Raw genomic sequence first — 72089 nt, forward strand, 5'->3', positions numbered from 1 at the left:
AAGAAATGCCCGGCCTAGATTCAAAAGTAGCAGTTCATCGACTTGCTGTCAAACCAGAGGCTCGGCCGACCAAGCAAACACAAAGACGCTTTCGAACAGAACTTATTCCTCAAATTGAAGCAGAAGTTGATAAGTTGATTGCCGCAGGCTTCATTAGAGAGGTTCAGTATCCCAAGTGGATCGCAAACATTGTTCCTGTCAAGAAGAAGAACGGACAAATCCGCGTTTGTGTAGATTTTCGTGATTTAAACGAGGCATGTCCAAAAGATGATTTCCCTCTACCAATCATAGAGGTCATGGTGGATGCGACAATCGGGCATGAGGTTTTGTCATTCATGGACGGATCATCAGGTTACAACCAAATAAGGATGGCCTTAGAGGATGAGGAACTCACTGCATTTCAAACTCCCAAAGGGATTTATTGCTATAAGGTCATGCCATTCGGGTTAAAAAATGCCGGTGCAACGTACCAACGCGCTATGCATAAAATTTTCGGTGACATGCTGCACAAGTATGTAGAATGCTATGTTGATGATTTGGTTGTCAAAACAAAGAAAAGAAGTGATCACCTGCAAGATCTACGAAGAGTGTTCGACAGGTTACGCAAGTACCAGTTAAAAATGAATCCTTTGAAATGTGTATTCGGCGTCAGTTCTGGAAAATTTCTTGGATTCATCGTGCAGCACCGAGGCATCGAGGTAGACCAATCCAAAATTAAAGCCATCCAGGAAATGCCAGAGCCAAGAAATTTGCGCGAGTTGAAAAGCCTCCAAGGACAACTTGCCTTCATCAGACGGTTCATATCGAACCTGGCGGGCCGCTGCCAACCATTTAGTCGACTCATGAAGAAAAATGATCCATTTGTATGGGATGAAGCTTGTCGCAATGCCTTTGAGAGCATAAAGAAATACCTGGCAAATCATCCGGTGTTGGGTGCACCTATCGCCGTGAAACCTCTTATCCTTTACATCGCGGCTCAAGAGAGATCGCTTGGGGCCCTTCTTGCCCAAGAAAATGAAGCCAAAAAGGAGAAAGCCTTGTACTACTTAAGTCGAACCCTCACCGGACCTGAGCTGAATTATCCGCCGATAGAGAAGATGTGTCTTGCACTCATCTTCGCCATTCAAAAGTTGAGGCATTACATGCAAGCTTACACAATGCACTTGGTCGCGCGAGCCGATCCAGTTAAGTTCATATTATCTAAACCAGTTCTAACCGGACGCATGGCTAAGTGGGCATTACTATTGAACCAATACGACATCGTATATGTGCCCACTAAAGAAGTAAAAGGACAGGCGTTGGCCGACTTCTTGGCAGACCACCCTATTCCAGCGGATTGGGAAATCTCAGATGAATTCCCGGATGAGGAAGTCTTTCTTGCAGAGGTCCTCCCTACTTAGAAGATGTTTTTCGATGGCTCATCTAGGGCAGACGGAGCAGGGGTGGAGTTATCTTTGTCTCTCCACAAAAGCAGATATTGCCTTATTCTTTCACTCTTGGGGAATTGTGCTCCAACAATGTCGCAGAGTACCAAGCTTTGATCATGTGATTGCAAACAATGTTAGAAATTGGAATCCAAAGTCTCGAAGTGTATGGAGACTCGAAGTTGGTGACTGATCAACTGCTCACTACTTACGAGGTCAAGAAGGAAGATTTGGTACCATATTTCCAACTTGCCACACAACTCTTGAAGGGCTTTGATAATGTTACACTCATACATGTGCCACGGAAAGAAAATCAAATGACAGACGCATTGGCAAACTTGGCGGCGACCTTGGCATTGTCTGGAGACGAAATTTTGGACATTCCAATTTGCCAAAGGTGGGTCGTGACAACAAAACCTTCACTCCAGTGTGCCAGTTCTCATGTAGTGTTAGTTCACACGATTAATGTTGAAGACTGGAGGCATCCTTTTATCGACTATCTTGAGCACAATAAGCTTCCTGAAGATTCGAAGCAAAGGTGGAGCATCAAGCGACGAGCACCGCGCTTCCTCTACTACAAAGAAACTTTATATCGGAGGTCATTTGACGGAGTACTTCTTCGATGCTTGGGAAAAGATGAAGCAGACAAAGCCATGGAAGAGGTTCATTCTAGAGTATGTGGAGCACATCAGTCAGGACCAAAATTACATTTTCCAGTAAGACGACTAGGGTATTATTGGCCCACCATGGTCAAGGATTGTATGGAATATGCACAGAAATGTCAAGCTTTGCAAGAAGGTCTCACAAATGAAGAAAATGTCAAGTTGCGCCTGCAAGAGTTAGAAGCTTTGGACGAGAAGAGGCTTGACGCACAACAACACATGGAATGCTACCAAGCTCGGATGTCACACGCCTTCAACAAAGGTGTTCGACCACGGTCATTTCAAGTTGATGATTTAGTCCTTGCTGTTCGAAGACCCATCATTATGACGCACAAGTCTGGCTCCAAATTCAAGTCAAAGTGGGATGGTTCTTACGTCGTCAGAGAAGTTTACACCAATGGAGCTTACAAAATTGTGGCGGAAGACGGTTTGAGGATCGGTCCCATCAACGGCAAGTTCTTGAAGAAGTATTATGCTTGAAAACAAAAGAAAATGCTCCAAGTCTGCACGAGCATAAACTGCGTATGACATAAAAAAAATGCTCCACGCCTGCACGAGCCTAAACTGCACCAGGCACCCAAGAAAAAAACAAAAAAAAAACCCTTGAACTACGTGATGACTTGATTCCTTTTTTAGAAGGATACGTAGGCAGCTTGAGAATAACAATCTTAAGTTCAGTCACATCAAAATAAAAAATGGGGTTTGTCTGCCAATCATAAAGCAAATTCTTATTTCACCGACAATAAGTTGAATTGCAAAATCGATTGATTACAAGATGATTGAAAAAAAAAACCAAAAAAAAAAACCAAAAAAAAAAACAAAAAAAAGGAGCAAGTCCTGATCATTCAAGTCAGCTATCATATCCAGGTCAAACCCTTGAAGCTCATACGATGTTCTTCAAAATTGGCTCGCAACTTCTTTGCCTCTTCAATCTCTGCTGTGGTCAGTTCTGGAATCTCTCGGATTTGACACTTCTTCTGTTTTAGATCAGCAAGTCTTGCATCGTGAAGAAAAATGTCTGCATCTAGCAAGTCCAACGTCTGCTCCAGCTTCTCTTGTTCTTTCTTTAAGTTCTCAAGGGACTCAAGTGTAGACTGACGCTGATCAAAACTATTTTGTTGAATTTCTTGGGCTGTCGTGATTTCAGACTCTGTCTCCACTAATTTTTGGGCGCTTGTGCCCATCGCACATTTGTGAGCACATGCAAGCCTTACCGAGTCATATAGGGTAGCGTTTGTCATCAACTGCTCCAACTTGTTTTTTATTGCTGATGGGTCGACTCCATATTTTCCAAGTTCATTCGTCAACATATCAAGCTCATTCCTCCCCGTAATAATCATTTTCAGAGAATACGTCGCTATCACGCCTTCTATCTTTGCACAAACTTCTGCAGCTGCTCGCATGCGGATATCGCGGAGCCATTGACTTGTGTCCACTACCTCAATATCGCACACAGAAACTTCAGGAAATATTGCTTTTTCTAAAGGCTTTGTACTTCCCGTCGCCATGGACAAACCTGCATATATGAGGGTGAAAAAATAGCATAAATTATTGAAATATGGGAAAATAATATATAAATATATTCACATGTACCTCTCTGGTCAACTGGCTGTGGTTCACTCTCCTTTCGACGTATGTCCTTTTCTGGGAAAATGTTAGCTACACACTCCTCAAAAAGAAATTGAACGCCATCACCTGATGATAGGAGCACAAAGTGTGACGTTCTTAATGCGTTTATGCCCTATTCTTACTCTTTGTTACCTCTTATTTAGTATGTTTTAGTTTCTTTTGTATGAATAATTGTTTAGGTAGAGCTTATATCAATTATAAGTGAATTGATGATGAAATCGTGCTAAGTGTTAAGAATCCTTGTTGATATATGTTTCCTTGTTCGAGTAGGATTCATGCTTTCGTATTTCTTTGTTTCTAACGTACTTATTCTTATTAGGAAATACCAATCCATATTTGAGAAGGAAAGCTTCCTAGTTCCACAAGGAAAAAGGAGAAGAAGATTTGCACTTAAAAGCCCAATCAATGCAAGAATGAAAATGCTGTCAAGATTCGTAGTCCAACTTCGACGGGCTCCCCTGGATAGCTCCGATCGAGTTAGAAGACGTACCTTATATGGATAAAAAGCTGTGTGAGTCTAGTTTATGTAGGATTTGGAATCAAATCAATATCTTATTCCTACAGGGAGATATGACCGAATCATTGCTCGGAGGTCCAGTGAACTCCGCGGAATTATCTCAGCCGTTGATTTGCTTTTGATCCAAGGGCTATGAGGGAAACTTGGGACTTTGTTCCTCCTGCATATAGAGCACAAATATTTATCAGAATGTCCATAAATCCCTGCACCAAAGAATGTCAAAGAAGGCATGCAGCAAATTAAATGACAAGAGGCAAGAAAGTCAAAGAAGGCATGCAGCAAATTTAATGAGGAGAGGTAAGAAAAATCAAACATGGCTGCAACAAATAAGACTTTTGCTGCCTCCCTAATTCAAAGGAAGAAATTTGTGCAAAAGAAATCAGCATTAAAGGAGGAAGAAGATATGCAATCCTTATAGAAATCAGAATTCTGGCACTGCAGATCATCCAACTTTGACGAGTTCCCCTGGACAGCTCAGAATGACTGAGAAAGTGCATGATATATGGATGAAAAGCCACGGAAGTCTAGTTAAAATTGCCAGTTGGAATCATCTCAATATCTATGTTCTAGAGAAAGTTATGGCCACAACAAGGGACAAAGGTCAGATCTGCCGAATCTAGGAAACCTCAACCAATTTGGTTTCAACTTTGTGGACTTTGTGGCCATCCTCCCTTGGGTTTCTTCCTCTATATATAGCACCTCAATTCCACAGAAAAAGATCATCAACCTTGCTCACAAGACTAGCCAAAGCTCTGCCTTAAACACTACTCATCATCCTCAAAGCCATTCAAGGCGAAAACACCATCTTCCCTTCATTCCATTCGATCCAAAGCGCTACGCCTCGGATTGCCATTCAAGTTGAAGCCGTGCTGCCTTGTTTTGATACCGCTAAGGAGATTTACAAAGTGTAACTCGTTACTTCTTCACACTTATGTTTTCGGTTTGGATTCTTTGTGTGATGTTGTGTTTATGTTTTTGGCTAGTTCCGAATTTGTGGAATACTCTCATGTAGTTTACGATTTTGCAAGATGTTATAAAGTAGTTCTGATTTTGTTGTCTATGATTTCTATGTAGATATCGTGAGTTTATAATTCAATGATTTAATGATTCTCTTTCTTGGGCGTTAACTATATGTGATTCAAGGCGCTAAGTTAGTTTTGCATATAGGATTCTTAAGTGTTTTTGATAACTTGTTAAAGTAAGTGACATGCTTGACTTGTTAGTAATCACTAGGAATTAACCATGATCCGTTTGTTATCTAAGATGCGCTAAGTAATTAGATAAGAGATGAATCAATGAAGTGGTAAGATTGAGAAAGACATGTTATCTTGTAATTTCTAAGCGCTAAGATAGGATTACAAGGCCATGTTTCGAGTTAGGGATGCGCTAAGTAACCTAGTTCGGCATTAGGTTGTTGTTTGTTCACTCAATACTTGTCCGCTAAGGCTCGGTGTTTGCATAGGATGAGATTATGATTTTGAAGCTACTTGTGACGATTTGTTTGGTGATGTTTATGTGTTGGTTAGTTGATCACATGTATATATTAGTTTAGGTTTTATTTTCTGTTTTTATATCTCAATCCGAACCTATATCAAACCTTTTAAACTCTTATGAATTCGTTGTTAAATGTTTGTGATTCTTTACCCTGGTTGGATCCCCGGTTTGTGAACGATACCCTCTTGCTTTATACTACTAACGTGCTTACAGGGTTAATATTGATCTCGAGTAATCGAATCGATCACCTGAGCAGACTTCATCAAAATAACCGATATCTTCAAGCTGGGAGGAACAAAGTTGGATCAAGTTAGCAATAAGTGAATTGTTGAATATGATACATAGCTAAAAGGGATGAGCACAAAAGCAAATACAACAAATTGAATACCTCAAGATGCGCAGGCACGAGTTTTGAAGGACCAGGAACATCCCCAAGAAAGTTGCCGCCAAGATCAAAGTCGGCATTAGGATTGAAGTAAATAGGTCCGAGATCATCGTCACCCCTTTTTGGACGTTTGAAGTGCACGTCACTATGGGTACTACTGCTGCTTCTACTATGCCTTCTGGATGTAGCAACCTTCTCCTTTGACTTAGGACGGAAATCTGCTGAATCTCCGATTCCTTCCAAAACTGGAGGAGGTGGAATCTGATAGTTATCAACCGGGGGCAAAGCTTCGGCGGAAACCAAAATCTGGAGAGGAGTTGTCGCACGATCGTCTCCTTTAGCCTTTGGAGGCTCTTGTTGTGGAAAATATACAATAGTTATTTTCATAGGCCTCTTCAATGCAGAGTGATGAACTTTGGACCACCATTCGATGTAGTCCTGAGTAACCATAAACTTGGTGATGTCACTTTTCATAGGCAAAATTACCTCACCTTTTGTGCCAAGCTTCGTCAAGCTATCCCAAAACGAGTATGTCCGAGTCAAAGGTATGAGTCGACTATCTCTTTGGAAATCTCCGGGAACACCCTGAACATATCCGAATTGTCGACTGAATCGTTGAGGGTTATAGGGTTCGACTACTCGCCAAATATCTTGCCGTAGGGACACAAATCCGGAGCGAAGGCTAATGAGATAGGCGGAATCGGAAGGAAGGGCTTCGTGGGTGTCAACGATCAGTTTGCGCGCACTTGAAACTCTGGCAAATCGTCCCATTCGAACATTATCACAAGTGGTAAACAAGGCACGGGCCCGTTCATCATCAAAATTTCTTGCCGACAGTTCCCCTGAAATATGAACCATTAAAGGCCTGAAGTTTTCTGGATGTCGAGAGAAGAAATGGGTGCTGAAATACTCGCCCAACCACCCATACAGGTAATGAAAAGGGAGCACAGTTGGACAACTTCCCGGATCACTTGAGACGGATATGGCATTTAAACCCTGATATATATTCGCCAATACGAGAACTGCCAGACAGTATTGTTGACCTCGCGCCATTTGTTGAGCGATCTTAAAAACTCCCGGACGAATAAAACCTGGATCAGTCTTCGGGAATACGAATAAACAAAGCCAGCACACATAAAAGGCAGAGAGGTAAACAGATTCCATGCTTACTTCTTCTACGCCTAAGTCCTCGAATAGTAAAAGATCTTCCGGAGTTCGCCGGCGAATCCCCGGAATGACGCCCGATGGATCGTAAGTATTAGTGGGCGCGTCCCTCTTATTTCGTGTATTCTTGGTAGGAGGCCTCTTGTATCTGTTCTCGCCTTTGTACCAATACTGTATCCATGTAGCTATCTTCACATTGCCACGCTCCCTCTTGCACAATCTATGGTAAGCAAGAAACAAATAACGACAGCTTTTTGGGATGAGAAGGGACCCTTCTTTACTCTTTGCAGAAAACTCGGAAATGGGCGGAACAACTTCGTCATAAAACCTTCCAATGATAGGCAAGCCTCCAATATGCTCAAGGTCCCAGAGAGATATAGACATCTCCCCTTGCGATATGTGCAGAGTATTTGTAGCAGGACACCAATACTCACAAAAAGCTCGCACAACAGGAGGAAAACGATCACAGCTGAACAATGACGCAAACATTGCTCGATAGAGGCCCGTTTTCTTGATGAGGTCTTTGTTTCGGCTTAAAACGTCCTCTACCCACTCCCAGTAGCACTCTGTGTAGGTAAAACCGCCGGTAGTTCGAAAGGTACCCCATCGCGCAGAATTGTTGGATATAGAGTCGTTGAGAAGCTTGAATAACACCGAGGGAGCCTCTTCGTCACAATGTGCAGACTTCAGCATCAAAACGTCTGAACTTAACTCCTCATTGCCTGACTTAGACGGTCGAAAGTTGGCTACTCGACGGTTCACTACGTGAGTCCACTGCGAGACGGGAGTGGAACTGCCATAGAATGGAGTTTTAAAAGCGAAAGGCCCAGTAAGAGAAGGATATACGGTTAAAGTGGTGCCTTCTTGTTGCTGATCTTCAATATCGTCAAGGATAGTGATCGTCCCGTCCTTGAAACTCTTGAAAGCCACCATGGTGAATGTGATGCGTAAAGCCTAATTCACTTTTGTTGACTGCCGTCAAGTCTATGAAATGAGAGCAGTCAAGCAATTAGGTCATTTACGTTCTTCAAATCCGCCCGAAATTAGCGCGTTTCGAAAGAAGTCGAATGGTTTGATTGACCGCAGCGCTTGAATTGATTGTCAAAATCCTACAAAAAGAAAAGAGAGGTCAAATTCAAATTCAAATTCAAAAAAAAAAAATTCGGATTCAAACAGTAAAAAAAAATCGGATTAAAAAAAAATTTCGGACAAAAAAAATTGGTCAAAGTCCAAAAAAAAGGTCAAAGTCATCCAAAAAAAGAGAGTCAAAGTCAAACTGTTAAAAAGGTCAAAGTAAAAAAAAATGTCAAAAAAAAAAAAGGATCTCATACCGAGCCAAGCCGATCTACGGAGCCGAACCGAGCTAAAAGACAGACAGCATATTAACTTACGTTTCCTTAAAGGATGCGCAATTTGCGGTGTGTCTTTTGAAAAAATGATACCCGTGCTTCTCTTTATTCTCAAGGGTCAAATGATGGATAATCATCATCATCACTATAACTCCATCTTCTCTCTCAGACGCTTAAATGCTATTATCAAACTGTAGTCTTCCCAAGGTTTTTCTCTGAGGACTAGTTCACCATCCGAACGAGCTCATTAAGTTGTGGTTTCCTCAACTAAATTCCCAAGGCCATGATTAGTTCCTTTTTCTTCCATCTCTGACAATTTTATCTATGGAAACCATACACCGTCTCACCTCCTACGACTACCACTCCGTGCTGCTTTGCCTCCCACGCCACCGAGTTCCGCCTCCTCTACAACCACAACAAGCGCCGTAACCTCCTCAGTCCTCCCTCCGTCCGGCAGACCCAAGCAGGAGCCGCCGCAGTAGCTCAAGCACACCTCGGCCCGTCGCACACCGGGGCACTGATCTCCGCCGTTAGGACACCTCCAGCCCACGCACCAACCACGTTATGATCGTCTCGCCGTCGTCGTCTCCCCTCCGGTCGTGGATGACCTTATCGTCGCCAGAAGCAAGAGAACCAAAGGAGAAACCAGCCGGCTGTAAGGAGCTACAAAATAGAAGTTTCGATTCTCATGAGGCTACCTTTCTTTCTTCTCTGTGTTGAATTGAGAAAATTGCGGGAGATTAAATAGAGAATCACAAAGAGCTTTATTGGACAGAATGATGAAAAAATGGCCTGCTGCTCGCACTAACAATATGCGGATGAGTGGCCTTTGCCGGAAAAGAAGGATTTGTGCGGCTTGTTGTTTGGTGAGATGCCTTGTGCATTTGTTTATGCTCGGCCAAAATAGAAAACTAAAAAAGATGATGCATATGTGATGATACATTTGATCATGCTCAGCCAAAATAGAAAAACTAAGAAAGATGGTGGGTGTTACTTTTCTTTATGGAAATGGTGATTCATGTTGAAAAATGATGGTGAGTGCTACTTTTCTTTATGGAAATGGTGATTCACGTTAAAAAATGATGGTGAGTGTTACTTTTCTTTCCTTCAATCATGATGGTTCACGTTGGAAAATGAATATGGTTCATATGGAAGTGATAAGGCGCATCTTCATCACTTGGTCTCGGTGGCTAGAAATCATTATGGGGTGAAAACATTTATTTTACAAATAAAATAAATTGATGGAAAGGTCAATAATTTGTCTTCGTGTCAAACTAAATCTCAGAAGTCATAAGGAAGGATTACTACAAAAATTACGGAGTCTCGGAAGCTAGCTCCACAAATTCTCCAAATCAAAATGCATACTTCAAGCTACGTCTTCGGTACGTGATGACGACATACCTGCAGCACGACTTGAAGTGGGGGCATTTGTAGACACATGAAATTTAATGAAGTAAATTATCTTCGTTAAAAAATTAAATTGACCAAGAGCTCGACAAAATTGCACACATGGCCAAAAGTCAACAAAGTTAGTGCGGATCTGAATAAAGTTTGTGTCAGCACATAAACGGATGATCGTAATCAAAACTACGTGAGTCCGAAAATTGAATGTTATTGACGATTCGAAATGGTAATCGGACATTTAATTAAATTAATAAATTCTTTAACGGTTATAATTAAGTCAATTATTTTCTGATTAATTTAGTTATTAGAATAACTAATTTAAAATTAATAAGAAAATAATATTGATTTAATTATACAATTAAAAAATTTATTATTTTTAAGTGTCATTAAAATATTCTACAAAATAAAAACTTTGACACTATAAATAGCCCTTCAACATGAAGAGAAATGGAGGATTTTTGAGACTAGAGAAGAAGGAGAAGAAATCACTTCAGCAAGATCACTCTCGACAAGTCCCGAAGTCTCTCAAGTTCACGAAGATCATCAAATCCACGAAGAATCGTCAAGCCACCAAATCGCTCGTTCTTCATCAAATCCAAATCCAACCTCAACTATACGAAGAATCATCAAGCGACCAAATCGCTCGTTCTTCATCAAATCCAAATCCAACCTCAAGTCCACGAAGAATCATCAAGGGGCCAAATCGCTCGTTCTTCATCAAATCCAAATCCAATCCAAACTCAAGTCCACGAAGAAACATCAAGCGGCCAAATCGCTCGTTCTTCATCAAATCAAATCCAAATCAAACTCAAATCCTCAAGATCAAGTGCATGTCACCCTTGAGCCAAATCACATACGGAGATAGAATCAGAGGAGTTTACCAAATATTGTAACCCCGCGCTTGATATTCAATAAATTACATTTATTTGTACACGTGTCTGCATTCTTGTTTGATTTTCAGATTATCGTTCTACACAAACACAAGGACCTGATAAAAAGATAAAAACAAAGCAGATGCCGTGATTGTGGGAGTGGGAAGGAGATTGGAATAACCATTGTTGTTGTAGACAATTCTCCTTGTTGTAGTTTTTTTTTTAATCTGACTTTTGCGTCCGCTGATTCTTCTATTATAAAGAGCATTGTCTATCTTCTACTGTCTCTTTCCCTTGTTAGTCATAGCAATATTTATTAATTCCTATCATAGGAGAGCTTTCATTCATTTATCCACGAGAAAAGGAGAGCTACATTGTAGTACTAATCAAACTTAACCAGATTCCGACCACATGTAATTAGAAATCCACAGTGACATACTAAAGACTTGTCAAATAAATAGTGACATACTAAAGAAGATTGGAAATGATGACCAATATGAATATTTGAAGGTCCCTTAATTTCGCTGAATGATCGACGATCAACTATGGACAATGCATAGTTCAACTTGATCTACGAGGTTCCGCTCATATCTTAAATCATGACAATCAATTTGTAAGGAATAAATTGGACAATGCATTACCTTTCAATTTCCAGCTTTTCAAATGAACACAGAGCGTGAAACAATTAAGAATTACCTATTTCCGGATGTATTCTTCTCCAAATTGGGGAAACTTTATAGTACAGTTAAACTTATATATAAATTAAATTAGTAGCCTTGGGACTAATGAAAATTAATAATTAAGCGAGATTGTTAATTTGTCGAGTTTATTTGGGAATGACAAAAAGTATTAATTTGTTGAGTTTATTCATTGTAATACCCCGAAAATTCATATCTAATTTCCAATGAGTTCCCGATATTATTAAGTTGGTCATTGTCCAATTTTATTTCACAAGGATAAAAACGAAAGGGTTCGAAAGATTAATTGTTCGAAAACATTCAATTTGACGAGTCTAAGAGTTAACTTTTGATTCATTAGGTTTCTTAGAAAACTTCTTTCATGAAAGTCGTGGAGTTCGTTAATACGAATTCGTGGACACGCGGCATGCCTAAATCGGAGTTCGTATGAAGAAGTTACGAATCAAAAGGTATTTGGACATTTTTGGAAAATAGTATAAATAGGGAAATTAAAGAGAAAAATGGGAGAAAATCAGAAATTTTGATCGGTATTGTTCATGGGTACTGTTCACACTCGAAAATCCCATATTTTTCTCTTCCCGAGGGGTTGACTTTGGGCCGCCGGATCTCCGCTGTCCGGCCACCATAGATCGGCGCACCGGTCACGTTTGAAAGGTTGTTGCGTCCCCTGTCGATTGGTGGCAGCGTCACCTGCCATCTCGCCGCCCTTTGGGAGCGGTGGAGCTCGGAAGTTCCCCGAAAATGCATATTTCACCGAACTTCAACTCGTCGGATCTCCCTCCTCCGGCAACCAATCGGTACGATTCTTGTCCCATTTTGTAGGTCTCCTTTCATACTACAAACCCTCTAAAATATTTAACGCAAATCGTTATGTGCTAGGAAAATCGAATAAAAGAAATCATAGGTTTTAAATTGGGACTTTTTTGTTTTTGTTAAATTGAAGTGTTTAGGCTCAGAATTAGACTTTGTAGTGAACTAGGAAGTTGTTAGGAATGTCATTTAGATTGTGATGGTGAAATTTGGTGGTCATTGCTGGCAGTCGGTGAACAGTGGCGTCGCATGAACAGTACTGTAAACAGTGGTCATGAACAGTACATTCAACAATGGTCATGAATAGTAAATGTGACAGTGTTCTGTAAACTGTAAAACCGAACAGTGTTTAGTAAACAGTAAACATGAACAGTGTTTTGTGAACAGTATTTTATGAACAACATTTAGCTGTACTGAAATCGTCACCTGATATTTTACATATTTTGTTTTAGTATTGTATCATGTTATTAGGTGAGCGACGAAACGAGTGAGGAAATCGTTTTTGGTGTCGTGAAAGTTGCACGTGAGAATTAAGGTGAGTAAATCTCACAATGATCATTATGATCGAAGTAGTATTATAATTATTGAATTAGGTTTGAGTTGCAACCATAGTCATTGCATCACTAGTTTATAAAAAATTATTTTAAAAATATGTTTTGGTTTAAATTACGTGAACTTGATTGTCTACGGTTCATGGGTAAGTGAAACGCTATTTTGATAAATGATTTTGAAAATGTTTTAGTGATTTTGGACTTTGGTGAATGTGAGTAAATCTCATTATGACGAGTCTACCCTTGGCGGTGACTCATATTTACGTTTTCTTAAAAAGATCGAACTATGACATTATATAATATAGTGGGTTTGTGTATGTGTATAAATGGTAAATAAGATACATATATATGAGTTGCTATATTATATATTGTTACGTTCTTATTTGCAAATGAATTATACTATGACAACTATATTTATTTTATTTGAGCAAGTGTCGCTTGTTGTAGTACAATAATATGGGTGGATTGTTATTGTACGTGGTTTTAACATTGAGTTTTGTTAAAACGTTTTCTGTCTTCGGACGTGTTTTATGTCTTCAGACGTGTTTCTCTGTCTTCAGATGTGTTTTTTTGTCTTCAGACTTGTCTTCGGATGTGTTAGCATGTCAAAACCTAGCCTTGGCCGGGTGACGGTTACGATTCAGTTAGAGCTCTAGTCTGTCTGCCGGTGTACTGCATGAGGGGTAATAGATGAGTTACATGCTTATGAGTACCCATATTTTTAGATATTGGGTAACAAATGGGTTGCCCAGTGTCTGGCGGCCAACTGCATGAGGGGTAACAGATGAGTACCTAGGTCTCATGAGTACCCGTATTATAAATGTAATTTTGGATAAACAAATGGGTTGTCCAATGTCTCATGAGCACTTATATTTTCAGATATTATTGGACATCCAGATGGGCCGTTCTGTGTCTTATGAGTGCATTTATAATTAAATATTTTCAGTATTTTCTCTTGTATACTATGTGTGTTATACTGTTGGTTTACTCATACGAGCTGCAAAGGTTACCGGGTTTGTGTTTACAATCTCGGTGCACCTATTCGATGGTGTAAGGGATAGTTCTACAGGTGTGGATTAGCAGAATTAGAGGGTTTTCTCTGAAGATTGTCGAAGATTTCTTTCTGTTGCTCGTGGTGAGGATTGCGTGAATTTTACATTTTCATTGGTTTGGTATTATTCAAGTCAACTGAGTCATGTTGCGGACTCAGTTTTGATACACTGTTATGCTAAGATGATTTCAATATATTTGAGATTGTTTTAGAATTTTTATGGCTTCAAATTCGAATTTTTATCATTCGAATTTTAGGGTCGTGACATTCATTTTACGAATATTAAATTTTCGTGGTTGAATAGTTGTACAAATTAACTTATTGGCTATGTTTGAAAGGGAAATACTGAATTTAAATACAACAGTAGAGCTATTTACTAAACTTAGAAATCATAAGTCATATAAACCAATGACATTAATACTGTAAAATCTTGTCAAGTAGACTAGTAGAGTCCAGATTTGTTGTTTCTAATATTGCATGTGCTACATTGAATTGATCAGCTCACTTTGTTGGAAAATTTGGTTGATGGATGCTCCAATTGTCACCATGATATCATCAATCTCCTACAAATATGTTAATCAATCAGTTTCCTTCACACGCTGGTTCTACTATAAATATGCTAAGAAGTAGTACCAAGATGCCTCACTAAGTTCATCCACATTTGATACTAGGAATCTATATAATGTCTTCCCAGTTTCTTTCAGCAGCTGAAGCCCTAAACCCAAATGCCATGGCTGATGTCAAACGACGTGCAGCTAACTTCTAGCCTAACATTTGGGGTGAACATTTTCTGCTTCCATGGTAAGATAAGGAAGTAATTTTTATTTATTTTTGCTAATGTACGTACTACTAGCTTCATGAGCACTGCATGTATCCTATTGATGAATTATTATGTATATTTTGTGAGCTTATTTTCATGGTGCATATATATGATGGTTGACACAACTTTTCTTCTTCATTTGCATGCGTGTACGTGTAAGAAGTCGATAAAGATCGTGAGCGACAGGTTCAACAACTGAAGGAAGAAGTCAAGAAAATGGTTATGCATAATTTTAAAGACGATTCACGTAAACTGAGCTTTATCGATAACCTTCAACGCTTAGGGGTGTCCTATCATTTCGAGGATGAGATTTGTGAAATTTTGCAAAAAATATTTGACAAGGACAATGTCCCATATGATGATCTTCATCAAAATAATTCTGACCTTTATGCAGTTGCTCTTCGTTTCCGATTGCTTAGACAACAAGAGCACAATGTTTCATGTGGTATGTCGATCATCATGAGCTTGTCTAGTAAGCTCTTCTAGTTCATTTTCTTACTTGACCTAATAATTATTTGAATATATGGCTGGTGAAACAGACAAGTATTTCAGCAATTGGAAGGACAATGACGGGATATTCAAGGAATCACTTGTCAGTGATACAAAAGGACTGCTAAGCTTATATGAAGCTACACATCTTCGGATAAAGGGTGATGATATACTTGATCAGGCATTAACCTTCACCACAACTCATCTCAAGTCTGCAACACGTCTCGATTTAAGCTCGCCACTTTTGAAACAAGTAACTCACGCCTTGTATCAACCACTTTGGAAGGGAATACCAAGGATGGAAGTGAGGCATTACTCGTCAATCTACCAGGAAGATTATTCCCATAATGAAACTCTCCTAAGATTCGCAAAGCTGGATTCAACCTACTGCAGCAAGCCAGCAACTTTATAAAAAAGAACTATGTGAAATTACAAGGTTATTTTATCTAATTGCAACACAATACTGCCATTGGTAGCCTCGTATACATTAAAGAAATATATCGTGATTGTATATACTTCATAAGTTAAGAAACAATCTAGTAATCATAATACTAACTGGATTATGCACTTTGGTAATGATCAGGTGGTGGAAGGATGTGGACTTCGAGAAGCACTTATCTTTTGCTAGAGAAAGGGTGGTTGAGTGCTACTTAAGTGCCCTGGGAGTTCATTTTGAGCCAAAATACTACATTGCTAGGAGGACATTAAGCAAATTTATCTACATGGCAGCCGTAAATTGATGACATGTATGATATGTGAAGAACTAGAGCTCTTTAATGAAGCTATTCAGAGGTTGTTCAGACAATCTTCACCACACTATCTACATGCATGATGTTTCTTTTACGTACAATGTTAATTGCACGCTATTATATATGATAGTATATATTTTGGTTAAATATATACGTAAGACATACATAATAAATACTTTACAAATTCTTTCATCAAAACACTTGCTTCTTTATATATATATATATATATATATATATATTTATGTTATTTATTTATTTATCAGGTGGGATATATCTTCCAAAAATCAATTACCAAACTATATGAAAGTATGTTATCAGACGTTGTTGGATGTCTACACAGAACTCGAAGAATTTCTTGCAAGCGAGGGAAACTTGTATGGCATTTACTATGCAGGAGAATCAGTATGTAAAACTAGCTAGCCTTCATATTAAAACTTTAGTAGACTATGCCTGCAATTAAACAAAGTGTTACTATTCTAAACAATCCATACGTCCTGTATCGTATCTTTTTATACATACTGATTTTGAAACATGATGTTTATCTCAGAAGAAAAGGCAAGTCGGTGGTTACATGAAAGAAACTAGATGGTTTCACTCGGCATACATCCCAACACTTGATGAATAAATGCCCCTAGCAGCACTTACATCCTTGTATTCACTTGCAATCGTACACGTTGTTGGAATGGGGAATATAGCTAAAAAAGACTCCTTGGATTGGCTACTCACTAATCCTATTATTGTAAACGCTTCATCTGTAACACTACGCCCATAATACATTTAAGTGACGGCCATTTTTCGTCGCCTAAATCCGCTATGCGTCGCTTGAAGCTTCTTGCGACGACATCTCCGTCGCCTAAAGTCCGTCCTTCCATATCTAAAGCGACGACAAGACCAATGTTCGTCGCTCTAACAGACACAGGCGACGACACCAGTATCCGTTGCACATTTGTTCTCATGACGAATATATCTATCCTAGGCGACGACATTTCATGGCGCGAAACGTTTAGGCCACGAGACCCTTGCCTTGTTTAGGCGACGACCCTGTGTCGGTACATACCTTTTCTGTACTAAGGCCGTCGCTTAGTTGGGATTGAGGCTAAGTTGTTACTCCGTCGCTTAAGCATTTTTTTTATATAAGAATTCAATTGTTCTGTGCCCAACAACCCTGTCTACACAACTAATTCACCAAGTGTGCATGAATTTAACAAGAAAGTAGAACCATGAATTTAACAAGAAAATAGAACCATGAATTTCAACACATTTGTTCAAAGCTTGAAGTACAAAATTAGCAAGTGTGCAAAATATGTACTTTACTTGCACAAACTAACAACCGTACCCAAGTGTTTTGCTACCAAAATATATGCAAAAGCCCTTGACACCCTAAACACAACAGTCTAGAACCTATGAAGTACTACCTACGAGACCCGGCGCTTGTGTAGCAGGCAAAAATGTCTCCAAGAGTGCAAAACGCGCTTCAAATGTTGCCTTACACTCCGCCAATTCTGCAAATAGACGATCGGCTCTTTCTTTGTGGCCCTGAGACTCCTCTCTTACAATCCTCAATTCCTCCAGCGTATCTTGATTGTAGCTTCCAAACTGGCATGGTCCGCCACTCTTCTTTGCAAGCCTTCTAAGGGCTCTTCCCGCACCTGTCATTAAAACAACACATTAATAGATTGTAAACAATGCAGTAAATTTATTTGGGCAATACAAGTAACTGAAAAAAAGAACAAGTTTAAAAAATGCGAAACCTTAAAGCAATAGGTACATTTTTTGCATTTACCTATCATTTCCACTGCTCCTATATTAGCCTAAATGAACAACTTAAAGTGCAAATAAGAACAACCACTAGGCACAAACCCAATGAGTATTAATAATAACAAGATTGACAAACATATTTTCAATATGTTAATCATTATATAGATAGCAGCCTAGCAATACGTAATAGCACAAAACTGCAAATTGACTTTTACAAAATACAGAAGCAGTTTAATAATAATCTCATAGACATTTATAAGATAGGAATTCACCTATTACTGCCGTGCCCCTCCTCTGTCTAAAACCCTCCTCAATGATTTCAATCTCGTCTGGATGTGACATGGGTTCCACTGCTCCCGGGTTTGACTCATCTCGCTTCCTCTTTTTCTCGTCAAACTTTGTTTTCATTTTTCCGTGCCATACATGCACATTGATTAATATTGAAGCGACAAAAATATTAATTCAACAAGTCAAGTAGTCAACGATATAACCAGCTAGCAATAATTAAGGGGAAGAAGCTCACCAACGCTTCCCTTGAGATGCTCCTCAGCTCTGTAGCTTATAGCCCGTGAACCGGAGTGGTGATTGATTGGATCCGCTTTGTTGTTTCGATTGGCTTTGTTGTGCTCACACACGGTCTCAAAATAAGAAAAACAAAGAGTTATGAGCTCGTTGACAATGTTAATACATCAAAATATAGAATAGTGTAAAGCAATAAGGTGAGATGACTTACAACATATGCTGGCCTTTGCCACTCTTTTACCAACCATTGCCACTGCTCCGGCCGTTGCAAAACTCAAGAGGAATAACATCAGATCCCTTGTCCAAATAGTGCTCTTTGTTGGCCAAGAAGTGTTTCCGGCAGTCATACTTCCAATCTTTGAATATTGCTCCGGCCTTAGTGTCAATCCACTCCAACATTTGTAATTCGTCTTTCGGTAATTCATAGTTGGTTTACAAAACAAATTTTGTAACATTAGATCAAAACACAGAAACAAAACACGGTTGGGGAAAAATCACTTACCTCCAGAAAGTGAGGCACTATAGCCCTGTCTACATCGTCAAGATGAAAATATGAATGCTTCTTCATTGGCACATTGGACCGGACACAACTGCCAATGTCTCTCGACAACAAGCTGCAGTTTTCCTTTGAATGGGGGCCTGGTGGAAATCAGACCATTGCAGTAAGATCTTGTGTCCCATAACCTTGACGATGTATCCCGTTTTGTGGCCAACCACAATATCCCTCCTCCGCTCCTGCGGGGCTGTATCAAACAACATTGAGAAACACATGGAATCAGAAGCAATCCACGATAACTGAACAAGAGAAAGTAATATTCAATGTTAAGCAGTCTGGAGGATAATCACAGAAATCCAAATCTAAACAATTAAGCATTCATAGAAATCCAAATCACTATAAACCAAACAAAATCAAAACAAATCAACTCAAAAGATTCAATGACATACTTAGTGGCACCATGCACAGCCTACACCTAATGCTCAAAACCGGCTCAGAGGAGGTGGAGCCGCCCTCCACGGTGGAGTTGATGGACGGGGATGATTCATTGACTTCGTCTTCAAAGTCTTTAAATTGGGGAGGCGGCGGAGGAGCAGAGGACGGAGTGGTCAGAGTGGTTGTTGTCGTGGAGGTGGCGGCCTCAGATGTTGCGGCGGCCAAGGCTGCTCGACGAGCCGCGAAGATTTGCCGGCACTTCCCTCTGGGCTTACTTGGAGCCATCAAATTCAAGGATTGTGCTGGTGAGAGAGAAAGAAAGAGAGATCGAGATAGAGAGAGAGAGAGAGAGAGAGAGAGAGAGAGAGAGAGAGAGAGAGAGAGAGAGAGAGAGAGAGAGAGAGATTTGGTGAGAGAGGTCGAGGGTGGTGAGAGAGGTCGAGGGTTTCTGTAGAAATCGATTTAGGTTCTGACATGGGTTCTTTACTTGTATACACCCCCACATTCTCGACGACCTTAATAAAAGCTCGTCGTTTAAGTTAATTTTAGAAATTCGTTCAAACTTTCGGTGAATTTTTGGGGGAGATCTTAACGCACCAATTATTTGGCTTAAGACGACGGTAAAACTATTATCTCGTCGCTTGGATGAGATTAAATGACAAATAAGCCATTATTCGTCGCCTTAGATAAAAAGTTAAAGATTTTGGTGAAATTTTAGGCGCAAAAATTCTAGTGACGAGCTTAGCAAAGGACGTCGCTTTAAGGGGTGTTACAGAACTAATGTTTTCAGACCATTTTCTTCCAATTATATGTTTTACACAACATGATGCATTGATATAAGTTACTTGTCCAAAGATTAAAATAGAGAAATTCATACATTCATTCGGTATGTTCCAATATCATAAAACATAAGTTTTGATTTCGTAGTTTCAAAATAGAAATCATGTTTGTTATCGATTATCATGGAGACCAACCAAGCCCGTCGTATTCTTCATCATTATCATCATCACTTTCTTCTTCTTCACTTTCTTCATCTTCTTCTTCACTTTCTTCCTCTTCTTCGCCCATGCCGACATCATCGTCATCCCCCACTTCTTCATCTTGAACAAGATAACACAAATCAATGGTTTACCAGCAATCGGACTGTGTCTCGTGAATGCTTCTACCATAGGTTCTTGATAGGGTTCTTCGATATGATTTCCTATTAAAGGTCTCCTCTCCTCATATATTGCAAGTGTACTTGCATTATAGACATTTCTGTGTGACATCTCATTGACGACCTTCATATCTTCTAGGTAGAAAACTTGTTTTGCTTGTGTCGCAAGAATAAAAGGGTCATCATCATACCAACTGGTGGATGTATCCACTGATAACAAGCCGTGATCCAGCGTAGTGCTCCCATCATCATTAGGGTCAGTGTCGAACCATTTACACTTGAACAAGACAACCGGCATGCCGTTTGTATACAGTAGTTCGAAAAAGTATTCAAGAATCCCATAGAACTTCCCATTAACTGTCTCATACATGACCCCACTGTTCTGGGTTTGCAAGTATTGATCTTTTCGCCATGATACGAACTTGACGCCGTTCACATAACACGTTGCATAAATATGGTGTGCTTGGGGTCTTTGAGCACCTCCGGATTGTAGGCATCATCTTTATTTTTTCTAAGACGATCAATCTGTAAGATTGAAAACGTTAGTGCAATTAAATTGTACAAATTACGTTATATGAAGAGGAAGAAGCTTTTATGCATACCCATCTAACGAAATACGGCTGAAAATGCTTCTTACGATCGGCATCACTGTTGTTTTTATTACGTGCCTTATACATACGTTTATGCTCTTCGACATAGTAAGATACTTCTTCACATTCTTCTAAAACAGTCCAGTGAGCCACATCAATATCTTGTTCCCCCATTCTTTTATGACGTATGAGCTTTTCCAGCCACACAAGTTCAGAAACAACAGAAAGATTGTATTGTGCTGCCTTCGGGATGCCTGCATCTTCTGGAGATCCCACATTACGAATGTATAAATTGCAGTAGGTCACACACTCTTGTGCAATGTATCTCTCAGAAATACAACCCTCTGGATAACACATATTGTTCACTGATTTTTTATAATCCCCTAGTTGTCTGTAAAAGGAAATATACAGAGGTCATTTCAAAGGTATATATAACGCTTTATATATGTTGTTAATGAAAAATTAATTTTGTACCTTTCCATGGGGAACATCCAGTTAAAATGTACTGGACCGGTTAGCAACACTTGTTCGGGAAGGTGAACCATGAGATGAACCATGATGGTAAAGAAATGAGGAGGAAAAATCATTTCAAACTGACATAGAATAATGACTATCTCATCTTTCATTTGTTAGACTTCCTCCTTTTTTAACTCTCTAGCACATAATTTTTGAAACCATCTTGACAGTGCTACTAAAGGCCTGACAACATTCCTAAACCTGGAAAGTCACTGTTTGTCCACAAAACTGCTGCTTTCATCATAAAAAGTGGATCTGTCATACCGATCAAAAGTACGGACTCCATGCGTGAATAATGTTATGAGCTCGTCGATCAATGGCTCCATAAACACACTAAGACATTTTCCTGGAGACTAGGACCTGGAATCAACAAAGCCAGCATATTAAATTCCTTCTTCATACACATTGATGGAGGCAAATTATACGGCATCACAACAACAGGCCACGTGCTATGCAAGATTCCCATTGTTCCAAAAGGATTAAAACCGTCTGTTGCAAGTCCAAGACGCACATTTCGAGTGTCGTGGGCAAAACCAGGAAATGATCTATCAAAATGTTGCCATGCCTCTCCGTCTGCCGGGTGTTTGAGAGAGTCATCATCATCTACACGCCTCTCTCCATGCCACCTCATTGCCTTTGCAGTGTGCGGTGACATGTACAAACGCTTCAACCTTTTGGTCAGAGGGAAGTAACGGATCACTTTCCGGGCAATTTTAGTGTTCTTCCTACCTTCTTCATGTGGCATCCATCTTGGAGTTTTGGGTATTTAGGACAATAATCAAGACTTTTTTTATCTTTGTAAAATAACACACAATTATCCTCACATGCATCAATTGTTTCATAACCCAAACCGATATCTTTCAAGATCTTTTTAATCTTTTGCATATTAAGGGGGAAAATGTGTCCAAGAGGAAGCAAGTCTTTGATATAAGTACATATGTCGTTAATACTTTTGTCAGACAATCCATTATCCACTTTCAATTGCATTGCTTTTAAGACGGCACTCAAAACTGTCTCAGTGCTGCCATCATACAATGGGGTCTGGGCTTCCTGTAAAAGCTTGTCATACTTTTCATAATCATCATCTACAACATCACTGAACGTAGGCTCACCATCAGTAGTCGGGTCATCTACTGCATGAGGATCATGTCCGGGGTAATACGGGAAATAATCACGAATAAGCTCTGTGATTGGGTTCATGGAAGGACCGATATCACCACTAGAAGATTCCCTGCTGAATGTATCGCCTTCCAAGCTCACTCATGCTTGCTTCATTTGAAACTTCACCGTGATGGTCCCATACTGTATAAGTGCTCATCATACCCCTACAAGACAAGTGTGCATAGAAGTTGTGTTATGTCACCGTTTGTGGTTACAACAATCTACGCACGGGCAACGGTAGTAGACATTCCCGTTATTGTTCTTACGAGCCCAGTTCACAAAGAGATATATCCCATCAAGGTATCTGTTATCACTTCTATGGTATTGCATCCAACTCTTGTCTGGAATATCTGTCATAACTGAAATAGTAAATATGCATTAAGTTAGTAAAAATATACAATGCATGCACGTAATATACTTATTCTTATTACTCTTCTTCACCTTATGCCTTCGGTTAGAGTCCTATCCCATTCAGGAGAACACTTTCTTTGTTAAGCTTCTTGCTTTCATGTGTTTCGATTTCACTTTTGGAAACATTTCGGCAGCATCCCGCTACAGTTCCCCAAGTGCACAAATATCTAAATGTAGTTTGCACTTGAGGAACAATATAGGGAGGTCCTGTCGAAATCAATATCCAAAACTAAAAATGAAATCACATGAAGTGTAAGGTCGCTCAACAAAGTCATGTTCTCCCAAACTGTCCAAATATGGGACAATTCAAGAATGAAATGCCGTACAAGTGATTCTCGACCGGAAATTCTAAGTTAAAAGCAACCGGTGAATTATTGCAAGAGTTCACTCTTACACACATTCAACCGGATAATAAACACATACTTAGTAAATAAATTAAAATAAAAAAATTCATGAATAAAGCATATATTTGATTTTCACATTCATGAATTCTATATGTAAAAACTATTATGCACTAAATTAATCTATACATATAACTTGGACAAAACCAAAATCAACACTACATACATATATTAAGTGATGAATAAAGTACTGATTTTATCATAAATTGAGTAAATTAATACTAAACTCTTAAACACTAAATTGAAGCTCTAAAATGAACACCAAATTCAAGCTCTAAAATCCTAATTCAAGCTCTAAAACACCAAATTCAAGGTCTAAAATTTGGTAATATCCTAACACTAAACTCTACAATAAACCTCCAATTGCATGAGTACATTAAAACTAAACTATAAAACACTAAATTCATGCTCAAATAAACACAAAATAAGGTAAAAAAAGATGAAGAAATGATATAGAGTTCATGCTAACCTCACAAATCAATGAGAAGAGAGCTAGAAGAAGGTTTACACCACTTACTTCAAATTTTCTCCCCAATCTCTTCAAAATCGTAGCTGCAACATTATTTTTCAATTTCAGATCTAGTTTATGTTTGTCTTTAAGGCCAATTGCCTAAATAGATTAAAAAACTTTAAAGCGACGGAATAAATCAATGTTCGTCTCTAGAGAGTTTAAGCGACGGACGTGTTCATTGTCCGTCGCTCCAGAAGGTCTTGTGTGACGGACTCTCTTCCTTAAGTGACGAACTCAATTATCCGTCGCTTAAAGTTTTTTGGGTGACGAACGTTGTCCAATGTTGTCAGATGTCGTCGCTCAAGAGTGGATCTGGCGTAGTGTAATCGGCAGACTCTTAAATGACATTATGTCGTATCAGGTACACAATATACATACATGCATTTCCTCATTTAGTTTTCTTATTTGCAAAGTTTTCTTTATTGTTTAATTAACTATGTATAAGATTAAAATATTGAGCAACCCTAAAATATTTATATCTTATTTGCTCTCATTTCCATGTAGTTTGAACAAAAAAGAGGGCATACTGCTTCAGATGTGGAATTATACGTGAAAGGATATGTTATTACAGAAGAAGTAGCCACGCTTGAATTGACTAAGCAAGTGGATTATGCATGAAAGGTCATTAACAAAGCTTGTCTCCACCCTACGCGCATCTCATTGCCGCCTCTAATGCAGCCTCTCAACCTTGCACGATTTAGGGAAATTTTGTACAAGTTTGAAGATGCCTTTACAAATGCAGGGGTTGAGCTCAAGTATTTTGCGACAAAAGTGCTTATCGAATCCGTGCCTATTGCATAAGCACAACCATCATTTAGACGACATCACATTGTATTTAATAATTACAATTCTCATTTGGGGAAAAACTCCTTAGTTTTCTATTATGAGAAATGTAAAACCTTGTGTAAAATAAAATGTCTCTCAATTTTGACCTTTTTATTTGCTATTTGTTTGACGGTATGGGTTATGAATATTGTTAGTTTCATAAGTAATCCAAAAGAGGGGTGTTGGTGAGGGTAGCCTTGGCTCTCCGTTGGACTTCAATTTGATTCTCCAAAAGTCCCTTACATCTTTCTTCATATTGTGCATTTTTAGAACTCAATTCCTCAATAGAATATGCATTCCTAACGATGATGTGGCAATCTCTAACCTATTGGGCCTAGAATATTTCAGTGACTCCCGAAATTGTCTCAGAAGCTTTTACGCACAACAAGCCTCTCATATGGACTTCTCATAAGACATTATATTTTCCCGTCTATTCACTCATTTTATGTGAGAGGAAAGATATATCAATCAAAGATAGCTCACATAAAAATTAAGGAAAGAAAGCTTTTTCTTGAAAATTAAAATAAAGAAAGATTTCATATCAAAATAATATATCACCTAAACTGTCCCATAGGCTCACCTCTATGACTCATCTCCACGAATTTCTCATGTGCTTCAGGTTGTAGTGAGGTTAATGGTTTAGGCTAAGAAGAAAGGAAAGATAATTATTCAAAAGTTTTAAGAAACTGATGAAGCACAAATATGTTAGTGCTCTTGATTGCAGAATCCATCCATACACGTATCACACTTTCATCTCCAACATCAGTAAGAAACATGTAAGGCCAAATTTGATAGCGTTGGACCTCGGCTTCATTGTAACCTCCTTTTAGTACTAAACGTTAAAAAATCTTGAAGACATGGCTCTACCAATTGTAGTTCTACTCCAATTTCTACTCCGGTTGTTCTCTCACTTTTTTAAATATATCTATTTTCTTAAATCTTTCTCTCAAATTCATATCATTCACCCCCAGATCTCCTCAAGGACACATCCAACTCTCCTCGGTCCTCAATTTGCAACCACACCTCATCGAAGACACTATCCTACGGTCGGATTGATGTTCATAAGTTGCCTCTATATAGTTTCATAATGCGACACCTTATTATATAACATGATATAAATATTATGACACATTAGTGAATAATTCAGTGATCAATAACCTAAAGGTATTCAATCAAACTAGTAGACGTGATCAGTACATGTTTTTAGGCATCAAGTAAAAATTTGGTCAAATTGACCGGATCATCAAATAGTTAAACAAGGTCCAAATTAAACGAAATTTTACATGATGTCTAAATTTATGTACCGAACACATCCTACGGTATGAATGATGTTCAAAAGTTGTCTCTCTATAGTTGGTTCATAATGTGGCACCTTATTGTATAACATGATATAAATGGTATGACACATTAGAAGACAATTCGGTGATTAACAATCTAAACTCGTGGTATTATCAATCAAACCGGTAGATGTAATCAGTACATGTTTTTAGGCACCATGTAAAAATTTGGTGAAATCGACTGGATAATCGCACAGTTAAACGATGTCCAAATTGAACGAAAATTTTACAATGTGGTTAATAATATGTAGCGATTACATTGGTTGATGTCAATTATACGTACTTTGAACCTGCATTGTTATTCACAGTATTCATTGTAGTGTCCACTAATTGGAGATGAGTGATTCCCAGACCTTGCTGCGTCGTCTTTCTCCTCCAAAGCTCGACGCTACTTCTCCTTCAAAGTCATCCAGCAGGTCCCATGATGCTCACAAGGTCTGGAAGCAAAGGAGAAGTCGACGAGAATTGGGATTTCGATGGCAACGAAGAATAGAAGAAGAGAAAGAACGAAGGAAAGAGATTCAATCTTTCGACATTGGAAAAGGGACTGATTTGGGTAATGAGTTTAAGGGTTTAGGAATTACCAGGGATGAGAAAATGGGTCGTCAGAGTTCCAAAGCCTTGCTGGGAAACACAGTGGTCAATGGCGAAGGTGAGTGGTAGCGTCGGTGGTGATATAGAGGATCAGAACATGAGACTAGGTTCTGATTTTAATGAAAAGAGCAAGAACTCAAATTGGGTTTCAAGGAATTGGAATAAGCTTACCAAAAGAGTAAAGATTAGATTAATCGGAACTTTGATCGATCGCCGCAGTTCCTCCTTGGAACGCTACTGAATCTTTGGTTTAGAGACAGACTATGTTACATGTCAAATCTGTTGACATGATTAGGAAGGCGCGAGGAAGACGGTGGTGATAGTGGTGCTTGCTGGCTTCGCCGATCGGTGGAGTTGACGGAGGATAGAGGTGGTGGCGGTCTGGTAGGAGCAGACGACGAGAGGGAGAAGAGAGGAGGCAGAGATGAGTTCTCTCTAAGAGTGGGCATTAAAAACGGAAATCCCGATCCCGTCCCGAAATTCATAGGGACGAGACGGGATGGAGGTCTAAAAACGTCTGTCCCATCCCGATCCCGTCCCGTTTCATAATGGTGGGACGGGACGTGGGACGAATAATTTCTATCCCGCTTCGTCCCGTCCCGTCCCACCTTTAATGAAAACTTAAAAATTCTTATATATTTGTATCAAAATGAAACTAATTTATGTTCTTAATAACTCCAAAATTATATCAACTCAAATAGTAATGGTAAATTATAATATTTTGAACATAATATGCATTGTTTTGTTAAAATTTCATTATTGAATGTTACTTTGTTAATGAAAAAGTAAAAATATAGGTTTTTATTTAACTTCATAGGAAGGTGGAATTTGTCCCGTCCCGTCCCGATCCCGTCCCATCCCAACCAGGATTAATCCCGAGTGGGATGCATTCATAAAACCCTCGTCTCATCCCGATCCCGTCCCGTCCCAACCAAGATTAATCCCGAGTGGGATGCATTCATAAAACCCTCGTCTCATCCCGATCCCGTCTCCATTCAAAAGAGTGGGATGAGCCCCATCCCGTCCCATCCCGTCCCGTGCCCACCCCTAGTTCTCTCTCTCTCTCTCTCTTTTTCTATGTGTTATAGAATTAAAGAGAGAGAATAAGAAGTTAGGTGTCGGGTGTAGAGAGAAGAAGAGAGTGATAATGAATGGTTGAGATCAAGCAGAGGTTGGATCGACGGTCAAGGTTAAGTCATAAAAAAAATTTCAAAGAAAACAAACTAAAATGAAATTTCGAATGGAAAACAAATATTTCTACGATGTGAATACTTCTGTTAGTCATAAAAACAAAGTTGGGTCTCGAAAATATTTCTGTAGCGAAGGCCACGTTTAGTTTAACACTGTTAGACTATTAGTTTGACATTTTCGAAGGAATGTCGGAAAAGTTAGTCCTACTTGTTGGAAAGTAAGGAAAGATTTCTAGGGCTTACACAATGGGTGATACGCCCGAATATTTTACCCTTACGATTTTACATTTACATTTTATCGGGAGTCGTACTAAGTTTAGGGACTCTAAATATTGACTTTTCGATGCGTAAGTTATTCGAAAAAACTTCATTCTCGAAAGTTGTAGGGCTCGTCAATTCAAATTCATAGACACGTGGCACGCCTAAATCGGAGTTCGTGTGAAAACGTTACGAATCAAAAAGGGTATGGGGTAATTTTGGAAAATAGTATAAATAGGAGGTGAAAAAAAAGGGAGAATCAGAAATCTCGGGTCGGGTACTGTTCACCCAAGAAACACAGAAAAATTCCAACCGGTCGATCTCCTCCGTTCGGCCAATGATCGGCGCGCCACCAGTCCCGTTCGCTTCGTCTCGTCGTTGTCCTTCGATCTACACTAGCGTTGTACCGCGCCGGCCGCCGTGCCAGGAGTAGCAAGGACCGTAAGTTTCAGCAGAAATTGGTGGCGTCGTACCGGCCTTTTCTGGTGACTCCGCACCTCGGGGCTGCCTCCAATCGGTAATCCTCCTCCCTCTGTGATTATTTTGATAGGTTTTGGGTTGAGTTTCGAGTGATGGCACAATTTTGATTTCGGGGTACTATTCCGACTTAGAGTTTCCGGTCTATTTCGCCAATTTGGACTTCACCCCCATTTTGAAAAATGTTGTTTGTCGTGTGATCTATAACTTTCATGTTGGAGTCGAGGGATTTTAGAGAGGTTGTGGAGTGGTGGCGCGTGGGGCCCATGCGCAGCCACTGTGGCGGCGCGTGCAGAGGTTTGTGGAGCAATGAGTTGGTTTGAGTATGAGCGTGTGGCGAGTGTTCGAAGTTATAATTTACGAATTTGTGAACGTTTATGAATGTATGCATGCGGCTTTATTTTCCGGAATCGCTGATTGATAGTCATGTGTTAAGAATGTGATTGTCTTGATTGATCATGGATATGTATTGTGTGTTTGATGGATGAATGTTATGATATTGGTTATATGTGTCGGTTGTGATGATGCGTTTGTGATATACATACTGGGATGACTATGAGGTTTGCATTGTTAAGATGAGTGTTGTAGGTTTGTTGTAAATGTGAGGGCTTGTGTTTTTGGCTTGATGGAAAGTTGAACTACGAATGGCTTGATCCCTTGTAAAAGGTACGTAATCAGCCCAACCAAGGTTTGGGTGCAGCCACAATTAGTTTAGATTAAATATTGTTTCGCTCGATATAAATTGGATTTTAATGCGTAAATAGGTTAATTTTAGGTCGGGTCGTTTCAATGGGTCAATGATTTGATAGCCAAATCTCATCAAACATTCTTAAATCAGACATGTACACTTATCCATACATGAATCAAAGATAGAGAATTGCATAACAACTCAACACAAGAGTTTATAATGAAAAAAAGATTCACGCGTGGTATGACCTTCACGCACTTAAACAGTCATAACGTTTTCTATACAATAGGCATAAATGAACCGTAAAAGGTCTTATAAAGTAGACACCCGTGGCTTTCTAATGATATATTTCACAACCTAGTTTGTTCTGAGCTGATCACAAAGCTTAGTCGAATTTAACTCAACTGTAGGTTCTGGACAGATCTGTCATATTTTACTAAAACAGCTATAACTCACTCAATATAATGGATATGGTCAAATGGGTAGTGTCCTTGAAAAATAGACACATAGATTTTTCTAACGGTACCAAATTCAACCTTTACCAATGAGTGAGCTGCCATATAAGTTCTGTGGAAATTAACCTACAAATCTGGGCAGATTTTGACATTGCGTCCTTAAAGTGTCTTTTGTTGGGATATAGGAATTTGACATCATAAACGTGTTGTGATCAAGCATTGATATTATATGGGAGCACTCGGCCATCATCTTGGCTTTGTGAGTTTAAACTGAATGAGATGTCAAGTCAAGTATACTACAACAAGTACATGCATATGTATATTGTACTCAGACATAGAGGGTTTAATCTCCTAAAAATTATCGTCGCTCATATAGATGAAACATGTATTCTCATGACTTCGACTGATTCATGGGATACTTATAGGCATTAGATTAACATCCTTATTACCTTTAACCAACCGATGAACAACATCATCAATGCCGGTCATCACTTTTGAGACCTAGTATTCCCAGGATCATTTCATTCTTAAGTATAGCTTCATGCAGGCAAATTATAATCCATAATAATAGCCCGAGCTATAAGCTATAACCGCTTAATTGTCACCTCTGCTAATCCTGTCAAAGAATGAAAATATGGTACAAGATGTTTCACAATTATCTCGATCGACATGCAATAGTCATCACAATGTAATGCTCGAAAAGTGCAATAAAGTAGTACCCGAATGGCTGTATAACGTTTACTTAAGAGTTTTGAACCATTAAACATCATTACGAGTGATTTTGGTATGCTATATTATACATATACACCAAAGATCCAAATACAAGGGTCGGTGTTGAGACGACCCATCCCAAAACTAACCTAATTACGCACTAAAAACAAAATTTAAAACGAGCAAACCGAAATCTAATCTAAAATAATTGTGGCTGCACCCAAACCTTGATTGTTCTGCCTACGTACCCTTTACAATGGATCTAGCCATTCGTAATTCATTATTCATCATAACAACCAGACCTCACCACCAACAACTATCGAGGGTAAATGTTATATCACAAACTCTCACATTTACCACCAACCTACAACACTTACCAGAACCATGTAAACCTCATAACCAATCCGATCTGTATCACACACATCAACACATCCTACATACACAACCATCACCATAATCATCATACACCAAGCATACCACAATCACAACAATCACATTTATCCTATATACGATAATTTAGATTACCCACAACATACGACAATCGAATACGTCGATTAATATGTCGATGAGTTCGTATCGACGAATGCTACTCAAAAGAGCAACCTACTGCCCCAAACAAGACACCACGCGCCGCGACAGTGGCTGCGCATGGGCCACACGCACCACCCCTCACCAATCACTCCAAAACAACTCGACTTCAACATGAAAGTTATAGATCACAAGAAAACAAACCTTTTTCATGACCGCATCGGAGCCCCTATCGGCCGGGAAGTGGCCGGAAAACGCAGAAGAAGATCGGAATAGTGCACTGATTTCAAGATCACGATCTAGCCCGATTCATCGCCCAACTCCGACTGAATCATGCCAAGAATGGAGGATCACGTTGACTCGTAGCAATCCCGAGCTCCGGAGTCGCCGGAAAACAGCCGCACGGCGGCGTTGACTTCTGCCGAAACTGGCGGCCATTGCAGCACCGTGCACGGCGGTCGGCGAGGCGTGAGACCGATACAGATCGACTGGAAATGGCGAGACGAAGCTAACGGGACTGGTGGCGTTCCAATCCGTGGCCGGACGGCGGAGATCGCAGCCGGAGAAGAAAATCGGATTTTTCGCCATGAACAGTGGCGCAAAACCGATTTTCGAATCTCCTTTTTTTTTCACCCCTATTTATACTAAATTCTAAAAAGGCCCAAACTTTAATCTGATTCGTAACTTTTCCATACGAACTCCGATTTAGGCGTGCCGCATGTTTACGAATTCGTATCGACGAGTTCCACGACTTTCGTGAAGAAAGTTTTCTCGAAAAATTTACGCATCGAAAAGTCAACTTTTAGAGTCGTCACACTTAGTACGACTCTCGCTTTGAGTAAAAGATAAAACTATTATCGCCACGAATCGTAAAAGATTCGGGTCGTAACAGGTGTTACCTAGGTATACCCAAAAAGGATTGTTGGTGTCAAAAATTAAAGCCAAAGAGGCTAGAGTTCATGAAGAGGCCGTGCAGGGGGGGGCGTTGCCAAGGGTTGTGGGAGCCTAATGCTCAGCTACATTTTAATGTCATTAGAGGTAAAATTGGGTGGCAGACAGAACATCATGGCTGAGAGGACAAGGCCATACATGTGAAACCTGTTATATCTCTGCCACTCCCCCTAATCTTTCTAGCGTTAGTTCAATTCGAGCTTTGTGAAAACATTACCATATTTTAAACTGGTAGAATATAGAGTGCATTACATGGTGATACATTGCATATCATGTAACTTTTAGGTATCAAACCATATTTGCATCAAAACATTCTCATATTTCGTTTACTTGAACTAGATGAAAATTTTACAGATTAATGCCAACAATTGTATTGAGATCTTGACCATGAACTAATTAAAAATGTATCGACTAAGTAACATTAGTCACATAAACTTTGAAATAAACGGATTTCTAGTCATTCAAACTATTAACCGAAGTCTATGCTTCTTTTTTTCCTTTTAATAACCGCAATGTGTAATTGCTTTTGTAATTCGTAATTATGATAATATATTCTCATATATTTCCATATAATGAGTGTTTTGTTTCAAGAATTTCTCATATCTAACTCTTATATATTTGGACTATTATCTGGTCATGGTGTTTATCTATCATCAAGATTGAAGGTAGTTTATGTAGCTGGGTATTCTGATCAGGATTTTACAAGCGACGAAGTACATTTGTTAAGGTGACATGAAGTAGGGTTAAACTGGTGGAAGAAAGAAAACTATTCTATTTCTTTCATGGCTGAGTTGGAGTTCAAAGTATGTTGGGCAATTGTTATTAGATCATGTGTTTTAACGGCTTTAACCATCTCATTGATACTAGAGGTTGTGATGCAAGCATTAATAAATGTTGTCTAGGATTTTGGTGGGTTTAGAATGATGGTCATGCTCTAGAAATAAATACTTTTTGTAAATAGAGAGGTTACGTCGCTGCTTTAGTATGATAACCTAGTTTTCGCCCCATCTCTGTACGGTTTATAGTAACTAGCCTTCTTATTCATATGCATTTGCGGTTTCCTTGATTTTAGTTTGCTTTATTTTCTGATAAAAACCTGTTTCTTATTATAAAAAAGAGATTAGCCCCATATGGAGGGGGAGTAGAATGAATTCGATAGAATAACTGTAATTTTATTGATATACATATAGCCTTAAATATAGGCATTACATCAAAGATCTTGATGAATCAGGAATAAGATAATATTCATTAACTAGCTAGGCTATACTAATTAGGACAAGATACACCAAGTATGTATAGGAGATGATTCTCCTACAACACTCCCCCTTGTATCACGATCCTATGTGATATAGTGCAACACTGTTGTCTTAGTAAAAACCTTGCAAGCAAAACAAAAACCTCTTCGGTAAAATAAAAATATTTGGTCGAAAGAGAAAAAAAGCACAACGCACTAACTACAAATGGTCAATGCATGTGACGTAGACTCCCCCTGATGTCTACAAAACCGCTCCCCCTGATCTTTAACTCAATCTTGGAGCTCTGATAGACGACGCAAGCCAATGCGCCTCACATGCTTCACAAATGTAGATTTTGGAAGAGACTTAGTGAACAAATCTGCCACATTATCCTCAGAACGAATGTGATTAACTTGGATATTCGACATTTCTTATTGTTGCTAATTACAAAAGAACTTTGGTGAAATATGCTTTGTGTTATCACCCTTAATGTAACTTAACTTCATCTGCTCAATGCAAGCGGCATTATCTTCGTAAAGACATGTAGGTTCAATTGTAGTAGAACTTAAATCACTAGCCTCTTGAATACGAGTAATGATTGCTCGAAGCCAAATACACTCTTTGACTGGATGCAATGCTATAATATCAGATTGATTCGAGGGAGTAGCAAAAAGGGTTTACTTGGTTGATATCCAAGAAATCGCCGTATTACCCATGGTAAAAATATAACCAGTTTGGGAACGTCTTTTGTGTGGATCCGAAAGGTATCCAACATCAGCAAATCTTACCAACTCATCACTAGAAGTTGTAGGGAAGGAAGAATTTCCATTCAAATGCTGAGAACCAGCACTGGCAGCAACACTGGCGGCGGCGGCGGCGGCAGGGCCATGTCCAGTTTTTCGGGAGAGAATGGCGGCGATGTTGTGTCGATCTTCACCATCAATTCTTGCCAGAGTAGGACTTTCCTTGTCGGAATACTGATAATACAACCCCATATCAATGGATCCTTTCAAGTACCTAAAGATGTTCTTGATACCAGTCCAATGATGCATAGTTGGTGCAGAACTAAACCTTGCCAACAAGTTCAATGAGAATGCAATGACTCGACGAGTACATTGAGCTAGATAAAGTAAAGCTCCTATAACGCTCAAATATGGATATTCAGGACCAAGTATCTCTTCATCGTCATCTTTCGGACGGAATGGATCTTTCTCGGTATCCAGACTTCTTATGACCATGGGAATACTACACGGGTGCATAACTTTGTCCATACATAATCGCCTGAGCATCTTTTGGACGTATGCAGATCGGTGTACAAGGATTCCACCAACTCTATGTTCAATTTCCAAACCTAAGCAAAACCGAGTCTTTCCCATATCAATCATCTCTACTTTCCAGTAGCTTATCGTCTTACCAATCTTATTAAGAGATCCAATTATGTTCATGTCATCGACATAGACAACTACTATAGCAAAACCAGAATTATTGCGTTTGATAAACACGTAAGGGCACAGTTTATCGTTCTTGTATCCATTCCCAATCAAGTATTCGCTCAAACATGTATACCACATTCTACCGAACTGTTTAAGTCCATGAAGTAAGCGTTATAACCTAATGACATAGGCATGGCATGGCTTACTTGACTTGGTGATAGAGCGTTCTAAGACGTCTATAATAAACCATGTTAAATATCATCGTTAGTATAGAATAAGCAGGGATCGTTCAGTCCGAAGAATTGAAAGGAACTCTAAACTTTTAGTGTTAACAATTAATGGGGGGTTTGAGATTTATTAACTAATAAAATAAAACATACATTACTATTTACATGATCGACTTCTCTTTACCAAACTAAACCAAATTCACCAATGAACCACATAATTACAAGTTTGGTTCTATCATGCCTTCTAATTCATCTGATTACATACTTTTAGAGACCAATACAATTAGAGCTTTAGGGGAACATCTACTCATTGAAGATTTCTATTGATGTTTAGGTTGACATAGGGCTCACCTAAATTACATGCAATCAAGTTTAACAACACTTAGGGTAGAAATCAAACAAGATTACATTTAAGCACCGAATCTTTATTGGAGACATGCCTCACGGTGACGTCACTCACCATGGGGTACATGTAAATTTCCAAAATTTCCCACTTTAATTAACACAAACCGAACCTACTAAGGGCATGATTCGATTTGTGTCAATATGGATGATGAAGATAGCACTGAAATACAATCTTAGGGACTACATTCGCGCACTAAATTTGTATGCACATATTTGAAAATTATCTAAAAGCAAGTAAAAGAAGAGTATAACACAACAATAGAAATACAAACTTCAATAATTATAAGAACATAGATTCGGCATAGTCTTAAAAACATATCAAATAAAATCTGAAAATTCTAAAAGAAATACAAAACCAATACTTCCACATAAACTTACAATCTTCATAGACAAAGAATTGTAGATTAACACAAATAAACGAAACCATGGAGATAAGTTGCGAGAATCACACGTTGTAGGAATCTTAGAGGTACGGCTGCAATAGGTGAAACTCAGTGTAGATGATGATGGTTTTGGGGTGGACGGCTTGACTGATTTGTGAGGAAAGTTTATGTTGGTGTTTTGGTAGAGTTTTAGCTCTTGAATGCTAAGGAGAAGTGATGATTTTTCTTTGTGAATGATGTGTTATTTATAGATGAGTTTTGGCTCCTTGAATATTATAGCTTGAACTTTTTCTCCTCAATTTCTTTCACTTATTTTTGTTATTGGTGGGTGCAGTCTCCTTTGATAAATTCCTTTTTTTTTCAACTTTTTTGGTGTCTCATTCTTTCTCTCTTGCATTATCTCTTTTTATTCTCTTTCTTTTTCTTTCACTTATTTTTGTCATTAGTGGGTGCAATCTCCTTCGATAAATTCCTTTTTTTTCTCATTTTTAGGTGTCTTCTTCTTTTTCTCTTGCATTATCTCTTTTTATTCTTTTCCTTTTGTTTTCTCTCTTTTTCTTTCACTTATTTTTGTCATTGGTGGGTGCATTCTCGTTTGATAAATTCCTTGTTTTTATCCTTTTTAGGTGTCTCATTCTTTCTTTATTTTCCTCTTTTCCTTCTTTTCCTCTATTTTTTATTCATTCTAGCTACACAATCTCTTCTTTAAAATCTGAAAATAATAAAAGACAAGAATAAAAACAAGTAAATTACGGAATAAAAGTTTCAATTCAAGTAGGATTTTTCCAAATGATACGTTTCCTAATCTAAAAAGGATCCTAATGCAAGTAGGATTCTCAATATATCACAAATGTTATCGAAATGCCGATTAATGAAGATTCCTAATTTAACTAGGTTTCCTAGTTTCACAAGAAATCCTACTTTAAATAGGACTCCCGACAATTTCTGTGTTTTCAACCTGTTATAACACCAAAGTGTAACCAACGTCACCATAGACTCCTAACTCGACTAAATGACTGAATACTAAGAGCTAAGCAAAGTACAACTAGAGGTAAAAACATGTTAAGAACGTCGCACAAAGTGCTCCTATCAAGTACTCCACACTTGGTTTTGCTAATCCCTTAGCAAAACAAAATAAAAATTCTATAAAAACACTATTGCCTCTAAATGATTGTCTCAGTCAGCATTTTATATACAAAGTGAAAATGTACAAAGGTCAAATGAACATTTTTAGACCTTCAATTACAACTCAAAAATCACAAGCAGGAGATAATATAACATTTGTTTTTTCGATCTCATTTTTTTTCAATTTCTTTAATTTTTTTTCGTCACTTTGGTTAAAAGGTTTTGATCTTTTTCATATATCTTCCACCCTACACTTATTTCATATATCATCACTACATCATCTCAAAAAGAGTTCTGCCAAGTCTATAGGACAAGGTATAAGTTACTATACTAATCATGAAAATAATATAGGTAATGAATAAGAAGCTCAATGTAGGCTCAAATGAGGTTCAACTAAGGTTCAAAGTTCACATTATCAATGAAACTCACAATTTAATTCTTATGGAATGCAAACCCATCATATATGCATTTAGAGACATAATCATCCTAGACTTTAGGAGCATCCTAAGACTCAACTGACTCTGTAACAACCCCAAAATTTCGAGCTTAAAAACTCAAAATTTCAAAGTCGTTAAACACTAAACAATTTCAATGAAATCAAAATAATTTAAAATGCCACAGCGGATCATTACTAAGTTCTCAATACAACTCAGAAAAACCAATTATTACAACCCAAATTATAATTCAACATTACATAAGAGGGAAATGTAATAATCCTCACAATCTCTCACAAAACTCACAAATAAATCCACACCAATTCTCTCACACAAGTCCACGCTAGAAACCTCACCAGAAGCAGAATACGAACGACTTCGAGTCTCCGGATTCGTCACTCAATCTCCACCAATCAACACCTGCGGAATTATCCCCTACACCATCGAATTAGTGCACCGGGATTGTAAACACAAACCCGGTAAGCTTATAGCTCGTATGAGTAAAATGAAAATATAACTCGCATATCAAAATATACGAAATTCTACAAATCAATAAATATAAATGCACTCATGAGTTAATGGACGGCCCATCTGGTTGTCCCAAAAAAAACATATGAAAAGAAAGTGCTCATGAGAAATCGGGAACCCTTCTGGTTACCCAAATACATTTATAATACGGGTACTAATGAACGCTGGTACACATTTGTTACCCCTCACGTAGTACACCGCCGATATTGGGCAACCACCCGCTACCCAACATCAAAACAATATGAGTACTCATGAGCAGATAACCACCCGTTACCTCACATACAGTACTCCGGCAGACAGACTAGAGCTCTAACTGTATCGTAACTTTCGCCCGGCCAAAGGCTAGGTTCCGACTTGCCAAACACGTACAATAATCTCACATCATATTGTACCAAAAATCAAGTCCGAAGACAAATCAACATTTTAACAATCTCCATGTTAAAATCACGTACAATAATCTCACATCATATTGTACAAATCAAAATCACATGCTCGATACAAATCTTGTCATCGAAATGACATCATCACGATAAAATCATAACAGTACATTATATTGTAAACTATATATATATGTACTTATTTACCATTTATACAATATATATATAATCCACTATATCATATACATGTCATAATTCATAAACACGTCCGAAGACAAAACGTTTAACAAACTCCATATTGAAATCACGTACAATAATCACACCTCATATTGTACAAATTAAATCACATGCTCGTCATCGAAATGACCAATTTCAATTGAATTCATAACAGTATATAATATAGCAAACTATATATATATGTACTTATTACCATTTATACAATATATATGTAATCCACTATATCGTATACATGTCGTATTTCAATATTTAAATCTCTTGCAAAAATCTTGAAATCACCGCAAGGGTAGATTCATAAATATGTGAGATTTTACTCACCTTATCAACTCGAGCGTAACTCCACAATTCCCGAAGATAATTCATTTCCTTGATTTATCGATCACCTTGAAAAGATAAAAAAGAATTTAGAAACGTTTCGTAAACCTTTAAATGCCGAAACAGTAATAATCTGTTACTGTTCAGCAATTTCTAGTTTTACGAATCACTGTTCACTAAGTACTATTCACTGAGTACTATTCACGTATTTACTATTCATGTATTACTGCACAAATACTCATCCATTACGTATTCCTGTACAAGTACATATTGTTTATGTATTTATGTACGTATAAATACTATTCAAAAGGACATACTGTCTCAGTAAATATTAATTACTGATTTACCCTTCTGAAATTACTTTTTACATTTAATGAAAGTAATTTATATTTACATTTACCGTATGTAAAATAAAGTTACATTTACCGTACGTAAATCACTTTTACATCTACCGCACGTAAAAATAAATTATAAAATTACTCTTCGGAAACACTGTTTCACGTGCCGCCGCACGTGGCGGTGCGTGGGGTACACGCGCCACCTCCGGCAGGCCACGCGTGGAGCTCACGCGCCACTTACTGTGGCAGCGCGTGGGGCCCACGCGCCGAGCCTAAGGCCGGCGCGTAGCACGCCACCGCCACCCCATTTCTCCCCCTCTCCTTCTCGTCCGCCCCTGTACGGCCCAAGGCCACCTCCAAACCTCCTCACGCACTCGCACGCGCCGCCTAAGGTGGCGGTGCTCCCCTCTCCACCTACACCTCCGATTCTCCTCCAACATTCTCCAATCGATCCAGAATTCTTCCAAATCAATCCCAAACATCAAACAATCACACACAACAATTCAATTACATCATTTTTTACCTAAATCGAACGGCGGAAGTTTCGATTTGTCGTCGGTGATGCGTGAGAAACCGACGATGTCGATTCGAGCAGTGGTGAGCTTGAGGGTTGTTGTGGAGATCACACGGTGCTCGAGGGACCGGTTGTGAGGAACACGACAGCTTGGAGGCGGAGATCGTGACGTGATGCAGAGGAAGGCTCGGGGAGAGCGGAGACTCTCGGCGGCGAGACAGAGCGGCGCGAGCTCGGGATTTGGTGCGGAGGGCCTTGCGATGCCGTAGAGAGCAGCGGTGATGAACACGACCGCCTGGATGTAGAGATCGCCGGCGATGGAGTTTTCGAAGGGAAGGAGACTCGGGAGGGTGAGAGAGAAGGAGGGAGGCGCGGGTTTAGGAGAGAGAATAGGGTTTCTGAAAATGGAAACCCTATTCTGATTAATTTCCTTTTATACCCTTTTCCAAATCGGAAACTAACTTCTATCGTTAATAACTTTTATGTACAACGTCCGATTAGAACGCGTCACATGTCCTTGAATTCATATTGACGAGCCCTACAACTTTCGTGAAGGAAGTTTTCGCAAATGAGGGACGGAATAAAAGTCGATTTATATATATATACGTTCGGAAACGTAACGTTTTTCAAAATAAACGTTTCGAGAACGTTTCCGTTTCGTAAAATCGCAAACAATCAAATTTATTTTACTTGCATTTGACAACTGTATAGAATTCATATCAAACCAAAATATTGTTTGAAAAGTAGGGTTATTACAGACTCAATAAAGCAAACACATTTTTGTTCTAACTTTTTTAAACATAAACAAACAAACACAAATCAGTCTTGTAAACCTACTCCACACTTAGAAAATTACATTGTCCTCAATGTAAGCTCAAAAGTAAGAATGTAATTCGTAAGCATAAAACAAGTTCACAAATCCAAACATATACAATTCAACCATAAAAGTGAAGGGATTAGAAAATTCAAACTCATGTAGACGACTCCTCCACTAGTACAGTTGAAAATGGGTTACTTCCCAGGCAGCGCTTAACTTTTATAGTTCTTTAGCCTATAATCTTCCACTTCTTTTCAAGTTTTAGGTGACGCCACTTGGAGTTGTACACCTCAAAATTCGTGCCTCCTTGCTATATCAAAACTCAATGCATGTTCACTCCACTCTTAGACTGCATCGCATAAAAAAAAGATAATTAGAAAACTGGATATAGGATCTCAAAGAATAAGTTAGTAAAGAGTTAATGATTAAGTAAAAGTTAGTATGAGTTAGATTAATTCCAAATCATGAATCAAAAGTTAGAGTGTGGTGGAACTCTGCTTCTTGTAACACTTGTCGTCCTTCCAAGTCATTGATGTAATGCCTTATAAATAGGCATTACATCAATGATCCTGATGAATCAGGGACAAGATAACATTCCTTAACTAGTTAGACTACACTAATTAGGACAAAATATACTAAGTATGTATATGAGATGATTCTCCTACAACAAAGGTTTACTTTTCATTTTAATTTTTCAGTACATTTGGCAACTCTAAACAGTGTTTTATAGCTGCGACAATAGGTTGAGCGTTGGGCTTCCAAGGAGGGCACCTACCTTCCTAATCAAACTATGGCTACTAAATCAGGATATGTTCGGACATAGTTATTATAGATTGGTGCTCTACTATTACCCATCTCTTGCTAAGTTTTGTCTATATAATATATATCTCATTTCAATCAAACAAATTCAACCTGAATACGCTTGATTTATAAGGAGTTGTACTGTGTTGCACATCTCTACCACCTTGAGTTAAAATCTGATACATCTAATTTTGGTAAGGGTGGATCTACGTGTGTAACTGTACATTTAGTCCATTCAATTTATGCTCAGTTCAATTTCTCATTGGTGTGAATCTATGTATGTTTTCTGATTCGTGGGCCTTTGTTTATCTTTTATCTGCCTTTTGTTGCCATGAAGAAAAGTATATTAAATCCAGTAAATATTGAGAAGCTTTTGTTGCAGCAACTCAAGGAGATTCTTAAAATGCAGGCTGAGATGGGAGTTGAAGTTGCTGAGGTACCATCTCACTACCTCTCAGATTAAGAAAAACAAGGGAATGAAACAGTGGAGAATTGTTCATTTAAAACAATCTTATATCACAAAACAAGTTTGCTAAGAGAGGCAGATATGATCAGAAGGACCGGTTTGCAAAGAGGAATTGATCAAGTGAGAAAGATCCATCTGATGACCCTTTCTTCTGCCAAAGGGAGCCAACCTTACTGCAGAAGTTGAAGCTTTTTAGTTCAGATATCAAGAGTGATAAAAGTTGCTTCAGAGACTTTCCTGACAAACCTCTGAATTTCCAACTGTGATAGTCAAAGAAACTCTAGTGGAGGAAGGTGCTGCTGAAGACTTGTCTTCAGTTGCTATGAAAGGTGCCTATAGGGGACGTGACGTGTAATAACCCTAAATTTCAATACATTATTTGATTTAATTTGAATTCTATAAAGTTATAAATTTCAGTTTAAATGAATATAATTGTTTGCAACTTTACGGAACGGAAACGGAAACGTTATCGGAACGTTTGATTCGAAAAACGTTACGTTTCCGAACGATTATATCGACTTTTGTTCATTCGCTCGGTTTCAAAAACTTCCTTCACGAAAGTTGTAGAGCTCGTCGATACGAGTTCGTGGATATGTGACGCGTTCTAATCGGACGACGTACGTAAAAGTTATTAACCTTCAACGCTTAGGCGTGTCCTACCATTTCGAGGATGAGATTTGTGAAATTTTGCAACAAATATTTGACAAGGACAATGTCCCACATGATGATCTTCATCAAAATAATTCTGACCTTTATGCAGTTGCTCTTCGTTTCCGATTGCTTAGACAACAAGGGCACAATGTTTCATGTGGTATGTCGATCATCATGAGCTTGTCTAGTAAGCTCTTCTAGTTCATTTTCTTACTTGACCGAATAATCAATTGAATATATGGCTGGTGAAACAGACAAGTACTTCAGCAATTTGAAGGACAATGATGGGATATTCAAGGAATCACTTATCAGTGATACAAAAGGACTACTAAGTTTATATGAAGCTACGCATCTTCGGATAAAAGGTGATGATATACTTGACCAGGCATTAACCTTCACCACAACTCATCTCAAGTCTGCAACACGTCGAGATTTAAGCTCCCCACTTTTGAAACAAGTAACTCACGCCTTGTATCAGCCACTTTGGAAGGGAATACCAAGGATGGAAGTGAGGCATTACTTGTCTATCTACCAGGAAGATGATTCTCATAATGAAACTCTCTTATGTTTTGCCAAACTGGATTTCAACCTATTGCAGCAACTCTATCAAAAAGAACTGTTTGAAATTACAAGGTTAGTTTTTCTAACTGCAACCCACTGCCAGTGGCTGCCTACGTATACATTAAAGAATATATCGTGACTGTACATACTTTAAAAGTTAAGAAACAATCGAGTTATGATAATACTAACTGGATTATGTACTTTGGTAATGATCAGGTGGTGGAAGGATGTGGACTTCATGAAGCACTTATCTTTTGCTAGAGATAGGGTGGTTGAGTGTTACTTAAGTGCCTTGGGAGTTTATTTTGAGCCGAAATACTACTTTCCTAGGAGGACATTAAGTAAATTCATTTACATGGTAGCCGTAATTGATGACATGTATGATGCTCATGGCACATTTGAAGAACTAGAGCTCTTTAATGAAGCTATTCAGAGGTTCTTCAAACAATCTTCATCACTTTATCTACATGCATGATGTTTCTTTCACGTACAATATTAATTTTGCACGCTATTATATTTGATAGTATATATTTTGGTTAAATATATACGTCATACATGCTTAATAAATTCTTTCATCAAAACACTTACTTCTTTATATGTCTATATTTATCAGGTGGGATATATCTGCCAAAAATCAATTACCAAACTATATGAAAGTCTGTTATCAGACGCTGTTAGATGTCTACACAGAACTCGAAGAATATCTTGCAAGAGAGGGAAACTTGTATGGCATTTACTATGCAAGAGAATCAGTACGTAAAACTAGCTAGCCCTCATATTAAAACTTAATTAGACTATGCATACAATTATACAAAGTGTTTATATTCTAAACAATCTGTACGTCTTTATAGAAACTGATTTAAAACATGATCATTATCTCAGATGAAAAGGCACGTCGGTGGTTACATGAAAGAAACTAGATGGTTTCACTCGGCATACACCCCAAAACTGGATGAATACATGCCCCTAGCAGCACTTACATCCTTGTATTCACTTGCAATCGTAGCCGTTGTTGGAATGGGGAATGCAGCTACAAAAGACTCCTTGGATTGGTTACTCACTGATCCTCCTATTGTAAACGCTTCATCTGTAATCGGCAGACTCTTAAATGACGTTATGTCATATCAGGTACATAATATACATGTATATTCTCATTTAGTTTTCTTATTTGCAAATTTTTCTTTATTGATTAATTAACTATGTATAAGATTAAAATATTGAGCAACCCAAAAATAGTTATATCTTATTTTGCCCTCATTTCCATGTAGTTTGAACAAAAAAGAGGGCATAATGCTTCATCTGTGGAATTATACGTGAAAGAATATGGTGTTACAGAAGAGGTAGCCAAGCTTGCATTGACTAAGCAAGTGGATGATGCATGGAAGGTCATTAACAAAGCTTGGCTCCACCCTACCCGAATCCCATTGCCGCTTCTAATGCGGCCTCTCAACCTTGCGCGAGTTATGGAAATTTTGTACAAGTTTGAAGATGCCTTTACAAACGCAGGGGTTGAGCTCAAGAATTTTGCGACAGAAGTGCTTATCGAATCGGTGCCTATTGCATAAGCCCAACAATCATTTAGACGACATTACTATGTATTTTATCGTTTGGGGAAAAACTCTTTAATTTCCTATTATGAGAGGTATAAAATAAGATGTCCCTTGATTTGGACCCTTTTTATCTACTATGTGTTTCCTTTTCAAATATGTTAAAAAATAAGTTTGGATTATGAATTTTGTTAATCACATGAGTTAATTAATTACTTTTAGATTGAGTTCTATTCCAATTTATTGGTGGGTTTCTTAAAACACAATTTATAAGTGGATATGGACAATGCCTTAAGATTACAGCTCTATGATAACTAAGTCGGGACAATATCAAGTCACTAGTACAATTGCAGTCAACGATGTAAACAGTTAAAAAAGGAGGGCTAGTAACAATATGAACATTGCTTATTAATTAATTTATAGTAATCTGATGTAGGATAATTAAACGAAAATAATAACAACGTAGAAGAACATAACCGAACCGTTTATTGATTGATAATGGGGCCTATATATATAGGCACTACATACTGAGTATCCTGAAGAATCAGGAATTCATATCTATTACATTAAAACATAATCTACTCTAATAAAGAAACCTAAATAGGCTAAAACACACACAATGGTAGAATAATAATTCTCCCGGAACACTCCCCCTTGTGTCGCATTCCTAGATTGCATGGTGGACATAACGTTGCCTCAGTAAAAACTTTGTCAAGCAAAATAAAAACATCTTGGGTGAAAAACAAAAGCTTGAACGAATGGAAAAAGAGTACAACACACCATCTACATTTGATAGCATCATGTGAGGTAGATTTCACCTGAAGTCTATGAAACAACTCCCACTAATTAGTGCTATAATCATGGAGTATAGATAACAACGTATACAACATTTAGTGAATGCTTCTCAAAAGTATTCTTGGGCTAATGATTAATTATTAATCTCGCTATATATCCTTCGTTCATACATGTTATACCTAGCCAAACTTAGATTTTAGGAAATAAGATTGCATAACAACTCAAAACAAGAGTTTGCAATGAAAATCAGATTTTCAGGTATAATGTTCTTTAGTCACTTAACAACCATAACTTATTCGCCACAATAGGTATTAGTGAACCGTAAAATGTTCTGAAAAGTAGACACCCGTGGCTTTCCAGTGACATCACAACCTAATTCGATCGGAGCAGTTCACAGTATTCTGTCGAATTGACTGACTTGGAAATTCTCAGACACTACTGTCCTACTTTGCTAAAACAGCCATAACTCTCTCAATACGATGGATAAAATCAAATAGTTGGTGTCCTTGGAAAGTAAACACGTATGCCTTTCCAACGGTTATGCCTTTCCAACGGTACCAATTTCACCATTTTTCATTGAGTGCGCTGTCATGTTGGTCTCGTTGAAATTGACCTATGAAACGAGACAAATTCTGATTTGTTACATTCAATGTATCTTTCATAATGGAATGGGGGAATGGACCTATGAATGATTGATTTTGATCCGAGACGGTGGACAATAAGAGTCTTCAATCCAGTAAGTTTTGTTAAGAGGCCATGAAGGGGGGCCTGCGGGGCTGCAGGGGCCATACAGAGCAGCTACGAGGCAGCTGCAAGGCTGCGGGGCTACAAGGCTGTAAGGTTGGCATCAAGGTTGTGTATAACCAATTTTTTGAATTTCGGACAAAGATATTCCTCTCCATTCTAAACATGAGTATCCAGATGAAAATTATTGGCATGAATGACCTTTTAAAACTTAGGAAGGCATGAAGATATAAAACACAATCTCCGCACAAGGTCCGTAAAACAACTACCTACATCGTAGGACAGTGTGAGTGGTTACGCAATTAGCAAGACACTTGATATTGCCAAAGGACTTCACCATAATAAAATTTAGAGAGTCAACGTTAGAACGTTTCTAGATAATACACCATAGGATATTGCAATCACGAGGATCAAAACAAAAGGACAATCCCATCAAGTGTATTACATGGCAATAGGATTACATTCTACAACTTAAGAGTTGGAAAAACATAGTATTGAAGCTGTTGAATACCAAACAATTAGGGTGGTAAAAATCATCCAATTGGTGCGGGTGGTCACCAATAATAAAATCATTTGAACTATGAAATGACTTTGAGAAAACCAGAAAATATAACCCGAAAACTATGTCCAAATAACTCAAAACCGAATGAAACTTTGGTGGGAAAACGCTTCAAACAAGAATGTTAGAAATACGCTAGAAAACAACGAGAAAATGGCAAAGAATTGGCCAAAAACTCGATGGAAAATTGTGGCACCGGTGACTAGAAAATCGGCCGCTGGCGGCCGAAATCTGATTGGTTAGGAGGCCGGACTTCAAATCTGATAGGGACCGCAGGCAAGAACTGGGCAGTGGTGCCAGAAACGCCGAAAATCGGCTAGAAAGTGGCCAAAACTCCAGAAAAACACTCCAGAAATGCCGGTAGTGGCCGAAAACGGCAAAGCAGACCAAACCAACGTCAATTTTGATATTTCGTGGTTTGTTTCCGAATATTAAATGTCAAATTCACAATGTAGTGCTATTGGGGTCCTAGTAAGCCAAAAGTGGCTAATTTTAAATCTACAACAAGTTGTAAACGTTAACCATTCATGCTAAGTTTAAGGCAAATAAAATTCTCATGAGATCTTCTTGTAAACAAGGTATTGAGAAATTTATTGAATATGCCAATCTTTTATACATGAAAAACAAATTTCCAATTCCAATAGATGACGCTAAAGTTGAGCAACAAACATGGCGATGCCAGCATCATACTTGAAAAATATTAAGCAAAAAACATAGTCAAATAGATTGACTAATCAAATATTCGTAGCAAACAAATCTTGCATATGAGTTGGGGCGGAGCCTTTGCCTGAGGATCAAAATCTGCTATCTGGAGATTGGAAGAATGTTATGTTTCCATCTCAAATGTTCCAAAATGGCATGTATTTCTTGGAGGTGGAGCATGCATCAAGGTCAATTCTAGTAAAACAACATCATAGACGGTTATTGAATCACTTTAAGTGTGTCCCATAGATTTTGAGATCTGTTATCGGCAAATATTGCCGCTTCAAAGTAATATGAATTTCAACTTCAAATAAATGAGTACGTAAAAAGACCTTGGGATTGTCATCTATAGACATGAGTTAAAAAAAACTCAAAAATTCAAGTAAGAGTCGCGATGGCGACGCATCCAAAAGAAACGAGGGTTGTATTGGTTTCGAATAACAAAACTATTCAAGTATTTAACAACAATTAGAAGCGTTGTGATGTATATGGTCACAAAATAATCGATGCATAACGACGATTCTCATTATCGCACCCAAACAAGCGGTGTACTCAGATAATCACATGAAATAGATTTCTTCCCTTTAAATAATAATGTGACTCCCCAAGATCGTCACATTAAAAACATTGACCAAGAGGGGAATTATATCCCTCTTTGGTCTCATCGGCGCTATAAGAAAGGCATAAAAAGAGACATGAAGAATGATAATAGCGCCTAATAATTTATATATATATATATATGCAGCAACTTTAAGAAAAACATACTTGTTGGTCTGTCAAATAGACCGCTTTAAAATAAGTGACTTCAAATTAATCGTCATGCAGGAAAACTACTTGATGACTCATTTTCCTTGTCGACCTTCGTACTATGGTATAAAAGGCTCTTGAGTAACGTCCATCTCAGACATGCATGTCATCACAGTGGTTAGGGGTGTTAATCGGTGTGAATGGTTCGGTTTATAGGTGATATCGAACACCAAACCGTTCTATTTATTCGGTTTGGTTCGGTTTGGTTTTTCACTTTTTTTTTCAAAAACCAATTGTGTTCGGTTTGGTTCGGTTTGGTTTTTCTCTGGTTTATATCGGTTTTTCTTTCGGTTATTTTGTAAAGAAAATCGGAGTTTCTTTCCTTGTCTATCTACTTGATTCTTAACGAAATAAAAAGAACATGCGGACAGATTTGCAAAATTCTATTTACAAGATATAGTTGCTTCACAAATGATTACAATTGCAAAAAGCCACTAAACAACTTATACCACATTAGTAGGCATGTTGTGGTTCCAATGTCTAAAATTCAAAATATTAAATTTTGACCGTCAGATGTGATCAACATATTTTAATAAGGATATGGTAAAAAATTCATCTAATATTGGTAATATTTGTGTCTCGATCGATGTGGTCAACATTAACTTAATTTCATCTAATTAAGTGAATTTGTTCTTACCTCCTCCTTCTTGACTAGTTTTGGTGGATTTTTTCATGCACACACTCTCACATATATGTGATGTAGCATCTTGTGTAAAATTTTCAAAAATTTTACGTTCCAGGGATAAGGCTACCCATAGGGGATAATAAGCGTAAAAAGGGTTGACCGCCTCGATCGGGACACAAACGTTATCGAAAATATGTGATTTTTTTACCATAACCATATTTCACAATACGTAACGCATCATGCGGACATATTTGCAAAATTATATTTATAATATATAGTTACTTCACAAATGCATACATTTGCAAAAAGCCACTAAACAAGTTATACCACATTAGTAGGCATGTTGTTGTTCCAATGTCTAAAATTCAAAATATTAAATTTTGACCGTCAGATGTGATCAGCATATTTAAATAAGGATATGGTAAAAAATTCATCTAATGTTGATAATATTTGGGTCTCGATCGCTGTGGTCAACATTAACTTAATTTCATCTAATTAAGTGAATTTGTTCTTACCTCCTCCTTCTTGACTAATTTTGGTGGATTTTTTCATGCACACACTCTCACATATATGTGATGTAGCAGCTCGTGTAAAATTTTCAAAAATTTTATGTTCCAGGGATAAGGCTACCCATAGGGGATAATAAGCGTAAAAAGGGTTGACCGCCTCGATCGGGACACAAACGTTATCGAAAAGATGTGATTTTTTTAACATAACCATATTTCACAATACGTAACGCATCATGCGGACATATTTGCAAAATTCTATTTATAATATATAGTTGCTTCACAAATGCATACATTTGCAAAAAGACCACTAAACAAGTTATACCACATTAGTAAACATGTTGTGGTTCCAATGTCTAAAATTCAAAATATTAATTTTTTACCGTTAGATGTAATCAGCATATTTAAATAAGGATATGGTAAAAAATTCATATAATGTTGATAATATTTGGGTCTCGATCGATGTGGTCAACATTAACTTAATTTCATCTAATTAAGTGAATTTGTTCTTACCCCCTCCTTCTTGACTAGTTTTGGTGGTTTTTTTCATACACACACTCTCACATATATGTGATGAAGCAGCTAGTGTAAAATTTTCAAAAATTTTACGTTCCAGGGATAAGGCTACTCATAGGTGATAATAAGCGTAAAAAGGGTTGACCGCCTCGATCGGGACACAAACGTTATCGAAAATATGTGATTTTTTTACCATAACCATATTTCACTATACGTAACGCATCATGTGGACAGATTTGCAAAATTCTATTTATAATATATAGTTGCTTCACAACTGCATACATTTGCAAAAAGACCACTAAACAAGTTATACCACATTAGTAGACATGTTGTGGTTCTAATATCTAAAATTCAAATTATTAAATTTCGACCGTCAGATGTGATTAGCATATATAAATACAGATATGGTAAAAAATTTTGATAAAGTTTGGGTCTCGATCGATAACATATTTAATTATGTATATTAAATATATCTATAAATAATATAATTTCTTTATAATATATATATATATATATATTCGGTTTTTCGGTTCGGTTTCGGTTTTCAAACATCCCAAACCAAAACCACACCAAATCTTTCGGTTTGGTGCGGTTTTTTTGCGGTTTGGTGCGGTTTTTTTTTCTTTGGTTTTTTTCGGTTTTGGTTCGGTTATGATTCGGTTTTTTTTCGGTTTTCGGTTTTCAATTAACACCCCTAACAGTGGTATGACGATTGATCATTTTTCCTATACGATTAAATAAATAAATAATTAAATAAAAAGGAAATAGAGCCAAGAGATGCTATTGGGCTGGGTCGGGTTCAGTCTCGAGTCGGATAAAAAAAAAACAAACTGGTTGGAGGAAATGATCTAGATCGGGGTAGCACAGACGTAGGTCTACAATCTCTAGGTACATAGGTCGTCACCTGCGTCATTCGGTATAATTTGCAGTTGGGAAGACGAAGTCGACACCGGGGCATACAAGTCTTTGAGGCTGTATGATCGCCGATGACATGTGTTGACGTTCAGGGCACGACGTCGGAGGAAACTAGATCGGCGGTTTTTGGGAATCAAGTTGTCGTCGATGTCGGGGAGGCTGAGTGGAGAATCACAGCATCGGGGCAGGGCTGGGCTTCACAATGATGCGGCGATGATGCTGTGTATGAAATGATGATAACAACAAGGTGAGAAATCATGATGCCGGAGTTGGAGAAGCAAATGTCGCCGGAAGAGTAGAGTTGCGAACGAAAACGAAGCTGTGGTAGAGTTGTCACGGTGACACGCACGAGAGGTTCATCAAAGATGGGAAAAGGGTGGGTGTCCAGAGGAAATTCTCTTGGTGCCCTTGTCATTAAGATTGCTGAGTTTTGGTTTCTGTTTCCGACAACTACTTGTCGCCTTCTCAACCTCTACGACCCTGCCAAAAAGGGAAGGTTGTCGGACATGGGAGTTTAGGGATAGGGATTTAATTTTTTTGGTGTTAGCCTCGTTGCTTAGACACTTTAGAACAAAGTGCATGATAACCGTGAAGCAGGGTAATGAAACGAGAATCATAACAACGTAGAAGAACATAACCGAACCGTTTATTGATTGATAATGGGGCTTAAATATAGACATTACATACGTAGTATTCCAAAGAATCAGTGATTCATATCTATTACATTAAAGCATAATTTACTCTAAGAAGGAAACCTAAATAGGCTAAAATACACATAAGAGTAGAATAATAATTCTCTCGGAACATAATCATTTTTTTTGTAACGATTTATAAGTAGAATTTTTTGAAAATGTCTTTTACAACCCTACCTTTGTCACTTTAATTAATTCTTCCCACAATCCCAAAATACATTGTTGAACCTCCTTATTTAGTATACCTCTAATTAATTTTTAAAGATAACTCAAATATTATTTAGACCTCCTTAATTTTTCCCAAAATGCCCATAATCTAATTTGATATATCAAATCAAGCTATGATCCATTAATGACTTTCCTACTCTGCTTCGAGTTTATTTATTGTACACAATTATCACAAAAATTATCTTCGCTAATTAATTTATTTGCTCATTCCCTAAATTCATATAAAATTTGTAATATTTTGTTCTTTCATTGATATATATGCAACTCACCAAGGAGTATAAATTACATGTAATTTTCTTGTCTCACTACGCCATGAACACTATCAAGTGACAGAAGAAAATCGTCATCTCAAGCACCAAACAGTCATTTCAAACTAAGGCGGCGATGTAGCTTGGAAGTCATTGCATCGTCACCCTTAAGTTGTTGATTGATTAAGGAGAACACTTGTGACTCATTACCAAGTATTAGTGTAATATCTCGTATACATCAGAAGTAAACTAATTTTTGTTTGAACTTTCTCTCAAAATGCGATTAATTGGAGAACTCATAGTTAACAGTATATGTTATGAGTTGAGTAACATTTTTTGGAAATTATATATTTGCACCCGGGGGTTAAAATTATTATTATTTTAATAATGAAGTACGTAGAATGACGAGATCATGATCGATTCTAGATAGCTGAACTATGCTTTATACTTATCTAAAATTGACACTATCGATAAGTTTATAAAAGGTAATAAAAAATTAAAGTCGATAAATTTAGACCTTTAGATCGAAAAGTATTCAATCTGGTTCATGGGTTGGTGTGTATATATTGGGTATTAGAAAGGGGAGAGGAACAAACATAAGTTTCAAGTTTATCAAAAAAGATTTTCCACCACCTCACGGAACTCCACTGTAATATTCTGGAAATTTATAATTAATTTATAAATACTATACATATATTATTATTTTGGTGGTGGACTAACTTTATAGTACAAAGGTAAAATCTAAGATATTCGAGCGAATAATTACTTGGAAATATTTTAGTGAGGGTGAAAGAGTTGACTTTTAACTCGTTGGATTTCTGAATTTTGTTTTTTCATAAATGTCATAGAGCTTGTCGAACGAGTTTGTAGACACGCGGCACGCGTAATTTGAAGCTCGTATGAAAAAGTTCAGATCAACGAAAGTTTTCAAGTTTAGGAAATTTCAAGTATAAATAGAAAATGTTACCATTAGGGTTTCATTTTTGTACATACCCATTTTCTTGTCTAATGTCTCTTATGCAGGCATCTTTTTAGAATCGAAAATTTCCTTCTGACTCGAGCCGACCCGAGCCGACTTTTCCTGCTGGCTCCAGCGGTTTTAGGCGATGAGGCTAGCCCAGATCTCTTCGTCTCCTCCATGTGCGCCTCCTTGTGGTGGTGGCTCGTGCGGTTTCATGCCGGTAAGCGCGCATTGAAAGCCGAAAGTTGACCCGCCAACCCGGTTTTTGACCCAAAATCGATTTCGCCAATTTCGGCCCTCTCTGGTGATGACCACAGCCTAGACACCATCACCACCTCCTCACCGTCGTCCCTATCGAGTTTGTTCCCTTCAAATTGACTGGGAAGTAATAGATTAGAGTAGAGGGTTTTGATCCGACATTAAGACTCTAATTTCGGCGTCCTCCGGTGGTGCAACCGATCCATATCGACTTCCCTTCTTCCTTTGATCCTTCCTACATGAGTCTCTGACCTCAGTTCGAGCCCACAAGTGCAATTAATGTAGTAACTTTCTGACTTTCGACATTCGGACATGATGGAGTTCTCAATTGGTGAATTTGTGTAGATGGGTTCTTCATCTATTGATCCAGTGGAAGTTTTATTGGCTAGTTTGAGGTTTGGAGCATCGTTTTCCCCGAGTAGTGAGATTTGAGCATGCAGCAGTGCGAATGGTTGCTTCGGGCCGAGTCATTTTTAGTGAGCCATGGAGTGGTTTTCAGTGATTAGTGCTCCAATATTTTGAGTAGAAGATGCAGCAGGGACTAAGGTGAGTAAACCTCACTTGTTACAAATTTAATGTGAGTTGTTAATATAGTCCATAAATCATTAACTTATAAAATCGTTTAAAAAATATGTTTTAGTTTTAAATTACATGGACTTGATCGCCTGCGGTTCATGGGTAAGTAAAATGATCTTAAAAGGTTTTGGTGATTATTGACTATGGTAAATGTTGAGAATGAAATTGGATTATGCATGTTGTTATAGATATAAAATAATCTATTTGTATATGTTTATTTAATGGTAGTCACAATATACATATACATGTAACTATATTATGTTCTATATTGTTATTGTTGTATAATTGGTTGTTGTTGGCGAATGGGACCAGAAGGGAAAAATATGTACATTCCGGTAATTTGGTTTATTGACTGTGGTTGTTTGTTATTGTTGCGGAATGGACTGGAATGGAAGAAAACATACATTCCGGTAAATTGGTTTATTGGTATGACTTGTCCATATTGTTGTTGTGAGAGTCACTTGGTTTCTCTTTTTGTACAATATTAAAATGGGGTGGATTGATTGTATTGTATGTGTTGCTTTAACATATGAGTCTTGTAAAAACATTTTTTGGTCTTCGGACCTTGGTCACAGTTGTGACAAGAGGCAAATATATTGGGAACCAATCGTTTGGCCGTGTGATTGGTTACGATTGGCTGTATGTCGTTGCATGGCATGCGGGTTAACTGAGTGGGGTTATCTTGGTCTCATGAGTGCATGTTTTTAGAAGAAAATTTAATTGTGTGATATTTATGTTGGTTGTTGAGTTGTTAAATTTCCAAGTTATGATTTTGTCATGTATTCCCTTTGAGAAAGGGAAATTGTGTTTTAAAAGGAAAACATAATGCGAGTTATTATCTTGGTTTGCAAGTGAAGTTTTTATAGTTCTGGTTGAGTTGTTTGTTTTGCTTGTTTCCTTCATTTTGTTAATTTTTTTTTGTGATTTCCTGAACTATGCTTTTATGCATGAAACACTAGTATTCATCAATCATTTTTGCGGGTGTGTTATGTGATTTTTAAATGTCGTTGCTTATAAATTATAAGCATGTTTATCTTGAGTCAAGTTTACTCATATGAGCTTAAAAATCTTACCGGGGCTGTTGTTTATAACCCGGTGCACCAATCTACGGTGTAGGGTTATTTGCGCAGGTTGATGTTCGTGTTTGCGGTAAAAGAGTTCGGGGAAGTAGTGACAAGGGTAAAACAATTGTAATTTGAGAATTCTTCTTGTAACTAGTTTCTTTGTAACGATTGCATTCATTTGTAGATCAAGTTTTGTGCAATATGTAAATGCATTAATTTGAATTTGATTCGAGTTGTCATGTTTTCAAATTTGAATTTTTATTATCCAAAATTTAGGGTGTGATAGTTTGGTATCAGAGCTTATGGTGCATGTCTGGTGATAACTAGTACCAGATGAGAGTGATGGCCTGACTGCAGTGGATCTCCATCATATGCTCTCCAGTACTGATTTGTTATTAGATATGCGGTTGTGTGGCCATCCACCGCCTTGCAACGGTGCATATTGTTATAATCTGAATTTTCAATACCATTTCTTTTAATTTCTCGTAACTTAAGAGAATGGTAATTTGATTAAATTCACATTTTATGCCTTTTATTTTGTTGTTGTTCGAAGTAGCAAATGGTTTCGAGAGCCAAAAGTGTGTTATTTGATTAAGTTTATTTTACCAAAGAGTTGACTTTTAATCCGGTACTCTTTTCAGAAAACTTCTTTCATGAAAGTCGTAGAGTTCATCAATACCAGTTCGTAGACGCTCGGCATGCTTTAATTAGATGTCATATGTGGAAGTTGTTAGCAACAGAAGTTTGGTTTCCGATTTTGGAAGGAGTATAAAAGGAAGAAGAGGAGATTAGAAATTAAGAAAATTAGTTTTATACTAAACCCAGCTCGATTACTATTCACCCGAGATCGGGTATTGTTCATGTCATTTTTCCCTCTTGGTTGTCATATCTTTCTCCGGCCATATCTCCATCGTCCGGCGATGGAATTGAGTGAGATCAGTGGCGTTGGAACCGTCTATTCGTCCCTTACTGATCTGAGTTAGTATTTGGGAGATATTAGAGCTGTTTGAAGCCAAGAAATGAAGAAACAATGTTGCTGTCCCGTTTTGAAGAAGTGAGGAGAACGCCCTTTCGTGATCCTTTATATATATATATATATATATATATATATAATTAAATTAGAAGAGACAGTGATTAAACTCACTCATGCATTGCTTAGGGGATCTTCCCTATAAGCTCTTGTTTCGTAGCAAAAAAAAAAGGAGTAATTGATTCTAAACCCAAAAATCAACACCCTTTTCAATATAAAATTACAATTTTTGCCACATGTATCAATAACCTAATTTTTTTTGGTAGCTGAAGTCGACTCCCGTGAAATGGGTTTACCCAGACTACGCCAACCATTATTCTACCCTTGATCATAGCTTCCTTGATTGAAGCTTCCAATCCACCTCAATAACTCTGGGTAAGAGGTAATCAATCTCAATATGTCGGCATTAGACTCGAATCGCGAGATGGAAGCCTGACTAGTAAACGTAATCAATTCTGAAATCTTCACAATGAATAACATCATCATTCTGACTTCAATCTAGCGATTTTGTTGTCGATGCTCTGGATATAAATGGCTCGCACGATCAGAGGATGGTGGGTGGCTTATGTTTGTCTGGGTATCCATTTGAGGATCAAGGACATGTAATTGGTTTTGTTTCCCTGCGACATAGGTATATATTTGTTTCTGGGTTGTCCACGTCTACATTCTTGACATCTTATTAACCAAAGCTTATTCAAATGCTACGTAGATCCCAGCAAAGTTGTGTGTTTTTATCCGTACTAGAGCTGGAGAACGTCTGCAATCGGAATAAGAGGGCATTCCTTATTTTTCAATTGACAACATTGTGAAGAGGTATGCATTTTTATTGTTTTGATTAGTTTTCCGTGTTAGTTGAATGTGTAGGATGCTTTTGTTTTTGTGATTTTATCAAATAGGTATATTTTGGTGTACAAGGTATATACACTTCTGATCTGTTGAATAGGTGGGAGGATGAATGTGACACCTATTGAGCAGATTCGAAGTAAATGTACATCATGTATTGTTTTTTCTGTTGTCAAGGTATATAGCTGGTTAGTTGTTTGTGTATGAGGTATAGGTAATTTAGTAGGTAATGCAATTATAATTGGAGGTTGAAGTAAAATGTTTTATTCTAATGAGCATTGGAACTTGCTTGGTAGGTAATAGTATTTTCTTCTATTTAAAAGGAATACGGGAAGTGGGAGGGCCAATGTTGCACCTATTGAGAAGAGCTCATGTACTTGTACCTCACATATAGACTCCCCTCTTTGTTAGGCATATGTAGGTTTTGTTAATCTGATAATTAGGAGATAGGATCAATGTTGAACCTGATGAGCAGAATTTTAGTGCAGTTACCTAACCAATAGTGTTATTATTGTTAAGGTAAATATATGTGTAGTTGTCCATTCATAATGTATATGTAAATTAGTTATTTACGTAAGTGGATATAGGTACCTTACATGTAAGTTAATTTAAATCTTGAATTTTTGTTCTTTGTCTACATATTGTATCTTTTTTTTATGGCTAAAGAGTACGCTCACCTAGAGTTTAGGTGTGACCTACTAAAATTTGGGCGCCTTATGACTGACAAATTAAGGGCATAAATTACTGATTCAAAGCTACAAATGCTGGAAATCACACCATTCGCTAGTTTGTTTAGAGCTTTTTATGAGCGACAAATAATTGAATATGCATGTAGGAAGTCTGACAGCGACATTGTTTTCCTTTTGAAATGTTATGACAATGGTCAAAAGAGGTTTAGATTTGGGGAAATTAATGATATGATATCAGTAGACAACATTGCAGAGATGTTTGGTTTGAATGTTGATGGCGTTGAGATCAACCTTAACCAAAAGAAGATAAAAGGAGATTCAAAGTTCATCGAGAGACAATTCTCAGAAGTGAAAAGGTTGTCTAAGGTTATTTTGGAGGAAAAAATCAGAAAGGTAGCAAAACTAATAGGAGTTGAGGATGAACGTGATTTTGTTAGGATGGTCCACCTCTTGATAAACTATTGGTTAGAACGTCTATAAAATACCCTGAAAAATATCATCGTGAGTATAGAATAAGCAGGGATCGTTCAGTCCGGGGAATCAAAATGGCCTCAAAACTTATCATGTTAATGGGGGATTTGATTTGGATTATAAAACTACTACTTAAAATAAATCCTAAATTACTTATATAAAATTGATCTACCACTCATCACATAACCAAAACACGAATTCTACTCAAGAAACGTGTATGACACGCATAGAACAACAAATAGGCAGCAAGTATTCTGATTTTTTACAAGTCCATTTTAATTCCAATTCTAATTAGAGTCCGAACCGGTTCATCTACTCGTTAAGACTTCTTACTTATTTAGAATTAACGAAGCGTTCAATCTTAAACATATGCTAAAAAGAGTTCAACATAACGAAGCGTACTAGTTAAACAACAAAGTAGCACATAAGCACATTAAGTCGAATTGGAGACATGTAAGCAAGCATGGCGTCACTCATCTTGATTAAACATGCAAATTCCTAGAACTATCACAACCCTAAACAAGTATCAATAATTGAAACACGAAGCACATACTCAATCAAAGAATACTTTGGTGAATTAAATCGCAACCTTAGGAGAACCATGACCTTGGCTTCCTCAAGCATTGATTTAGATGTACAAATTCAAGGAATTAATTGAAATAAAACCTAAATTAATTTCGAAAACCTACTACCCATAGCTATTATACATGGCATAGACACGTATTCAAGAGTTCATACAATCAAAACATAAAACCAAAGAAGTCTGAATTTATATTCTTCATATATGAAACCAAAAAGATCATCCAATAAATCATTCAATGAATTCGAAAATTTCAGAAAACCAAAATAAAAATTACAAGCCAGGGATGAATCACACATTAGAAACCTTGAAGGATGGAGCAAGATGAATTCGGATTTGGAGAGGCAAGAGGATGAGCACGGTTTGGTGATGATGGATGAAGGTTTTTGGCTTGAATTTTCTAGATGTCTTTGGGCAGAATTGCAGCTTGTTTGTGAAAGAATTGAGATGCCAATTATGAAGGGAGGCCGTGCCTTTTCTAGAAAAAGGAGGAGAGGAGGGGCTGCTGGGGTTTTGATGAGCTGATCCATGTATGCACGGTTAGGATCTTTTCTTTTTAATTGGATCGAATGGCTGCCCTTGTTTTCCTTGTAGAATAAGCTCTTATCTCCTATTTCTTCTAGGGTTACACGGCATGGGCTAGGCTCCTTCTCCTTGGCTGAATTGGATAGCACGGCAAGACTATCCTTTTTCTTCTTGTATATGGGCTGAAAACATGAGTAGCTTCATCTTCAAGCTCCTTGCCGTGCTCTACTCTTTTCTAACATGGAATAGGACTCCTTGAAATTCTCTAATTCGTGCCTCTTTCTTTTCCTAGAATTATCTCTTCAAATCTGAAAATAAAAACCGAAGTTAATAAGAAGAGATAATCTATTTCGAAACTTATGTCTTAATCTAGACATTTGTTGTCTTAAAAAGACACATGTAATAAATGAGCTCAACTAAATTAGGAAACTTTCTAATTTGCAAAAAGGAAACTTACTAGAATAAGTAAATTACTAGAACAAGAAAGTTCATTTAGGAAAGCTTCGTATTAAGAGTTTGAGTTCAAGTAAGACTTTCTAAAATGGTACGTTTCCTAGTCTAACAAGGATTCCTACTCAAACTAGGACTCTAGACCAATTCTTCGTTTTTAACTCGTTTAAGCACAAATACACATCCATAACTGTCCTAGACTCCTATTGTGACTCAATGACTCAATATTACAACAATAAGGGCTAAGCAAAGTACAAATGGAGGTAAAAACATATTAAGAACATAGCACAAAGTGCTTCTATCAACTACCCCACACTTGGCTTTTGCTAGTCCCTTAGCAAAACAAAACAAAACTACACAAAATTTTATTGCCCCTAAATGATTGCCTCAGAACCTCAAAACACATAGCTTTCAAGTTAAGCATTTGCATGTAAGCACATAAATTCCAAGTTTCATAAACATGCTTCATAGTATGAATAAGTCAGATATGAGACAATAGGCACATAACATGTTTAGTCAATTCAATCCTCCTCACAAGGCATACTCTATTCTTTTCACTCAGATTCATGGTTATGATTCACACACAAGTATATGCAAGAGAAAGGATAATAAAACATCAAATAGCTTGCATATTTCAACAAATGAAAACACTTTGTGAATAATAAAAGGAAAACCTCATTTAACAACTAAGTGCACAAATGGACCAAAACCATATGCTCAACTTTGTGATCATCTCCACAAACCAAGATTTGCTCATTTTAAGAATTATTAGGATCATTCGATAATGGTGAATGTTTAGGTTTAGCTAAAGGCATGGAATATCAGGGAATCACAAAGGTAATCCAATAGACTTAGCAGAATAATCACCAGCCTTATGACACCACAGACTAGGGGTGGGCATAAAAAACAGAAATCTCAATCCCGTCTCGATCCCGTCCCGTTTCATAATAATTTATATCCCGCTTCGTCCCGTCCCGTCTCACATTTAATAAAAACTTAATAATTCTTATATATTTGTATTAAAATGAAACTAATTTATGTTCTTAATAACTCCAAAATTATATCAACTCAAATAGTAATGGTAAATTATAATATTTTGAACATAATATGTATTTTTTTTGTTAAAATTTCATTATTAAATGTTACTTTGTTAATGAAAAAGTAAAAATATAGGTTTTTATTAAATTTCATATGAAGGTGGGATTTGTCCCATCCCGTCCCGTCCCAACCAGGATTAATCCCGAGTGGGATGCATTCTTAAAAACACTCGTCCCGTCCCGATCCCGTCCCGATTCAAAAGAGTGGGATGAGACGTGGGATGAGCCCCGTCCCGTCCCATCCCGTCCCGTGCCCACCCCTACCACACACCATCAAGAACCAAATATAACTAGTTGGGCCAAAACATCATTTTCACCACAAAGTGAACATGGACAAAGGTCAAATAAACATTTTTAGACCTTCAATTTCAACTCAACTCCAAATCACAACTATAAGATCACATCTTTTCGTTTCTTTCTCTTGTATTGCCGAATTCATACATTTTTCTTTTGTTTTTTTTTTCCTCTCTTTTTTTTTGGCATGCTTAAAAGCTTGTTCATATTTTTTTTTCATGTCTTCCACCCCACATTTATTTCATGCATCACCACAACATTATCTCAACAAAAGTTCTGCCAAGTCTATAGGACAAGATAGAGGTACTATACTAAGCATGGAGATAACATAGGTAATGAAGAAAGGCTCAATGTACGCTCAAATGGGGTTCAACTAAGGGGTCCCAAACATGGCACATATAGGGATACATGGCTGTTTGGCTAAAGTTGCGGTATTTCTAGAAATGATCCATAAATCCCTTTCAAAATTAGAGCATTTTATGACTTAAAAGTTTCAACAATCACAAAAGATGAGTTCTAGTAAATTCTAGAGTCCATTAAAAGCTATGACACATAGTCATTGAATATGCAAAGAATAATGAAGTTCACAAAACAACCACGAAATTTCATATTATCACTCAAGAAGAAAGCATATATAGGCTCAAAAACTCACAGGTTGTTATGGACTTAAACTAACCAAACATGTATGCCACATTTTATTCAATCAAAATCTCACATGTTCATACCAAATCCACATTATCAATGAAATTTACAATTCAATTCTTATGAAATGCAAACTCATCATCTATGCATTTTAGAGATATAATCATCCTAGACTTTAGGGGCATCCTAAGACTCAAAACAACACATTTTTTTTCGATTTTTCAAACATTTTTTTGATTTTTTTCTTTCTTTGTTTTTCGTTTATATCATGAAATCAAAGTAAAAATCTGCAAACAATGATCATGCAACCCTACCCCACACTTAGAAAATTACATTGTCCTCAATGTAAGCTCAATAATCAAAATGTAATTCATAAGTATAGAATAAGATCACACATCAACACATATACAATTCAAGCATAAGAGTGAAGGGATAAGAAAATGCAAACTCCCGTAGACGACTCCTGCACATGTACGGTTGAAATGGGTTGCCTCCCATGCAGCGCTTGAGTTTTAAAGTCTCTCAGCCTAGACTCTCTCATGCTCATACTTCTTTCGGCCCATCTCTCACACTCGTCTCCTCATACGTGTGCTCCTCAAAAGGTTCATAGTAGGGCTTAAGTCGATGCCCATTCACCTTGAATGTTTGACCTGTTTTATCACTTTTAATTTCAATAGAACCATGAGCAAACACATTAGTAACAACAAATGGACCAACCCAACGAGAACGTAATTTGCCAAGAAAAAGTTTAAGTCTAGAATGGAATAAAAGAACTTTTTAACCAACTACAAACTCTTTCCCACGAATCATCTTGTCATGATAAGCTCTCGTTTTCTCCTTGTACATCCATGCAGCATCATAGGCGTCATTCCTTATCTCTTCAAGCTTGTTGAGCTGCAATTTCCTATGAAGACCGGCTGCATTCTTGTCCATGTTGAACGTCTTCACCGCCCACCATGCTCTGTGCTCTAACTCCACTGGAAGGTGACATGCCTTCCCATACACCAATCTGAATAGGCGTCTTGTACGCAGTCATGTAGGCCCATAATGCATCGTCCAATCGATCACTCCAATCCTTCCTTGTTGGACCTACAGTTTTCTCCAGAATTCCCTTGATCTCTATGTTGGAAACTTCTGCCATGCCACTTGTTTGAGGATGATATGGTGTCGAAACCTTGTGGGTTACTCCATACTTCTTGAGCAATGCCTCAATTGTCCGGTTGCAGAAATGAGAACCTTCATCACTTATCAAAACTCTTGGTACTCCAAACCTGTAAAATATGTTAGTTCTCAAGAAACCTGCAACCACTTTCGAATCATTAGTCCTGGTGGCCTTTGCTTCTACCCACTTCGACACATAATCAACAGCTAACAAGATATACAAGAAACCTCTAGATGAAGGAAATGGACCCATGAAAACAATGCCCCACACATCAAAAATTTCGACAATTATAATAGGAGATATGGGCATTTGATCTCTCTTACCAATATTACCTGTCTATTGACACTTATCACAAGAAACACAAAACAAGCATGCATCCTTGAAAATAGTAGGCCAATAGAAACCACATTCCAACACCTTCAAAGCTGTTCTACGAGGTCCAACATGACCTCCACATGCCTGATTATGACAGAAGTTAAGAATCGACCTATGCTCATTCTCTGGGACACATCTCCTAATGACTTGATCACTACATTATTTCCATAAATACGGTTCATCTCAAATATAGTATCTCGCCATTTTCTTCAATTTAGCCTTATTAGCATGCGAAAGTGTACTAGGAAAGTCTTTAGTAACTAGATAATTAACAATATCGACATACCAAGGCACACTTACCTCCATCCCAAAGAGTTGCTCATCTGGAAAAGTCTCACGTAGTGGCTCTCTTTCCTCATCTCGCACGATCCTACTCAAATGATCAGCCACCACATTCTTGTCTCGAATCTCAAGGTCAAACTCTTGAATCAATAGTATCCACCGGATCAATCTGGGCTTCGCATCCTTCTTTTTCATCAAATACCTTAAGACTGCATGGTCAAAATACACAACAACTTTAGAATGCAAAAGATATGATCAAAATTTCTCTTAAGCAAAGATTATAGCCAAAAGTTATTTTTCCGTAGTTGAATAATTCATCTGTGCCTCATTAAGAGTCCTAGACGCATAATAGATCACTTCGGGCTTCTTTTCTCTTCTTTGGCCTAACACTGCTCCAACTGCATAATCTGAAGCATCACACATCAACTCAAAGGGCAGGTTCCACAGTGATATTGTTGAGACCAGTAATGTGATTGCATTGAACACTATGTTCGTTTGATTCATCAGTTGAAGAGTTTCAATATTGTTTACTAAATTACCTGTAACTCATGTGCCAACAACTGAACAAGTATATCATTTTTACTCAATAGGTGCAATCTTAAACTGCCTATAATGACTATAATGACTTTTTGAATCAAATACCATGTTAATGTGATTCTGTGTGCCTATAATCAAAATAGATTATGAATCCAAAACACTTTGAGAACGCATTTTAATTAACAATACATTCAAATGAAAATTAATTAACATACCTTATGAGGGAAATTAAGTTTTTCCATAACACTTGTGAGAGTGGAATTAATAATCAACAGTTAAGGGAATGAAAAATTATTCATGTACGTTATGAATGGAATTAATAGTTAAGAAACCAATTGTGAGAGTAACAATCTTTTACCATAATTAAACTCGGCTATGAATCGTTATTTTTTTTCAAAATACAATTAATTCAAAAAAAAAGAATGAAAATTAATTAACATAACTTATGAAGGGAAATTAAGTTTTTCCAGAACACTTTAAGAAGGCAAAATATTAATTAACAATTAAGGGAATGAAAATTAATTCACATACCTTATGAAGAAAATTAACAGTTAAGAATAGTAAAGAAATCACTTGTGAGAGGACCAAGAACAATTTTCATTGTCACTTTTGGCACTTTCCAATATGTTGACGATGTAATGGATGAGATATATTAAGGTAGGTAACAAATTATTCTTGTTCAGAAAAAAATATTATTAGAATTACACATAAATTTTAAAGGAAAACAAAATGAATACATGCATCATATCTTGGCAGTGCAAGTTGTTTTGTTGTGGCGGCTATTGCTTTTGCATCTGCTGCATTTAACTGGCCTTGGGTTCTCACCATTTGAGGGGATTCTTTTTTTTTTGGTCTACTTGGTGGTTTCTTTGTCAATGGAGGTTTCGTGACAAGGTCAGTTGCTGATTCCTCAACCCACTCAATGTCTTAAATAGGTACTATGGGATAATTGTAACTTTCCTCGTAGTCTGAAACTGAAAAGTAGTCCTCGACATAATCAAGTGGAGTATCTTCAGTCTTTGAAATTGCTGCAAAAGCATGCGCGCAAGGAAAACTTAAGATTTACCACTGGTAACAAGAATATGTGTAGCATCTTAAATCAACCGTGTACAAATATGTATCATGCACTTCAAACATATATTCGCTTGACCAAAACACCTCCCAATGCCTTCCCAATTCAATAAGATCATGAATTTTTTGTTCGAACAACGGGCAAAAGTAAGTGTTCCATGCATCAGCCTCCACACGTCTTTCTGCATTCATCGTCATCACCTTCAAACGGATGCCATCAACCAACTAATAGATAGGTAACTCACGTTCTTCCTTGATACAACTATTAAACGACTCTGCAATATTTGAACACATTTCTTCGTATCTTTTACCTGGGAAGTAGGCGGTTGACCAATTTGCATCTGGGAGTGATTTTAAAATTATTTTAGCTATTGTCCCACCTTCATTTTGAAGTTTTCTAATTCCTCAGCAAATTGTTCCTCTATGGGGGCATACACACAATTATTGAACAATAATACCATCCTGTTACGAAACCAAGCCTTGCAGATTGCATTGGTGTACTTTGATTGAAGATTCTTTTGCAATTGATGCAAACAATATCCATGAGGTGAGTCTGGAAAAACTTTAGAAACAGACTCAAGTAAGCCCTTGCACCGATCTGAAAGAAAGTTATTCTACGGCCTTGCTCCTTTAAGATGTCGTTCGAATTTTTCATGAACCACGTCCAGTTATTCTCATCCTCAGATGCAACAATAGCATATACCAGGGGAAAGATACCTGGTCACAAGGGGTCAACCTATATGTTAGGTGCATTCAATAAGATATGAGATTATTTATTATAAATTAACCAGGAGGAATAAAAAAAATTCAAAACATGATTATAAAAAACCAAAAACTAAAAATGTTTTGATACCATTATTTCTATTCTAACCTGTGGCAGAGAGTAGATGACCTTTGTATTTATTTTTCATAAATGTACCATCAAGAGCAGGAATTGGTCTGCAACGTTTGAACCCCTCAATGCAACCATGGAATGAAATAAACAAACGTACAAAACGGTTGTCTACATCACACTGAAGTTTAGCATAAGATCCCAGATTTGTCATAGTCAACTCATTAACGTACCATCACATATTCTTATATGAAATTTCGTCATCACCGTAGACATCTTTTTTTGCCATTTCTTTGCCTTTTCATGCAATAAGAAATATCTAGGCCATAATTCCTCTTGAAAGTTTTGACAACATCAACTGGTCTTATGAGAGGGTTACTTTGAATCTCCTTCACCAATTCAGATGAAACAATTTTTGATCCCATAAAAGGGCTTCTTCCATCACGGATGTGACAATTGTATGTGTGTTCATTATTCAAATGCCGAATGTAAACAAAACCATTAACACGATTAAGAATCGCATGAACCTTCCACTGGCATCCTTCGCTCGTTCTCTTCAAACAAACAGCAGTAACGCGTGATGGTTCATTTTTCACGAATTTGTAGCAAAAACCAGTTTCAAATGCATACTTGGCTAGTTTGTCTCTGAATTCAATGACACCACCCTCAAAATGTTGCCCAACATGCATGATAAAAGTTGAGATAAATGAGAAATGTTGTAAATGCCATTTTTATCAAAAGATGCCAAAGCCACTGTAACAAATATATCCACAGTGGATTTATTTGCATTTGAAACAGCATGATACATCATTTGGACATCTAGATTTGTCTACAACAAACATGCTGAGTAACCATCAAATACATACTCAAATTCCACATCTTTAGCACAAACAAATTTGTTCACTGATATCCTTATGTGTAAGTGTGACTGTAGATCGGGAATGCAACCGTTTTTGAGTTATAGCATGCCCTTGCGATGATTACTCCCTCCATAACCTAAGAAAAAACACATTTCAAAATTAAATAGTAAATTTCATTTATGATAGAGATAACTATATGTTAACTAAAATAGAAAGCCGTTGGCTACAACTGATTTGAAGGAGATATTTCATATTTTCAACCAAAAGGGTAGAAACATGAAACCATCTAAAATGTTAAAAAAATTAATTGAAATAAAACCTATGACTAAGGTGAAAATAATTTATTGGTTATATATTGAAAAAGGTTTTGGGTGTCGGTCTAGATTGAAGAGGAGGGTTGAAAAATGAGTTTATCTCTAATTTTCTTAAAAAAAAAAAAAACTCATGCATGCATTAGGTTAGAATCCCATTTACTGAGAATCAGACGGCTCGTAAAATAATTCATTACTTCTGCATGTTTATACGCTCCTCCTTGGTCTCAAATACTGTTTTACTCGAATATCGGTGCGTATTAAGTTATATATATCAAACTTGAAATTTGACAGATGTGAAGATCACTGGAACCCACTTTTCAATGTGTAAGTTGAATGGGGCCATGATGATTCTTTGAGGCCGTTATGATGGTTTGTTATCTGTTCATGGTGTTTGCCTATCATCAAGATCCAAGGTAGTTTAGGTAGTTGGGTATTCTGATCAGGATGTTCCAAGCTACAAAGTATATTTGTTAAGGTGACATGAAGTAGTGTAGTGTTAGATTATTATTAGTGTTAAACTGGTGGAAGAAAGAAAAATATTATGTTTCTTTCATGGCTGAAGATTTGGAGTTCAGAGAATGTTGGACAATTGTTATTAGGTCCTCTGTTTTAACGGCTTTAACCGTCTTCTTGATACTAGAGGCCAGGTTGTGATGTAGGCATTTATAAATGTTGTCTAGGATTTTGGTGGTTTAGAATGATGGTCATGCTCTAGAATTAAATACTTTTACTAACAAAAAAAAATTCCTGGTCTCAAACTCTTGTGGTAAGGTCAAAGTAGTTACCAGACTCTAAAAACTACTAATGTAGTACCTAAACTCAAAATTTTCTATCAATGTGACGCTGGAAACCATTTTCCGTCACAGCACCGTCTTTTTTGTCACATGTTGTGCAAATACCCCTAAAAAAGGTAAAAACTAAAAAATAATTCTAAGAAAAAGTTTTAGCAATAGTCCCCAAACTCTTGTAGGGCGGTCATAATATACTCATCCTCAGAAACTACCAATGTAGTACAGAAAGTCAAAATTCCCGATCAATGTGACATCAAAAACCATTCTCCATCACGCGTTGTCTTTTTGGTCACGTGTTGCGCACTAACCTTTTCTCTCAGCCCACAAGCCATAAATGAAACCCAGTCATCGATAGCTCCTTTGAGATCGTGTATCGTCTTCTGGCAACTCAAATTCCTGAACCCAAATATTACAACTCCATAAACCCAAATTCAACTGCCTCTCTCTTTCTCGCAATGAACCCTAATTTCCCAAACATCAAAATTCTTAGTTACCAATTGGCAACCCAACACGCAGGAGCCAACATTATAGGCCTTGAATTTAGTGTCACCGGTCTATCTCTCATCCTCCAATCTTCCATTTTGCGTCATGACTAGTCTGCGCTAACCTTAAAGTCGAGCTCTTCTAAGGGAGACGGTCTGAAGCCGGACTCTCTCGCTCTTTAAGCAGTACGTGATCATCACCAACAACGAGGTCGAACAACGATGGAGGCGGCATGGTTGAACTTTCATTGAGCTTAGGCGGCAGAGGCGGTATTGTTGGCGATAAACGAGGCATATGGGAAGAAGATATTGGAGAAGATCGAGGCAGGCGAAAAAGATGAAAACGTAGAGCGTCGGGGTCGGTACCCAGACAAAGGTCTTAATCACCACTACCATTGATTCTAGTTTCGATTCGAATCAAAATCAAAGCTTCTAAAATTTTTCTTTTTAAGATTGGGAGCTAGCATTTGGCTTCAAATCTCAAAATTAGAAAGGAAGAGAGATTTTCGAGATGTGAAAAAGCCACATTTCAGTTCCAACGGAACTTCCGTCTTCATCAACATTAAGGTTATTTAAGTAATTACTATTTTTAGAGACACGTGTGCCACATGAGATAAAAAAAGGGCACCACAATAGAAAATGGTCTTCAGCGACATGTTGATAGAGTATTTTGAGTTTGGAGACTAATGCTGGAACTTTTTCTTAAGGTAATTCTAGTAATTAACTTTTTTAATGGGATGTGTGCGACATGTGAACAAAAAGATGGCGCCAAGGCTATTTCTTAACGTTACGAGGCTGCTTTAGTATGATAACCTAGTTTTCGCGCCATCTCTATATGGTTTATAGTAACTAGTCTTCTTATTCATATGCATCTCCAGCCTCCTTGATATTAATTTGCTTTATTTTCTGATAAAAAGCTATTTTTTATTTAAAAAAAGAGAGATATTATATGGTGGGGGCGAATGAGAAATGCGTTCATGTTATGATAGTTCTGAAATTTGAAACTCTAAAAATAATTAACAATATAAGACCTTATAACTTTAGGATATTATTGTTTTGTGCTCAAATACTCTCCGGAGTAACTTGCATCTCTTATACCAAATCTGAAAAGTTTACTTTTCATTTTAATTTTGAGCAAAAATCTGTATAGTCCTTAAGGTTTGCAACCTTGATTTATTTAGTCCTTCAACTTCAGTTCTGATATAAACAGTCCTTAAACTTTCAGAACTTAGTCTAAATAGTATAAACCGTTAACTCTCCGTTAAAATTAACATAATTTTTTTTATTTAGGTAATCCTATCAGTTATCAAACACCTCCTGAAAAAGAAATAGCCTTCAACATGCCAAACATTTCACTTAACGACCTCCTGTCTACGGTTACTTGGACTTGACAGAATCATTGTTGACTTAACCAGGAAAGTGTCTAGACAGACTGTTAGAAATACCAGGTTTTAAAGGAAAACTAGCAAAAGTTGAGAACCTTAAAAAAAACAATACTCTCTCCACTCTTAGGCGGTAGACCGCCTCCTGGCGGTTGAGTAGTTTTACAAACTATCTTAAGATCCACTCTTAGGTGGTAGTCCGCCACCTGGGGTTTTAAGAGTATAAACATATAAACGACATTATGGGCTCACAAAGTAGTTTATTTATTTCAACATTAGTACAAATTAATACCCAGAGCCTCAACCCTATGGTAAACAGCTAAGGCTGTTTAGTTACACATTACTTGAAATGAAACAAACTTACTTGTAGAGAAATCACACCACACTAGATGATTATAGCCGAATGATACTTCACACAGTAGTAAGTATGCTCACACTCAAACTAATACTATACATTCACTATACTAGAGCTCTTAACAGACTGATTTTCTCTTTGAAAAGTAGCGAGAATTTTCAATGCCAAGTTTTTCTGATTTCTTTCCCTTTTTTTATTTTTTTCTTTTCCTTCCCTGAGAAGGTTGAACTCTTTATATAGACATTGGACTTCAACTAAGTTTTCAAACAGAAATAAAAACAGTGGCAGACAAAAGGATTCCTCTTAGGCTTGGATAATTTGAACTTTACTTTAGAAAAAGTAAAGTTGGCTGTTTTATAGTGTTAGCAGCCAAAAATGTCTTAATCAGCACATAAAAGAATTTTGGCTTGATGTGTCGACATCCACTTAACCCTCCATTTGGTTGATAATGTTAAAATGAGCCTCGTCATCGAAACATATGAATCATCTAAAGCATATGAATTTTCTATCTCGGATTCAAGATCTCAATCATAGATAGGTATCTTATGTTTTTCTTCTTTTTCAATTTTTTCTAACCATTTGGTGGTGGCCAGAGTGCAATCAACATCTTTTCTTCTTAGGGATGTAAATAAGTCGTTATTCTTTGGCGGAGGATGGTTGTAACAGGTGACCATTATTTTTTTCCCGCTTACTAGAACACTTGAGCTTCTGTCTCTTGGAACTATCTACCTCATGCTGGCAATGGTCATGGCTTTCATCCATGGAATACTTTGATTGGGCCTGACATTGTTCTTGGTGACATAAGATCTCTTTGCTGAACTATGAATCAATCTGACATAATGCTAAGGAGAAATGTAATTTTCTCTCTGTTGATTACTGTCCATTCTCATGGTGTGGACACGAATTTTAATCTCAGAATGCAGCCATCGGGTCTGATATGCCTAATTTCTCCAGAAATTATTTTAGGGAATCCTTTCAGGTCTTCATTTGATTATGTCCAGAGATTGTGAATAAAATAATTTTTCAAAAGCCACATTTTGTGATTTTAGGGACGTTCTGCTTGAACATCAACTAAATACCTCTCATAATATGGGCCAGGAACTACTGATAGAGTTTCGTGAAGAGAAGATCTTTTCATGGAATCTCCTAAAATGTTATGAAAGTTATACCACTCATCCTCTCTTAATGCTAAGATAGGAAGCTTGGCACTCTTAGGATTTTCAAGGAATATTACCTTTAGAACTTGACTTTCTTCAATAGCAATATGCTTGTCTTTAGTATGAGATCCATACAATTTTTCGGTTAAGACTTCAAGAGCTTGAAGCATGTGACATTCATTATCATCACGAAAGACATACATAATATTATCAATAATAATTTTCTGTTTAAAGGATAATACCCTTTCAATTCTGAAAACGGGTCTATCAAAAACCTTCAAATGCTGGTGGAAAATCCTCTTTGTTCCAGTGACTTCGGGAAGCTTGCTTGTCTTAAAAGGAACTCTTCTGCCTTTTGGTAAGGCATCAGCCATAAATGGACTTGATCGGCCTTTACCATATGTAGTTTGAGACGGGCTAGTCAATCATTTACCATGGGATTAATCAGTGTAGCTGCATTAGAATCCAGCAAGAACTCATTTAAGAGTTTCTTCTCATCTTCAAAGGTTGCCGACTGAGCTTCTTCCTTTGATGTAGATTTATCATCTGATTGCTTGTCCCAGTCCTTCATTGGTTTTGGCTTCTGTTTTTCAGCTGGTCTGTTTGATTTACCAAGGTCGTATAAGACTGTCTACTGGTAACCAGGTCATCACGTAGCGGTCCAACAGTTTTGTCTCAACTCTTGTATCTTTCCCTAGAGTCTTCTCTTTTGGTTCAGGCTCTTCTTCTGGATCATGTCTCTTGCTTCTGGGGCTACGTCCTTCTCTTTGGAACATTGCCATCTCTCTTGTAAGGGCGTCAGGCAAGTAGTTTTTATCTCCTGCAATTATTTCAACATCATAATCATACTGAGATAAAAACATCTACCACCTAACGACTCTTCCTCTATCAGCTGCATCAGTTAATTTATAATTCTTGAAGTTTTTGACTCTTTTATTATCTGTTCGGACCATAAATTTATTTCCTAAGAATGATTCTGCACCCTTAATGGATTTGATCAAGGTAAGGACTTCCTTGTCTCCAGTGAAATAGTTTAATTCAGCTGGATTAAACTTTCCTGATATGAATTTACAAATATTTTCATGACTCGTATCTGGGGTAACAGCTAAGACTACTCTACCTAATAGTAATCATTTGCAAAATGATCTTATAACCTTCTTCTGGTAATTGTAGGAGTGGAAGATTCTTCGTTAGCTCTTTAATTTTCTTGAAAGTGTTGCTATCATCTGTCGTAAAGGA

General features: G+C 37.5%; 2 protein-coding genes and 1 pseudogene across 2 annotated transcripts; 2 read left to right on the top strand and 1 right to left on the bottom strand.

Annotated features, from left to right (window-relative positions):
- Positions 1 to 2943: 2943 nt before the first annotated feature.
- On the bottom strand, positions 2944 to 8224 carry LOC126803574 (uncharacterized). The gene is made up of 4 exons (XM_050531361.1): positions 6115 to 8224; positions 5975 to 6011; positions 3680 to 3781; positions 2944 to 3602 (listed from the first exon to the last, which is right to left on the bottom strand). Exons 1-4 carry the CDS (start codon positions 8206 to 8208, stop codon positions 2944 to 2946), a joined length of 2892 nt encoding a protein of 963 aa, XP_050387318.1. The 5' UTR covers positions 8209 to 8224.
- A 6468-nt stretch (positions 8225 to 14692) lies between these two features.
- Positions 14693 to 24826, top strand: LOC126786627 ((-)-germacrene D synthase-like; annotated as a pseudogene).
- Positions 24827 to 41755: 16929 nt separating this feature from the next.
- Positions 41756 to 44631, top strand: LOC126803581 ((-)-germacrene D synthase-like). Its single transcript, XM_050531369.1, has 8 exons — positions 41756 to 41771; positions 41944 to 42003; positions 42303 to 42485; positions 42580 to 42958; positions 43103 to 43321; positions 43500 to 43638; positions 43769 to 44014; positions 44155 to 44631. Exons 1-8 carry the CDS (start codon positions 41756 to 41758, stop codon positions 44449 to 44451), a joined length of 1539 nt encoding a protein of 512 aa, XP_050387326.1. The 3' UTR covers positions 44452 to 44631.
- Positions 44632 to 72089: the final 27458 nt, after the last annotated feature.

Source organism: Argentina anserina, chromosome 1, assembly GCF_933775445.1.
Source record: "Argentina anserina chromosome 1, drPotAnse1.1, whole genome shotgun sequence".
In the NCBI taxonomy this organism is placed as follows: domain Eukaryota; kingdom Viridiplantae; phylum Streptophyta; class Magnoliopsida; order Rosales; family Rosaceae; genus Argentina; species Argentina anserina.

Coding starts and splice junctions, on each gene's coding strand:
- LOC126803574 (XM_050531361.1), bottom strand. CDS start 8,208: ATGGTGGCTTTCAAGAGTTTCAAGGACGGGACGATCACTATCCTTGAC. Junction 3,782..5,974: donor TTTTGATGAAGTCTGCTCAG/GTGATCGATTCG, acceptor TCCTATCATCAG/GTGATGGCGTTCAATTTCTT. Junction 3,603..3,679: donor ACAGCCAGTTGACCAGAGAG/GTACATGTGAAT, acceptor TCATATATGCAG/GTTTGTCCATGGCGACGGGA.
- LOC126803581 (XM_050531369.1), top strand. Junction 42,486..42,579: donor AGGGCACAATGTTTCATGTG/GTATGTCGATCA, acceptor CTGGTGAAACAG/ACAAGTACTTCAGCAATTTG. Junction 43,639..43,768: donor TTTACTATGCAAGAGAATCA/GTACGTAAAACT, acceptor TCATTATCTCAG/ATGAAAAGGCACGTCGGTGG.